Source organism: Mirounga leonina, unplaced genomic scaffold (genome assembly GCF_011800145.1).
Source record: "Mirounga leonina isolate KUSES-001 unplaced genomic scaffold, KU_Mleo_1.0 Mir_95, whole genome shotgun sequence".
NCBI lineage: Eukaryota > Metazoa > Chordata > Mammalia > Carnivora > Phocidae > Mirounga > Mirounga leonina.
In genome coordinates, this window is record NW_023270865.1 from 7660359 (window position 1) to 7731092 (window position 70734).

The 70734-nt window shown below is 46.3% G+C and overlaps 3 protein-coding genes across 5 annotated transcripts in view; 1 reads left to right on the forward strand and 2 right to left on the reverse strand.

Annotated features, from left to right (window-relative positions):
- Positions 1 to 22968: 22968 nt before the first annotated feature.
- On the reverse strand, positions 22969 to 42109 carry ATPSCKMT (ATP synthase c subunit lysine N-methyltransferase). Of its 2 annotated transcripts, none has more exons than XM_034998855.1 (5): positions 42063 to 42109; positions 35329 to 35615; positions 32454 to 32591; positions 31178 to 31228; positions 22969 to 23781 (listed from the first exon to the last, which is right to left on the reverse strand). In XM_034998855.1, the coding sequence occupies exons 1-5, from the start codon at positions 42076 to 42078 to the stop codon at positions 23581 to 23583; spliced, it is 693 nt and encodes a 230-aa protein (XP_034854746.1). In that variant the 5' UTR covers positions 42079 to 42109; the 3' UTR covers positions 22969 to 23580. The 2 variants fall into 2 exon arrangements, with proteins under 2 accessions (XP_034854746.1, XP_034854747.1); XM_034998856.1 differs by lacking the exon at positions 22969 to 23781 and adding an exon at positions 28395 to 28898.
- A 392-nt stretch (positions 42110 to 42501) lies between these two features.
- Positions 42502 to 55746, forward strand: CCT5 (chaperonin containing TCP1 subunit 5). The gene is made up of 11 exons (XM_034998853.1): positions 42502 to 42676; positions 45499 to 45559; positions 46080 to 46244; positions 47687 to 47885; positions 49463 to 49655; positions 49736 to 49885; positions 52136 to 52255; positions 52921 to 53106; positions 53722 to 53859; positions 54298 to 54478; positions 55468 to 55746. The coding sequence occupies exons 1-11, from the start codon at positions 42572 to 42574 to the stop codon at positions 55593 to 55595; spliced, it is 1626 nt and encodes a 541-aa protein (XP_034854744.1). The 5' UTR covers positions 42502 to 42571; the 3' UTR covers positions 55596 to 55746.
- A 4463-nt stretch (positions 55747 to 60209) lies between these two features.
- CMBL (carboxymethylenebutenolidase homolog) overlaps positions 60210 to 70734 on the reverse strand; it is a 23115-nt gene continuing 12590 nt past the window's right edge. Inside the window, exons 3-8 of one of the 2 annotated variants that reach the window (XM_034998917.1) lie at positions 70625 to 70701; positions 70278 to 70511; positions 68236 to 68343; positions 63668 to 63810; positions 61834 to 61925; positions 60210 to 60437 (exon numbers count right to left, since the gene is read on the reverse strand). In XM_034998917.1, coding sequence (XP_034854808.1) covers positions 60258 to 60437; positions 61834 to 61925; positions 63668 to 63810; positions 68236 to 68343; positions 70278 to 70492 — 738 coding nt within the window. In that variant the 5' untranslated portion in view covers positions 70493 to 70511; positions 70625 to 70701 and the 3' untranslated portion in view covers positions 60210 to 60257. The remainder of the gene's footprint in view (positions 60438 to 61833; positions 61926 to 63667; positions 63811 to 68235; positions 68344 to 70277; positions 70512 to 70624; positions 70702 to 70734) is intronic. The other variant, XM_034998915.1, reaches the window with a different exon arrangement.

Genomic DNA, 70734 nt, shown 5'->3' on the forward strand with positions numbered 1-70734 from the left:
AAGCAGACTCCCCGCAGAGCAGGGAGTCTGATGCGGGACTCGATCCCGGGACTCCAGGATCATGGCCTGAGCCGAAGGCAGTCGCTTAACCAACTGACCCACTCAGGCGCCCGTTTTTCTTTTTTTTTTAAGATTTTATTTATTTGAGAGAAAGAGAGAGAGAGAGAGAGCACAAGCAGGGGGAGTGGGAGAGGGAGAAGCAGGCTCCCCACTCAGGAAGGAGCCCGACCTGGGACTTGATCCCAGGACCCTGGGATCATGACCTGAGCCGAAGGCAGCCACTTAACTGACTGAGCCACCCAGGTGCCCCAGCATAGAAGATTTTCTCATCCTGATAAAGGGTATCTACAAAAAAAACCCACAGATAACATTATACTTAATGCTGAAAGACTGAAAACTTCCCCCTAAGATCAGAAACAAGACAAGTATGTCTACTCTTACCACTTCTATTCAACATTCTACCAGAGGTTTTAGCTAGGGCAATTAGAGAAGAAAAAGAAATAAAAGCATCCAGATTGGATTATATGATTTTGTGCAAAGAAAATCCTAGGGGCGCCTGGGTGGCTCAGTCATTAAGCGTCTGCCTTCGGCTCAGGTCATGATCACAGGGTCCTGGGATCGAGCCCCGCATCGGGCTCCCTGCTCTGCGAGAAGCCTGCTTCTCCATCTCCCACTCTCCCTTGCTTGTGTTCCCTCTCTCACTGTGTCTCTCTCTGTCAAATAAATAAACAAAATCTTTAAAAGAAAGAAAGAAAAAAATCCTAAAGGAGGGCGCCAGGATGGCTCAGTTGGTTAAGCATCTGCCTTCGGCTCAGGTCATGATCTCAGGTCCTGGTATCAAGTCCCGCGTGGGGTTCCTTGCTCAGAGGGGAGCTTGCTTCTCCCTCTCCCTCTGCCCCTCCCCCCACTCATGCTCTCCCTCTCTCTCTCAAGTAAATAAATAAAAAATTTTAAAAAAGAAAAGAAAAGGGGTCACCTGGGTAGCTCAGTTGTTAAGCATCTGCCTTCAGCTCAGGTCATGATGCCAGAGTCCCGGGATTGAGTCCCTCATCAGGCTCCCTGCTCAGCTGGGAGTCTGCTTCTCCCTCTGACCCTCACCCCACTTGTGCTCTCTCTCGCAAATAAATAAAATCTTAAAAGAAAAGAAAATCCTAAGGGAGTCACAAATGCACTATTAGAGTTAATAGACAAGCTCAGAAAGGTTGCAGGGCACAAGGTCAATATACAAGAACCAAGTGCATTTCTATACACCAGCAATGAATAATCTGAAAAGGAAATTAAGAAAATTCCATTTACGGGGCGCCTGGGTGGCTCAGTCATTAAGCGTCTGCCTTCGGCTCAGGTCATGATCCCAGGGTCCTGGGATCGAGCCCCGCATCGGGCTCCCTGCTCCACAGGAAGCCTGCTTCTCCCTCTCCCATTCCCCCTGCTTGTGTTCCCTCTCTTGCTGTGTCTCTCTCTGTCAAATAAATAAATAAAATCTTTAAAAAAAAAAAAAGAAAAAATTCCATTTACAAGCATAAAAAATAAAATACTCAAGAATATGCTTAACAAAAAAAGAGCAAGATTTGAATGCAGGAAACTACACAACATTGTTGAAAGAAATTGAAGATCTAACTAAATGGAATAACATCCCATTTTCATGATGGAGAATGTAGTATTGTTAAGATGACAATATTCCACAAACTGGTCTTCAGATTCAGTGCAAAGCCTATCAAAATCCCAGTTGACATTTTTTTCTAACAGAAACTGACATGCTGATCCTAAAATTCATTTGGAAATTCAAGGGACCCTGATTAGCCAAAACAGTCTTGAAAAAGAAGGAAGTTGGAAGACTCGCACTTCTTGATTTCAGAACTTACTAAAAAGCTACAGCAGTCAAGACTGTGGTACTGGCATAAGAACAGACTTATAGATCAATAAATAAAATAAAATAGAGAGCCCTGAAATGAAACCATACCTTTCTGGTCAACTGAGTTTTGACAAGGGTGCCATGACAATTCAGTGGGGAAAGAATAGTCAACAAATGGTGCTGGGACAACTGGATATCCACATGCAAAAGAATGAAGTTGCAACTCTATGTCATATAATATACAAAACTTAATTCTAAATGGATCAAAGACCCAAATGTAAGAGCTAAATCTATTACTCTTAGAAGAAAACACAGGAGGGGCGCCTGGGTGGCTCAGTCGTTGAGCGTCTGCCTTCGGCTCAGGTCATGATCCCAGAGTCCTGGGATCGAGCCCCGCATCAGGTTCCCTGCTCCGCGGGAAGCCTGCTTCTCCCTCTCCCACTCCCCCTGCTTGTGCTCCCTCTCTCACTGTCTCTCTCTCTGTCAAATAAATAAAATCTTAAAAAAAAAAAAAAAAAGAAGAAGAAGAAGAAAACATAGGAGTAAATATGCACAACCATGAATGAGGCAATGGTTTCTTAGATGTGACACCAAAAGCACAAGCAATGAAAAGATAAATTGGACCTCATCAAAGCTAAAAGCGTGCTTCACTTTTGTGCTTTTGACACTATCAAGAAAGTGAAAAGACAACCCACAGAATGGGAGAAAATACTTACAAATCATATATCTGATAAAAGCCTATTTTCCAGAATACTTAAAGAACTCTTACAATTCAACAAGAAAAGGATATATAACCCAATGTATTAAATGGGCAAAGCAGTTGGATATAGATGTCTCCAAAGAATACATCTAAGTGTCCATTAAGTACATGAAAAGATATTCAACATCATTCATCATCAGAGAAATGCAAATCAATGCCACAATGTGATATCACTCCACACACACACTGGGATGGCTAAAACAAAAAAGATGGATAATAACAAATGTTGGTGAGGACATAGAGAAATTGGAATGCTCACACACTGGTGAGAATGTAAAATTGTGCAGCCATTTTGGAATACAGTTTGGCAGTTCCTCAAAAAGTTAAACACAGAATTACCATATGACCCAGCAAGAGAACTGACAACACATGTTCTCACAAACACGTGTACATGAATGTCCACAGCAGCACTATTTATAATAGCCCAAAATGGAAACAACCCAAATGTCCATCAACTAATGAATGGATAACAAAATTGGACATATCCATACATTGGAACATTATTCAGCCACTAAAAGCAATGAAGTGCTGTTACATCCTACAACATGGATGAAAACATGACGCTAAGTGAAAGAAGCCAGGCACAAAAGGCCAGATTCTATGATTCCAGTTAGATGAAATATTCAGAATTGAAAAATGCCTGGAGACAGAGAATAGATTAGTGGTTTCCAGGGACTGAGGAAGTGGGGGATAGAGGTCACTGCTAGTGGGTTATTTCTGGGATGTAGAAAATATTCTGACATCAGATAGTGGGGATGGTTGCACAACTTTGTGAATATACTAAAAACCACTCAATTGTACACTTAAATTAAAAAAAAAATCAATGTTCCAACAATAAGGTAAAAAAGCATCAGGGGGCACCTGGGTGGCTCAGATGGTTGAGTGTCTGCCTTCGGCTCAGGTCATAATCTCCCGGTCCTGGGATTGAGCTCCATGTTGGGCTCCCAGCTCAGTGGGGAGCCTGCTTCTCCCTCTCCCTGGGCCTCTACCCTTGCTTGTGCTCTTTCTGTCTGTCTCTGTCTCTCTCTCAAATGAATAAAGAAAATCTTAAATAAAAAACATCAGAGAAAATATTAAGATATGTGAAGGGCACCTGGGTTGCTCAGTTGGTTAAGTGGCTGTCTTCGCCTCAGGTCATGATCTCAGGGTCCTGGGACCCAGCCCCACATCGGGCTCCCTGCTCAGCAGGGAATCTGCTTCTCCTTCTCCCTCTACTCCTCCCCCTTGCTTTGGCACCCCCATAAATAAATAATCTTTTAAAAAAATAAAATATTAAGATACATGAAGATGTGATTATGTCCAAAAAATGACATAAAAAGTTATAGCTCTATACCTGAAACTAATATTGCACTTATGTTAACTAGCTGGAATTTAAATAAAAACTTGGGGGAATAAAAGAAGAAAATGTTAATAAACACGTAAGTAGGAGGATAAAAAAGTTATAACAATTAAGATGAAATACTAAAAATCATATTTTGCTCTGTCACATCTGTTTTCCTTAGAGAAAAAAATTTTATCATTACTTTTCTGTATCATATAGTATCGATGTAAAAATATCACATCATTTGTGTAGAGTAATGGCTAATAAAATGATCAAAAATCACTGTCTTCCTTTTTATTGGGATAATTATAATAAAATTCTCTGCAATGATTTTTTTTCAGAAGGTAAATCACATCCATTCATTGACTATGCTCCACCTTCTCCCTTTCCTGAACATGTTTTACCATTTTACAAAGTATTTGATCAATTAAGTTTAAATAAAGTACCAGCTATGGTTAAGACTAATATATTTCAACTTTTGAGAATTATTCTTCAGTTTTTGCAACTTGCAACTAGTATTCATTGATTCATCAAAAATTTCACATGGTCCTTTTCACAAATACTGTGTATGTGTGTTTAATATTGGAAAAACAATTGCAATCAGGCCAAGGAAATAACTGTATCTAATGTTCATTAAAACAAGACTCAATCTTAAAAGATAATTACAAAATATGACTTAATTATCTCATAACCTCAGATGGTATAAATTGACCTACAAATCTAAAGATCAGTCTGCTGTTCTTTATAAAATGGCAATGGAAAACACCAGAGAGGCTCCTGAAGGCTTAAAACACAGGAATATCAAATTTCCATTATGTTCAACATCATTTTAGCACTGACACTGCGGACACATAATAAATTTGAGAGGGTAATGATTATATTGGATTTGAATTACAATGATCAAATCTATCAGTTGTTGGGGCGCCTGGGTGGCTGAGTCATTGGGCGTCTGCCTTCGGCTCAGGTCATGATCCCAAGGGCCTGGGATCGAGCCCCACGTCGGGCTCCCTGCTCGTCAGGAAGCCTGCTTCTCCCTCTCTCACTCCCCCTGCTTGTGTTCCCTCTCTCGCTGTGTCTCTCTGTGAAATAAGTAAATAAAGTCTTTAAAAAAAAAAACAAAAAACTATTAGTTGTTATCATAATAGATTTCTTATTTATCTATATCTTATTTCTTATTTCTTATTTCTTTCTTAAATATATTACAACTATAATGTTTATAAGATCTTTTGTATGAGAAGCCAGCTTTTCAGAATTCTTCAGTCATGAAAAGGGAGGGAGAAAGAAATCAGGTACTAATATCTCCATTTCATATTTTCAATAAGAGAAAATGAGAAATGTCTTACAAAATGTCACCATACATTACAGACATTTTTAAGAGTAGGCCAGGTGAGAGAGAAAACAAGCATAAGGAGCAAATTAAGCCATGTGGCCCCTACCATTTAGGAACTAAAAATTTCTACTCTAAACCAAAGATTTTCCAAACACACTGAGTGTGTATGAACACAGCAGTGCTGAAACTGATACAGGCCACTGTGTTGGAATCACATTTCTACATGAGTAATTCCAACAAGGTAAAGAAAGATTGGAAATGCTCTCTTAAAACCCTAACAATGAGAAAGATAACAGGGGCCCCTGGGTAGCTCAGTTGGTTGAGCATCTGACTCTTGATTTTGGCTCAGGTCATGATCTCAGGGTCCTAGGATCCAGCCCCACGTCCGGCTCTACGCTCAGCAGGGAGTCTGCTTGGGATTCACTCTCCCTCTCTCTCTGTCCCTCCCCTCCACACTCTATCTCTAAAATAAATAAATAAATCTTTAAAAAAAAAAAAAAAAGATAACGGTTCCCACAAAGCTCTTTTAAAAAGTTATTCATAAGGATTTCAAATTGTCAAAATGAGAGGATGTTTTGAAGATAAAGGAAGTAGAAGAAAAAAAATCCTTAGAGCTAGCTAGGTCTATGTTCTCACCAACCCATCATCTAGTGTCCCTATGACTACAGAGAATTTTGCACGAATATAGGTTTAGTACTCAGTAATGACACCACTTTTGCACTTTTTAAATTTCTTTTGGTATTTATAAAGGATGGCATATTATTTCTAGTGGTTATCATTTTATACATATATATTTTTATATATTCTGTATATTTAATGCAAACCCTTTAAAAATCCCAGTAGACTTTTTTGTTGAAATTGACAAGCTGATTCTAAAATTTACAAGGAAAGGCAAAGGAACGGAATGACCAAAATAATTTTTAAAAGACTGAAGTTGGAGGACTCATACCCACTTTTCAGACTTATCTTCAGCTAGTACTTAAGACTGAATGGTACTGAAGAAAAGATAGACACACAGACCAGCAGAACAGAATACACAGTCAAGAAATAGACTCTCATACATACAGATGGCCAACAGACAAATGAAAAGATGCTCAAAATCACTCATCACCAGGGAAATGCAAATCAAAACTACAATGAGTTATTAATTTACACCTGTCAGAATGGCTAAAACCAAAAGCACAAGAATCAAGTGTTGGCAAAAGTATGGAGAAAAAAGAACCCTTCATGCACTGTTGGTGGGAATGCGAACTGGTACAGCTGAAAAACAGTATGGAGGTTCCTCAAAAAATGAGAAATAGAATTACCATAAGATCCTGTAATTCCACTATTCACTATTTACCCAAAAAATAGGAAAACACTAATTCAAAAAAATATATGCACCCATATATTTATTGCATCATTATTTACAGTACTCAAATTATGGAATCAGTCCAAGTGTCCATTGATCAATGAATGGGTAAGAAACATGTGGTATATACAATGGAATATTACTCAGCCATAAAAAAGAATGAAGTCTTGGGGCGCCTGAGTGGTTCAGTGGGTTAAGCCTCTGCCTTCGGCTCAGGTCATGATCCCAGGGTCCTGGGATCAAGCCCCGCATCAGGCTCCCTGCTCAGTGGGGAGCCTGCTTCTCCCTCTCCCTCTGCCCCTCCCCCCTGCTCATGCACTCTCTCTCAAATGAATAAATAAAAAAGATTTTATTTATTCATTTGAGAGAGAAAGAGCTAGAGCACAAGCCGGGGGGAGGCGGGCGGCGGTGGTGGTGAAGGGCAGAGGGAGAGGGAGAAGCAGACTCCCTGCTGAGCAGCGAGCCCAATGTGGTGCTTGATCCCAGGACCCTGAGGTCATGACCTGAGCCGAAGGCAGATGCTTAACCAACTGAGTTACCCAAGTGCCCCTAAAATCTTTTTAAAAAATGAAATCTTGCCATTTGCAATGACATGGATGGATCTAGACAGTATAATGCTAAGGGAAATAAGCCAGTCAGAGAAACACACATACCATATGATTTCACTCACATGTGGAATTTAAGAAACAAAACAAATGAGCAAAGAAAAAAAAGAGAGAAAGACAAACCAAGAAACCGACTCTGAGCTTGGAGAACACACTGATGGTGCCCAGTGGGGAGGTAGGGGGGATTGCGGGGAACAGGTGATGGGGACTAAGGAGTGCACTTGTCGTGACTGAGCTCTGAGTAATGTATAGAACTGCTAAATCACTGTATTGTACACCTGAAACTAATATAACACTGTGTGTTAACTATACTGGAATTAAAATTTTTTAATTAAAAAAATAAATAGATTCACATATATTTTGTCAAATGATTTTCAACACAGATGTAATGGCAACTCTATAAAGAAAGAACAGCCTCCAACAGAGGCTGCTGGAACAATTATAGCCACATGCAAATAAATAAGCCTTCATCTATACCTTACCCCGTAAACAAAATCTAACCTAAAATGGATCACAGACCTACATACAAGTCTAAAACTATAAAACTTCTAAAAGTAAACATAAGAGAAAATCTTTGTGACCTTAGCGAAGATTTTTTAGATATGACCCCAAAGCACAATTCAGAAAAGATTAATGAAAATGGACTTCATCAAAATTAAAACCTTCTGCTTTGCAAAGGATGCTCTTAACTGAATGAAAAAGAAAAGCCACAAGTTGAAAGAAAATACTGACAAAATGCATGTAGGTTAAAGGGTCTGTATCCTAAATACATACAGAACTGTCAAATTCCAATAATAAGTAAACAAGCAACCCAGTTTTGAAAACAGGCAAAAGATTTGAGCAGACACTTCACCAAAGAAGATATACGGGTAGCAAATAAGATTACAAAGAGACACTTCACAAAATGCAAACTGATACCCTAATAAAAAACCAGGACAAATCTATTAGAACAGAGGAAAGAAAACTGAGAAAAGCAGATGCTAAGGAGAACGCAGAGCAATGAGAATTGTCATAGACCACAGTCTCTTATAAAGTTAACATAGAAGCCAGCAATCCTACTCCTAGGGACTTAGCCCACTTCAGCAAAATTTGTGTTCACAAAAGAAAGCCTGTATGCAAATGTGTATAGTGACTCTATTCATAACCATCAAAAACTGGAAAAAATCCAAATGTTTCTCTCCTGGTGCATGGTAACGTCAGGTACATTCACCCAGCAGAGCCCCATTTAGCAAGGAAAAGTAAGAAACACCTAACAACAGGGATGAATTTCAAATGCGTTGCACTAGGTTAAAGAAGCCAGACACCGAGGTTATATTCTGTATGATTCCGTCTATGTGACATTCTGGAAAAGGCAGACTGTGGGACAGGAAAGAGATCAGTGGTTGCCAGGGAACAGAAGTCAGATGAGGCATTGACCACAGTGCAGTGGGTGGGAATTTTGTGGGAAGTGGGATTATATTCTCTAGCTTGATCGTGTGGTAGTTACATGACTGTCATTTGTCAAAACTCACACCACTGAGGACCAAAAAGGGTGAATTTTTCTGTATGTGAATCCTACGTCAATTTCTTTAAGTCTCTAGCTTTCCTCCTCTACCATTAACACCTTAAAATAGGATGTTAAAACATTTCTACGTCGTACTAATATACGTCATCGTTATCGGCCAATATTTGGAGGAGATTTCTATTTTCTTAGGCCAGAATATTGGTTTTTCTGAACAAAGGTTTGTCTGCAAGAAATATATATATCAAACCCACTTTGAAACTTGGAAACTTTCTCCTGCTGTGGGGGAAAAAAACTATAAATAGCAAATCACTGTCCTTCATCATTTCCCTCCACATACAAATTGGGCAGTAAAATCCTCTTTCTCGTTTTAATTCCAGCAATAGTTCATTTGCTTCTGGGAAAGCATTCATCATCATCAGTCTGAATTATTTTCATGTTTGCTAGCCGTCTGCAGGATTTGACCAACAGTCATATGGATAATTTGAAATATTTGTTTGTTCATATCCATCTCAACACAATTCATTGTGTTCTGTAGCAAAGTAATTCTTTATGCCTGAAAAAAAATCAAAACCTTCTGTTTTTATGGAAACTTTCTTTATATAGGATCAAAATTCATGTCTTAAAAGGCATCAAGTAAAAGCCTGGACAAATAATCACCAAACTACTGAACATACAAAATGCCGACAAGTGAACCAAACCGTGAAGCAGAATAAAATGCAAATCCATCACATATTTATCTCAGCTCAGAGAACTGCTGAGCACTCAAGCTTTTTTCCTTCCCTTTGCCTAACTACTAAGTGGGCGGAAATGTTTTCCTTTCATTTACTGGAGACAAAAGTGATGCTACATCAGCAGATAGGCTACAAAATAAAACATAAAAAAACAAGATGATGCCTAGTTAAATGAGAACAAAATAAAATGACAAGAGGCTCCATTAGGGCATGAATTTTGCAATCAAAAATTATATTCTGAAAAATTAAAATGTGGGGATGCCTGGGTGGCTCAGTTGATTAAGCATCTGCGTTCAGCTCAGGTCATGGTCTCAGGGTCCTGGGATTGAGGCCCTCGTCGGGCTCCCTGCTCAGCGGGGAGTCTGCTACTCTTTCTGGTCCTCCCCCTACTCATGCTCTCTCTCTCTCTAATAAATAAAGTCTTAAAAAAAGAAAAAGAGGGCGCCTGGGTGGTTCAGTCGGTTAAGCGACTGCCTTCGGCTCAGGTCATGATCCTGGAGTCCTGGGATCGAGTCCCGCATCGGGCTCCCTGCTCAGCGGGGAGTCTGCTTCTCCCTCTGACCCTCCTCCCTCTCGTGCTCTCTGTCTCTCATTCTCTCTCGCAAATAAATAAATAAAATCTTTAAAAAAAAAAAAAAAGAAAAATGTGGAAGGAAAAACCTAAGACTAAGACCCCCATCAAGACAGAAGGAGCACAGGGTCCAAGATGCAAGAGAGAGTAGATAGAAAAAAACATGAAGGTGAAAGTCAGAGGGAGGAAGAGCATAACCAGCTCAGCTGAACTGGTAGATGGAAAAAAAAAAAATTATTAAAAGGAAAGTACTTCGTAAATTGTAAATAAAAGTAGAAATGTGCAGTAAATGTGAAATTCATTGTTCTATTTTCGGAACCCACCACCCCCAAAATACTTAGATTTTAAGTGACATATTAAAAATGAAAAATTGTGAGTAGAAAGAAATGTTCTCTCAATCAGTGCTTTTGCTAAGAGGAAACTTTTTCATTAGAAATTCCAAATTTAGAATAATTTACTCAAGAAGAAACTAGCACTGCTAGAATTCCAGTCATAAAAAGCAAAAGGAAGTTTTAAAAAAAACAAACAAAACAGGATGGATAGCAAAACGTATTGTAACTCGGGCTTTTTCAGTCTACAGAGAGATAGCCCTGTCAGTTAACTGCTCTAAATGAATCCATGTTAGAATAAAATAGTGTGGGGGCGCCTGGGTGGCTCAGTCATTAAGTGTTTGCCTTCGGCTCAGGTCATGATCACAGGGTCCTGGGATCGAGCCCCACATTGGGCTCCTTGTTCCATGGGAAGCCTGCTTCTCCCTCTCCCTCTCCACCTGCTTGTGCTCCCTCTCTCGCTGTGTCTCTCTCTCTGTCAAATAAATAAATAAAATCTTTACAAAAAAAAAAAAGAATAAAATAGTGTGCAGAAAACAGAGAAGTTGTGTAAATGAGACACCCAAATTATTATTGGGGATGTTGGAGAAATAGTATAGAACAGAAGCGCCAGAGATCCAGAGTGGTACGCCAACATTAGTGAGGTCCTGAAAGGGGAGGAAGGTCAATTCTGGGAATACAGACCCACAAGTGTGGGCATTAGTTAACCTAGGGAAAGACCAGCCTTTAAAGTCCATGCACGCCCCGCAGGAAGGAAGCGAAGGTTCCAGCCGCGTGTGACAACACCGCTGGGCCTGGAGGATGCTACGCCAAGTGAAATAAGCCAGTCACAGAGGGCCAAAGGCTGCAGGACTCCACCTCCGTGAGGAATCAAAAATAGCCAAACTCCTAGAAGCAGAGAATAGAATGGGGGTCGCTAAGTGCTGGGGGGGAGGGGGACATGAGGAGCTGCTGTTCTGGGGTCTAAAGTTTCAGTTATGCAGGGTGAAGAAGTTCAAGAAATCTGCCAAACGATACAGTGCTCGTAGTTAACAATTCAGTGTTGTAGGGGCGCCTGGGTGGCTCAGTCGGTTAAGCATCTGCCTTCAGCTCAGGTCATGATCCCAGGGTCCTGGGATGGGGCTCCCTGCTCAGTGGGGAGCCTGCTTCTCCCTCTGCCCCCTACTTCCTGTGCATGCGTGCTCTCTGTCAAATAAATAAATAAAATCTTAAAAAAAAAAATCAGTTATATACTTCACAATTTTTAAGAGGGTAGATCTCACGTTGTGTTCTTAACACCAAAACAAAACAACATCAAAAAACAAAAGAGCAGGGGCACCTGGGTGGCTCAGTTGGTTGAGCAACTGCCTTCGGCTCAGGTCATGGTCCTGGAGTCCTGGGATCGAGTCCCGCATCGGGCTCCCTGCTCGGCGGGGGGCCTGGTTCTCCCTTTGACCCTCCCCCCTCTCATGTGCTCTCTCTCTCTCTCTCTCATTCTCTCTCTCAAATAAATAAATAAAATCTTAAAAAACAAAAACAAAAGAGCAGGAGGAACCTTTTGGAGGTGATGGATATGCTTATTACCTTGATTGTGGTGATGGTTTCATGGGTTTGTGCATATGTCCAAATTCATCATATTGTATACACTAAACATGCCCAGATTTTTTATGGGGTTTTGGTTTTGTTTGTTTTTTTTGGTGGTACTTCAGATATACCGCAAAAAAGCTTTTTTTTAAGAAAGAAGAAAGAAAAATGTGGGAAAGCAAGTAATAAACTATGAGTCTAAAAAAAAAAAAGTAGAGACTTCAGGAGACGGTATGGATTGCCAGGAATGGATTCGGAGATTTTCTTTTTTTTTTTTTTTTAAGATTTTATTTATTTGACAGAGAGAGACACAGCAAGAGAGGGAACACAAGCAGGGGGAGTGGGAGAGGAAGAAGCAGACTTCCCATGGAGCAGGGAGCCCGACGCGGGGCTCGATCCCAGGACCCTGGGATCATGACCTGAGCCGAAGGCAGATGCTTAACCGACTGAGCCACCCAGGCCCCCCGAAGATTTTCTTTTTTTAACCAGTGCACCAACATGACTAGGTTGGAATAAAGGGAAAACAATATAGCTGGCCTTCAGTAAGACCTGTGGCCATTCTTCCCCAACATCCTTCACTCACACACTTACTCAACAAATATTTATGGACTGCCTAAGACCCGGGCACACAGTGATGAAGCCCATGCGGAGGGGACATCGGGCTACATGCTCATTTGCATGTCAGATCGAGAGCATCAGTGAGTAGAGCACAAATGAATAAACCACCACCTCCTGGGAGCGCTGGCCCATAGAGCAAATGATATAGTTTATAGGATAGGGAGGTCCCAGGACTCTCTTTCAAAATTTGTGGCTTTTCTATCAAATAATGTAGATAAGAACACTAATTTCCTGGTTATTAAAGTTGTATGTGGCATAAAATACACAGGGACAACCAAATAATTAGATGATTAAATTAGGATCCCAAATCCCTTAAAATCCTGTAGCAATGGAGCAAATCTAACACAACAAAACTTGAAAAGGAAAGTATTTAAATTTTTTACTTGCTTCAAAAACATAACATGCCCTTGAGTCAAAAAAAACAAACAAACAAAAAAACAAAACAAAACTCCAGGATCACCTGGATGGTGCAGTGGGACAGGTATCCAACTCTTGGTATCCACTCAGGACATTGATCTCAGGGTCATGGGATCGAGCCCTGCACCGGACTCCATGCTCAGCATGGAGTCTGCTTGGGATTCTCTCTCCCTCTCCCTCTGCCCCTCCTGCTCATGCGCGTGCCCTCTCTCTCTGTCTCAAATAAATAAATCTTTTTAAAAAATAACTCCAGGGGCACCTGGGTGGCTCAGTCGGTTGAACGTCTGCCTTCGGCTCAGGTCATGGTCCCAGGGTACCGGGATCGAGCCCCGCACTGGGCTCCCTGCTCAGCAGGGGGTCTGCTTCTCCCTCTCCCTCTGCTCCTCCCCCTACTCATGCTCTCTCTTGATCTCTCTCTCAAATAAAAAAAAAATATTTAAAAAAATAAAAATAAATTTAAAAATAAATAAATAACTCCACTGACATGGTCTATGTAACAATATAGTACAGGACAGGTGACTTATCAGAAACATAAGTAAAAATTCCACGTGAGTCGAGTATCAGGTGTCAGTCTGAAGACAACCACAAAGCAAGGAAGGGGGGCTGTCTGTTCCCCTCTGCACTGGTGGGGCCACACCTGGCTCTGTATATGGCTCCGGAACCCACACTTCAGAAAGATAACTTAAAACCTAGCTTGTGTTAAGAGGAGAGTTACGAGGCTAGGGAGGGTTGCTTTATATGAAGAAACATGAGAATGGAAGATTCAGTGAGGACAGGAAGAGAGTCCTCCAAATGTCTGGATTTGGGATTTCCCATGGAGGAAGCATTAGAATTGTTCAGGGTGGTCCCCAGAAGGGTAAAATAAGGGCCCATGGGGGAAGTGCCAGGGAGCCAGGTTTTAGCCAGGTATTCAAAAGGCATTTCTAACAGGGTGCCCTAAGGTAAGACGAGCTGCCTTAAGAGTTAGGAGTGAACAGCCAGTCCCCAAAAGACCTCAGGCAGGGGGGGCCATACCAAAAACGAAATGTTTCAGGCAGCAGTTGATGGTTATTTAGAATCAATAACCTGAAGGTTCCATTCAGCGCTGTTTGTGTATGTCACCTGCTAGTCTACCCAGTACGTCCTTTTTTACACAATACAAAAAGCAAAGAGCATATCTTGGCTTTTAACTTGCTATCACAATTTGGTGTTGGGCACAACCAGTTCTAAAAGTTACCTCCAAACTCCCAGAGAAGGCAAAAAAGAGCGTGAGAGAGAAGACCAGGGGCACGAGGTGGACACGGCCAACAGAGGCCAGAGAAGATCAGAGGGGAAGGTGTCCCAGGGAAGAGGCTCTCCCCCAGAGCTGCTCACACACCCTCCATGCGAGCCCACAGCCTTGCCCCGACCACCCCCTATGCTGCAGTCCCTTCTAACCCTGGGGTCCTTCAAGCTGCTGACCTAAACCTCACAAATCATGTGCTTCTCTCTTCCAACTTTATGATAAAGATGGGTATCAGGGAACAAAGGGGAAAAGACTTGGGGAAAAACACACACACACACACACACACACACAATATTTAACCAGGAACACAAGTCACTGGAATTCAGTTCCCCACCTTCACAAAAGCTTAGCCCTGAATACCAGTGGGTTTGCCCTGAAACATGATAGCACTCAGGTGTCCCAGAGTCTGACTCACCACTGTGCATGGTCACACCAGCTCAGCACAATCACACCCGCTCAGCCTGATCACACCCCCTCAGCATGGTCACACCGGCTCAGCATGGTCACAACCGCTCAGCATGGTCACACCAGCTCAGCATATTTCAGTCCCATGTCATCACTGACCAGTCCTCTCCTGTATGTGCTTTCTAAAGTGGCATCTCATATGTGAACCAAAGCTAATCTTCTACCCGTACATGTGAACTTTAAAGAATTATCGTTTCATTTAAAAGTTATATATGGTAAAAAAAAAAAAAAAAAATTTTAAAATCTATAATCAAAGGGGTCTTGCCCTCACCTCACATCCCAAGCCCCACCCACCCTCCCCAGAGGCAAAAGCTATTACCAGTTTCTCGTACACTCACAGATGATTTCCTGCAGGGGATGTGTGGGAGTCGGGGAAGGGGGGAGCACGCGTGTGTAAGCATGTGAATGCCCTTTTTACACAAATGGTGGCAAATCTCAGTCTCCTTCCCCTTGTTTACACCTGACAGCACGCTGCTCTGCTACAGCACCTGGTACCGTTAACACCAAGTAACTCCCATTCCACGGCTGCATCGGGAATGAAGTCAGGACCACCTGAAAGCTCTGCTGGTTTCTACGAGGTTCTTTCCGCAAGGGGAGCTTAGCTTTGAATTATGAGAACTGGAAACTTCCGCAGGAAGAGAAGTGACCCTCAACACGGAAGCCTGTCAGCTGGATTTTTAGAAAATGTACGAGTGCTCGCCCCTCCCCGGAGAGGGGCACCCCAGCCTTGCAGTCCTGGGCTTGCGGCAGGGGACAAGCCCTCCGGGGCTCATCCACACTGTGTTGTTTCCGCAAACCAGCATTCCCACGCTGTTTTTTTTTAAATTATTATCCCCACAGGCAGCCTCCAGCACACTGAGCTGCCTGCCAAGTTCTCTCCCCAGATACCAAAGACTGTTGCTGTTAATGCCCGGATCTCAAGGTTGCAACCATCCTGAGTGGTCTCCCATTACCCCGGCTTTTTCCATAAGACCGGCTGGGCTCAACGCGCATTCCTGCAGAATTCCAACCTCGGCTGGAAACCACACAGGCGTCCGGACATGTCACTCTGCCACAGCCTTTCCTCCGGCTGCTCCGTACAGATACACCCACGTGCACTCAACCAGTCTCAGCTCACACACGCTTAGGCTGTGTCCAATTATGTGCTTACAAAAACGAGGCTGTCGTCACCTTGTTAAGATGTTCTTATGGACTGATCTGTGTTCCCCACACCCCGCCCAAAACTCATGTATTAAAGTTCTACTCAGTGTTCAGAATGGGACTGCATTTGGAAATAGGGCCTTTAAAGAGGGGATGAAGCTAAAATGAGGCTGTTGGGGTGGGTCCTAATCCAACAGGGCTGGTGTCCTTGTAAGGGGAAGAGCCATCAGGGAAGCTGGTGAGGACACAGCGAGCAGAGAGGGCGGCCACCTGCAAGCTAGGGAGAAACCAATCCTGATGGGGCGCCTGGGTGGCTCCGTCGGTTAAGCGTCTGCCTTCGGCTCAGGTCATGATCCCGGGGTCCTGGGATCGAGCCCCACACCGGGCTCCCTGCTCAGCAAGGAGCCTGCTTCTCCCTCTCCCTCTGCTGCTCCCCCTGCTTGTGTTCTCTCTCTCGCTGTCAAATAAATAAATGGAATCTTTAAAAAAAAAATAAAAAAGAAACCAATCCTGCCAACACCTTGAACTTCCAGTCTCCAAAACTATGAGGCATACAGAGTTGCTTTGTTAGGGCAGCCCCAGAGGATGATGGAGATGTGGGTACTTGCACAAGCTGCTTATTGTCCAACACAGACAGGCCACAACATGTTTGCAATAACCCACCTTCGGGAGGTGGGCCTACAAAGCAGGTGATAAAGTTCTGCTTAGGAGACATTACTTCCTCTACCTGTTTCTGAGTGGGGGACAGTTCTGAAAAACTGGCTGCTTTATCCTTTTCTCAGGTTTATGCTTCTAACTCAAGGACCACGCTATGCCTCCCAAAAAAAGATTTATTTTGATTCAAAGAGACAGGGGACCCAAGCCTCAGAGTTATTCCAATGTTGCTAACATCTAAGCTACTGGGTAGACGGTATGGATTTTGGAGTAGCAGACCCTTCCCCATGCTCTGGCTAGGCAGTGACGGGGGGGTGGTGCGAGGGGGCTCACACAGGTGTTAGGTGTGTCAGACAGGCCTGGGTTCGAATACCAGCTCCACGGGCCTTAGCAAAGCAATTACTCTCGAAATGCCTCAGGTTCCCCCACTGAGAAATACCATACCTACCCTGCGGTTAGTAGGAGAATCTAAAATAATGTATCTAAAAGACCTAGGACAGTCAACACTTGAGAGCTATTCCTCGTTACCGTAGTGTCTGGACTATGAATTTCTACTCCTAATTAACATGTTCAGGTCAAGAGAAACTTGTGGAGACCACAGTCTGCCTTTCTGAGCTGTCTCGGATATGCCAGTTGGGTAGTTTGGACTGGGGCCAGGGCAGGTGGAAACAGGGAATCTGACATTTCTCCATTACAAATCCATCTTCTACTCTCACTGAAAGTTCAAATTCATACCATAGCTCTCCTTAACAAAACGCAAATGCCCTTGAAAATGGGAATATGTATCGTCCCTTCTTTATCCCTTCATCCCCTGGCCTTTTCTTCCACGTGTCCCGGGTACCCGGGACAGGTCAATGTCAGGGGGCAAGAAGGGACGATCACTAGAAGAGAACTCCAGCTGCCTCCCAAATGCTGACTGCTCGCCATGTGCACCAGCACGTGCCTAATGCCTTGTCACCATCACGTTCCCCACGAACAACACTGCCCAGCTATCTTCACAGCAAACCCCGCAAGACCTCACCCCTCGAGCATATCCACCAAGTTTGGGACACACGCAGGGTTTTGTGGATTTTCCTGACGTTTGGATTCATTCTCATAAAGGGTAATTCCGTTGCCCCATTTTTCACCCCACAGTGTTCCAGAGAAGAAAATTTACTTGATTCCTCCTTTCCATCCTTGCATTAAACTTTGTGATTGATGAGCTATTGTTTTATCGGTCCTTCTCAGGTAATATTCTCACCATAATATTAAATTAGAAAAAATAAGATCCTATTTCCCTCACCTATAAAAGTTTTATGATTTTTTTGTTCATGTTCAATTCGTGTCAGTCCATTGGGTCACAAGTGTGCCAATTCCAATATAAGCATAATGTGTCACTATTACGGGAACACTTCACTCTGCCTGAGAGGATCCCGGATGACTAAAGTTTTCTATTTGAGTGCAGAAACTTTATTGTGTTATTCAGATGGCAGATTTCCTTATTTATATAAATATCCATTTTTCTATTTAAATGTATGGCCTGCCCCATTTTTGGGGGTAATAAGCTCCTTGTGTTTAATACCCTTCATGACAAGTGCGATTTACACTCGTCATAAAATAACCTATTTCATAAATGGAGTTGTTCAGGGAACACGACACTCAGCTGAAACCTCTGAGGCGGGCTGCGATGTTAGGGACAGCGAGGGCTCCGCCGGCCACAGTCTGGCTCTGCTCCTGCCGGTTCTTGGGCCCTCTGGGGTGGGCGGGGGCAGGCCCATGGCAGAGTCCTACTCCGCAGGACTGTGGTCTGCTCCCTGGGACTGAGCCCTTCACCCAGAGAGAAACCTGTTACTCTCTCGCCTCTCCCAGGTCTCCAAACTCCTCTGTCCTCAACTTCAAGACCTTAACTTCCACTTGGATGTCCCCGATCTTTCGGTTCCCCAATGTATGGAATCTGCAGGACTCATCTCATCTCTTCGGCCTTTGGCTCCGATGCCAGACTCTGGCCCCATCAACTGGAGAAGGGTCAGAGAGCCTGCGTCTTTATAAAGCTGCTCCCTTGAAAGGTGATGGGTGGGACGGTGTCACTTAGAAGGGGATGAGGCACCATTCATGATGTGTTTCTCCCAGCGGATTCAAGAACAGTCTCCTGGTTCTCATCAGAACTTGGGCAACACAACTGCAGCCAAGCCCTCGGGGGGTTTAACAGACTCCAAACCTCTCCTCGGAGCGTTACCACTTCTCGGCTGGAGCTCTGATAAAGCCTACTGTCATCCATCAGCTTCCCTGAGATTTCAAGATGTCAGCTATGCCTGGGTTGTACAGCAGAGTGAAAAGCTGCCCGTGGCCTCCTGTTGGGGGAGGCCAGGCACCGCTGGAGTTGTATGAAATGCCCTCACTGCTAACAGCTGCTTTGATGCCTCCCAGACCCACTGGGTTCTGCTCTCAGGGTTCTGGCGGTCCCACTAAGGCTGCAAAACTCGTGCTCATTCCAGGTCATGTTAAGACGCCACACCTGCTCGTGGATGGATCCCTGCACAACATCTCCACCATGTGGCTGTCCGGTCCTCTGCAGTGGCATCTCCAGTGACAACAAAGTCCCTAAGTCCAGAGGCAACGCATTCTAACTTCAAACGGCTTTATTAAAACCCTACTTCAGACTGAGCTTTGGCACCAACACCAAGAGCCAAGTTTACGCCTCTGAGCCGGTTAGAACAGGTCTAATTGCAGGTAAGCAACCGAGCGTAGTAAGACTCCGTGCTCCTGGGTCTGGTCGGGACCGAGCGAGTCGACCCCATCTCCCTGTGGTTAAGAATGAAAACAGTCAGTAGACAGTGCCTCCTCCCTGAAGATGAGAACGGGGTTTTTCTGTGCACGGAAACTCCTGGGTCACAGTCATCATGCTCATTATCACTTTCCCTCTCTTCTTCTGCTTGGCAAGCCTTCAAACGTTGGGAAACGCCTGTCCTGTTTCCTCTACGCCTCCTCTCATCCTGGGGAAACAACTGTGCCTCGTAGGACAGGCTCTCGAGACCCTTTACCATCTAGAATTCACGTCTGCTTGTCAATGCAGCAGCTCCTGTCCCTCTAGCTCTGTTTTTGTACCACCCGTGTTGGTTTAGAGACACACTGTGCTGAAAGCATCCTCCGTGTGAGCTGGGAGGCACAGAAGAGACCCCTCCCCAAAGAAGCCTCCCCTGTGACGGTGCCAACCACAGGCCCCGACGGTCAAGCAGACGGGGGGTCCAGGGGAACTTCGGGAGCCCACCCAGCCACCCAGCCCTGACCTTTACGTCAGGGAGATGGTTTCCCGCTCTCCCCAGCTGGCACTGGGGAGAATCCTCTGGAAGCTTGGCTCCCTGCAACTTCCGTGCCTCGTGCGGGCCCGGGAAATGATGACTACAGCAGGGACAAGTCTGGATAGCGCTGGGTGCGGACCGTCTAGGTTACCAGCTCGGACTGCGGTCACCGAACACCACAGCCCGGGGGCCCACACGACAAGCATCTGTTCCGCTCAGCTATGGAGCTAAGAAGCCTCAGATCCCAGCTGCAACACACTGGGTGTCCGGTGAGAAGCCCCCTCCTGGGCCACAGCTGGCTGTCCTCCCACTCACATGTGGAGGACGGGGCTCTCGGAGGTCGCCTTGTAAGGGCACTAATCCCCTGCAGGAGGGTTCCAGCCTCAGGACCTAAGCACCTCTCCAAGGCCCAGCCTCCTCGTATGAGCACACAGAGGGTCAGGATTTCAACCTAAGGACACAAACGCGCAGTCCACGTCATGGCTTCTCCCCTTGGCAGCCCCATCTGCCAAGAGAGCAGTCTGAGTGTTTTCTTCCCTTCCTTTTATGAATTCCTTTCTAATCCTGGGAAGAATCATCTTTCCCCCGACAAAACTCCCTGGGTGCAGGGATGTGGCTGAGGCTCCGCTGTTACTCGGCTCTGCCCATGTCCCCAAGAACAGGACGCCCACCTGGGAGGACTCCTGCCGCTGGTGAAGGCTGGGTCCACATTCAGAGCCCTCTTGACTTGTTGGTACAACTGCCCAAACGCCACTCTGGGAGGGAGTGGGGCCTCCGCCCGTGGGAGCTCTCCGTCCCTCTTGAATACTCCAGACGTGCTTCTGACCTTGCCAGCGAGTGCCTTGTCCTGCAGCGCCTTCCAGACAGGGGGCACGGGCTCAGGGGCGCCTGCATTCCACACTGCCAGGCTCCCTCCCCCCATTTGAGCCTCACACCCTCCTGCCTCAGCCAGGCCACCACAGGGCACATCCCACACCCGTGGGAGAGCAACAAGGTGGGTCTGTCACCTCATGTAAGATGTCCTGAAGTTGGAGGCTCTGGGTCAGTTCAGCAACTCCGTGGTCTCGTCAAACACCTGGACTCTGTCCATCTTTCTACTCCACATCTTCACTTTGCCCCTGGTGGTGCTTTATATAGCCTGTCATCCAAAGACAGGAAGGATGCTCCCTCCTCAAGCACCTCCTTCTGTTCACAACAAAACCTTTCCCAAAGCTCCCAGAAGATGGCCCTGCAAACTTCAGAGGCCGCGAGGTAGAAACGTCAGGAATCCTGCATTTTTTCTGTTCTGTTTGGCTGTGGCTTGTCACCGTGTACCCCATCTCTCAGCAACGGTGAACACGGTGTGTCTGAAAGAGTCTCCATTCTTAAATCTTTTAAACTTGGTTTCACAGCCTCTTGGTGGAGCTAAGCATTTCAGGGAGTCTAAATGCCAGGATCGGCAGAGGGTCCGACGACGCCCCCCTGGGACACCGGGGGAGGGCAGGGGTTGCAACCCTGGGGCCAACCTCTTAGAGAAAGATGCATGCAGATGGGAATGTGCTGGTCATTGAGCCGAATGTCAACGGAACCTCCAGGTCTGGTCACAACAGCTCCTGTTCGGCTATGTCACCACTAAGCTCTATTTCTATTCTTATTTGTTTGTTTGTTTGAACTTTAAATTTTATCAAGTTAGCACTTATCCCTGATTTCAATCCGGCAGACACTTTTGAATCCTACTTTTGACATCAAAAGTAGTAGCTCTCACTCCTTGCCTTGTGTCGTGTGCAAACTTAATCAATATCCTCAATCCAGTAACTGATCATTGAAACCAGCCGGTCAGAGAAGCCACGATAACCTCTAGGAGAATATTCTCACAGGTCACTTACGGGATACTTGAAGGCACAACTGAAAAAATCAATTAAAGATCTTACAGACTCCATGAATCTCAACACCTCTGTGAAATGGTCTATTTTATTCTGAGGTTGCAGGACCAGGCATCATCTAATTCTTGGGAAGCTGAAGGAGAAACCCAACAACAGCAAGTTACATATGCCTTTCCAGATAGCCTGATGCCTCCGGAAGTCCGCCAGGAGCGTCTAGAAACTTACTGAATGCATCCTTACTGAACACAAAACCCTGCCCCTACCATCACACCTGCCCAGCAGGGAGGTATGACGGGTCCCTGTCCGAGTTACAGGGCTGGCGGGAGTGACGGAGGGGCAGGCAGCAAACTACACACATCGGAGAGAATTCATTCCTAAGAAACCGGGGGCCACTGGGAAGGGATGGACAGTAGCAGCCAAACACCTGACAAATGCCCAAGACTGTCACATTGTTGACTTCTTTCAGAGAACGTCACACACACTAACATTCACTCTCGTATTTGTCTGTCTCGTTCTTCTAGAATATACATGCCATAAGATTAGAGGCCTTGCAGGTCTATTCACCACTGAGTCGGAAAAGCTTATTACACAGTAGATACTCGGTAAGTATCTGCTGAAGGAATGAATGAGTCTCCAGGTTGCTGCTCATTTAAATGACAATTAAGCTGATCATAGTTTTAGGATTTCAGTTAAAAATGCAAACCATCTCATCTTATCAAACCTCTGTGAAGACGGTTTGGTATTTAGGTTACAGGTGTGTATGTTTGGGAACTCGCTTCTTTCCTATGATGCATAGGGATTATTCGAGGCACCATTTAATACTAATTTTCAGATACATGAAGCTTGTCTACTCACATTCAAAGGTTTTCCTTGTCTTTATCTAAATCAGTCAAGTCTCCTCTCGTAAATGAGAAATATTACATAAATGGCAGCTTTCATAAAGTCAAGAAGCGACTAGCAGAAATAATCCGTAACTTTCTTTAGTATCTAAAATAATAAATACACTCACAGACCGAAGACTCTGTGTCGTGAGTTTACCCAAAAAAGTCCCCTGTTCAGTGTATCATTATCCCAACGGGTCCTCGGGGTAACTGGGAAAGCAAGGCTCCACGGGGGGCAAGCCCCTGGTCCCGGGCCTCCTGCTGGGGCCAGGCAGGGATCTGCCGTCAGGGCTGGCTGAATCCCAAGCGCAGGACGGCTTATTTTACTATTGTTACTACCAACTACTCCTCTATCGTGCAGCTTCCCTGAGCACATTTCCTCAAACCTGAGATCCCATCAATGCTGGCTGATGTGCAACGATATCATGACGTACAACACAAAACACCACTGATCACAGACACAAAACACCACTGACTGGAAGGTTCATCACCATTTCAGAAATGTTCAAACGTGCGTCTATGCACACACATTTACACACACATACACATCTCAGATTCAATAAAATACAGTAATCCACTAGCCTTGGAACAAATGATTCCTAACAAATGTTATAAAATATGAGGGCCCACATCTTCAGAAAATTAGTTTTACCATCAAGTACAGAAAAGAAAGACAAAAATCCATAAATCTTAAGTATGAATGAAGTTAGAGCAAACTACAAATATCTGTTAAGACATACCCTCTTTAAAAAGTGTGTTTTTTTCCATCTCTGGCATTAAATCATATTTTTTATAATGTCAGGAGCTGTTCACATCTTCCTGCACATCAAAACGACTATCACTCATTCATATTTTCATACCTCTGAGCGCATGGACAGTAAGACCACTTTTTTGAATACAGCATGAAAAGGGACTTTAAATCTACCTGCTGTTCTTGACTTCTGTTTGTTTCCCAGAAGTTAAGGAAAGTAATAGTACTTTTTCATTCCATACCGAAGAAAAATACACTCTTTGCTGAAGACACAGCTGAAGTCTCTGTAAAATCAAAGCCCACCAACACCTGGGAAACCGCGCTCAATAAAGTCTACATTTGAATGCTCGGCTGGAAGCACACGGGTCTTCGGGGCCCCTTGCCTCTCACAGTGCTCACGTCGTAGGTCCACACAGTGTCCACCCCCTCCCCAGTGACGTGGTCTGGGGTCCAGCGAGGGAAAGGGAACCGACAGGCAATGACTCTGGCGTCATCCTTCAGTTCGAGCGTGAGTTTCTCCTCCAGCTGCAGCATCTGTGCGGAACAACAGCCATTATTTCAGTAAGCAGCGAGTCGGAGGAAAAGATGCCCAAACGTTCTTTTGGAGCTGAGTGCCTGAAAATACCTGTGCAAAAATTTGGAACCATAGGGATGCCTGGGTAGCTCAGGCAGTGAAGAGTCTGCCTTAGGCTCAGGTCACGATCTCGGGGTCCTGGGATTGAGTCCTGCATCGGGCTCCCTGCTCAGCGGGGAGTCTGCTTCTCCCTTACCCTCTGCCTCTGCCCCCGCTCATGCCCTCTTTCTCTCAGTCTCTCTCTTTCAAATAAATAAAATCTTTAAAAAAAAAAAAAAATTCAGTAACTGTAAATAACATCCCTTTGGGGCATAAATACGTTATCAAATGATCCATTAAAACACGGAAGTGACATTAACAACAGGGGCATCTGCGTGGCTCAGTTAAGTGTCCAAATTTTTTTTTAAAGGTTTTATTTATTTGAGAGAGAGAGAGACGGAGATAGCAACAATAGTGAGATAGAGCACAAGCGGGGAGGAGGAGGAGAAGCAGGCTCCCCACTGAGCAGGGAACCCAACGCAGGACTCGATCCCAGGACCCCGGGATCACGACCCGAGCCAAAAGCAGACACTCAACTGCCTGAGCCACCCAGGCACCCAGTGTCCAACTCTTGATTTTGGCTCAGGTCACAATCCCAGGGTCATAAGACTGAGCCCCACCCTCAGCGGGGAGTCTGCTTCAGATTCTCTCTCTCTCCCTTTGCCCCTCCCCCGCAAAAAATAAAATAAAATACTCTTATTTAAAAAGAAACAAATAAAATGAGAAGCAGCTTTAAATTATCTGCCCACCTAACATTTTAATCTACCTCGTCTCAACTATTTAACACACTTTCCCACGTTTTAACATCTCAGAAATCAGGATACATCTTACAGTTGACACAGTCTTAGAATTATAGTTGGCCATATTTTTTTCTCAGTAGCCATGGTACATCCTAAAACTAGTAGCATCTAGATTCGGTGAAATATGGTACTACTAAATTAGACCATGAAAAACTATACTCATTCTACTAACTTGAAATATAATGAAATATTTCATAATTCTTCAAAATTTATAATGCACGGACAACTTCTTCATAGTCAACAGAACTTATACAAAGTAAAATCCTCTTATTGATCACTTTTGTATCCTTTTATTACCAATCTACCTGCTACAAGTATTATATCAGCAAATTAACAACAGCTTAAAAACTGATCTTCCGATCCTACCATCTTTACCTCCTAAAACTATTTTTTCCACTTCTTGTTTTTTTCAAAGAATTTCAAAGTTATAGAAAAGTCACAAGAATAGAACAAGGGATTCCTGTCTTCCTTCACCCAGGTTCACCAATTTTTAATTGTTGATCGTATTTGCTTTATCTGATTTGCCCTCTTCCTCTATGAATATTTTTCCTAAACCATTTGAGAATATACACTCCTTTATTCCTTGATACTAAGACACAGCCCCAGCTCAGTCATCAAATTCAGGAAATTTAAGATTGTATTCCAATAATAATGCCCATAGCCTTCCAATTGCGCCCAATGTCCCAATAACGTCCTTTGTGACACTTTCCTCATGAGGTCATGCTGCATTTAGCTATCATGTTTCCTTAGTCTACTTTCATCTGGAACGGTTCCTCCATCTTCCTTTGTCTCTGCTGACACCATCTTTAGGAAGACGGGCCAGTTATTCACCAGTGGTCCTCAACTTGGGTTCTCCTCACGTCTGCTCATGAGAACTCGGCACGTGCATCTTGGGCAATGCCCCACAAGTGGGGCTGTGAGCTTCTCAGGGCCCCACTGTCGGGTGCCCACGGGGACCTTCTGCTTTGAGAGTGATGGTCACCACCCGGCTAGGGTGATATCTGCTGCCTCCACAGTGGAGTTACTAATTTCCCCTTATAATGAATAATTTGTCGGAGGTAGCTTGAGATGATGTAAATATCCTGCTGCTCAACGAACTGTCCCTCACTAGATGTAGCTTTTTTTTTTTTCATTTGACAGAGAGAGAGACTGCGAGAGAGGGAACACAAGCAGGGGGAGTGGGAGAGGGAGAAGCAGGCTTCCCGCTGAGCAGGGAGCCCGATGCGGGGCTCGATCCCAGGACCCTGGGATCATGACCTGAGTTGAAGGCAGACGCTTAACCAACTAAGCCACCGAGGTGCCCTAGATGTAGCATTCTTGATGATTCTGGCCCGAGTTATTTTTCACGGTACGACTGCAAAGTGGAAATTTGCTAATTCTGTCATTCCTTCTAAACTGACAGTGGGCATTCTAGGGCAAGGAAGAGCTCTCCCTTCTTTCTACCTGTGTACCTGTCACTGTAAGTATGAGCTCCTAGATTCCTATTCTGTTCAATGGGTTCTAATCCACCATCATCCTTGTTTCTTCTGGTGCTCAGACCATCCCAGTGTGGCCCTGGGGAGCCTCCTCAAGTGGGCCTCTCTCTCTCCATTGGATGCGCCCTCAACAAATATTCTGAACACTTCCTCATATTTGTGCTCCACAAAATGCCCCAGGCTTTTCTATCGATCCCCCTCCTCAGCCCTCAGATCAGACACCTCTCACACATTCCTGGCTCCTCTAAATGGGAAATGATATCTTGAAACCAAGATCTGAGCAAAAACTAATCCCTTTAAAACTAACCAAATAAATCAAGACAAACAAATCAATAGTCCTTCTATGAAGACTTTATTCCCAACCTGTATCTTTAAAAAGTGGCTGGTGAAAGTCCTCCGTGTGACCTCTGGCTAGAGTGAATGAAAACTCTTGATTCTTCATGACAATTAATACCAAGATAACCAAGAATAAATTCCATTAAGGATGGGATATTTCTACTCTTTTAACAGCCAATAAAAGATTTCTTCAAAAAAAAAAAAAGTTTTGTTCCTCAAAGGAAAAATTAAATAAGCAAAGAATGAGACAATATGTGTTTTTCCAAAATACCAGAGGTTTCTTACAGTAATTTTGTTCATCAAAAGGATCATTGTAAACGCATTCATGTTATCATTATTCTGTTCTCTTTTACGGTTTCTTTTATTTCCCAATGACTGTCATATGCTAAGTCAAGATAAACCCACAAATGAAAGGAGCTATTTCAATGGTAAGAAATTAACTGAGTCAATCACACATAAATATGCAATGAACGTGAGTCTTGATATCACGCACAGAGAGGCAGTGATGTGTCATGTCTGTCTAATGGAATTCAAAATTATTCACATAATTAGAGGTTTCAAAGTGACACGAACTCATCATATTCTAATTACATCTTCAAAACTTTAAACATAAGTTGAAACCAGCTCAAAGATGTAAGACCAAACAGCCATGCCCATGAGCAGCTCTTGATCCATGTGATGGCTCCCTCCCCCCAAAACACTGGCTTCACTTGGCTTCTAGGGTAACCCCCACCCCCCGCTGGGCATTCCTCCTACCCAACTCCTCCTCTCGAGTCCTTTGCTGGGTGCCCCTCATTTGTCAGAGGCCAAAGTGCAGGCCTTGACCAGCTCTGCCCCCTCCCCGGGGAACCTCAGCCACTCCTGGGCTTAAACTCCTTCTGGGAGCTGATGCCCAATCTCCTGGCCCCTCTCCTTCCTGAGCCCCAGATGCCCTCTACCCACCACTACCAACCTCACACCTCCACATACATCTCAGGCTTCCTGATCCTCCTCCTCCAGCTCCTCTGTCCGCACCTTTCCCAGCTCAGTAACAACAACTGCGAACTTCCAGTTGCTCTCACCAAAATCCTTGAGGAATGGTTCCTCTTTCTTGCCCGCCCCACACTGGCTATGCCAACGCATCCTGTTGGTTGCATCTTCTCGACGCATGCAGAACTTGACCGCTTCCAATCAGCTTCTGCACACTGGCACAACCCTATCACACCAGCTGCCTGCAGGAGCTCCTAACCTGTCTCCCGGCTTCTACCCACACTCGGTCTCCACACAGCAGCCCGGGGTCCTTCACAACCCAGGCAGGTCCCTCCCTCCTCTGCTCAAACCCGCCAGGGCTCCTGCATTCCAACAGCACGGCATCCTTCACGCCTGGCCCCTAGCTCCCCTCTGACGTCACCTCTCCCTGCTGCTGCTGGAACCTAAGAGGCACAGATCCCTGGGGGCCTCTGCGATGGCTCTGCCCGGCACATTCCCCATACCTCCACACGTCCCCTTCCCAGGGACACTGTCTCTGCCCCTCCTTCTCCTGCTTTACTCCGCCCCACAGCACTTACCCCTCCTGTTGGACAACATTTTTTTAGGATTTTTTTTTTTTTAAATAAGCTTTATGCCCAATGTAGAGCTTGAACTTACAACCCTGAGATCAAGAGTCGCGTGCTCTGCTGACTGAGCCAGCCTGGAGCCCTTTATATAGGGACGTCATTTAAGATCTGCTCTCCCCGGGCGCCTGGGTGGCTCAGTCGGTTAAGCGACTGCCTTCGGCTCAGGTCATGATCCTAGAGTCTCGGGATCCAGTCCCACATCAGGCTCCCTGCTCGGCAGGGAGCCTGCTTCTGCCTCTGACCCTCCCCCTGTCTCATGTGCTCTCTCTCTCTCTCTCTCTCTCAAATAAATAAATAAAATCTTAAAAAAAAAAAAAAAGATCTGCTCTCCCCACTAGCATGTAGGCACCTCGGGGCAGGGGTGTTCCTCTTTTCCATTCACTAAAGTATCCCAAGTGATGAGGACGCAGTCTCGCCCTTTGTGGCACCAACTAAATACCTGTCGAATGAAGAAGCGAAGGACACATGATCCCATCATGAATCATTTATCTTTATCAGAATGATGGTCATACTTATGTTCATCAATTCACAACATGACTCATAACTAAAATTAATCCTTGAAGTTACAAAATTGAATAGCCCACCAGGAAGTGTCCTTACTGGGTACGTTTCATTCATTTCACAAGTATTTCCGGAGTCATTACTTTGTGCTGGTGCTGCCGAGCTGACGGAAAGCTCACTCTTGAACATACATTACAGTGCACACAGCAAACCTGCCGAGGCCACCACGTAAGGAAATGTGCGATGACTCACTCCGGAGAAGGAACAGGCACCGGTGGATAGAAAACGGGAGCACTGGGGTTTGTCTCACCGAGCAATCAGGGACGACTTCCTGGAGGAGAGGACACCAGACCTGTGAGTGGTCAGGAGGTGTTCACCAACTAGGCCCAGAGCTGGGGGGACTGAAGCCAGAGGGAAGAACACAGCTCACACTGTGGATCCAGGGGCCGAGAGAAGGACAGAGCGCTGACACACAGAGAGCTGAGGGAGGCAGGGGCCACTCCACGCCAGGCCTTGGGCCCGGTGGAGAGGTCGTGCCTTATCTTCACTGCTTTAAAGCAGCAAGACGTCCCATGTGGGTTTTACACAAGGACACGACTGATCTGTTTCACATTTTGAAAAGAGGAGCATGTGCTAGAGTTAAATGTGGGTATTTACCATGCTGGCGCTGGATTTACCAGATCCAGATGAGATTCCTCACCCCTGGTGGGTTAGATACACAAAAGCAAAGAGCTGTTAGGAACCATCGGTGTGCTATCGGGAGCAGGTGGATGATTTACAACACCAGGCTCCTCCCTCTCCAGTTGCCTTCTCCTGGCTCCCGCATGGCCTCTATGTGGCTCACCTGCCACAGGAAACGTGGTGCTACACGGGCTTTGCGGAGCCACGTTGCCACGCCGACCAGTGCTCAGACAAGGCAAGTGCGTTTCACTGGAAGACGGCCCCATCAGGGCTCCCAGGACTCCGGAGAGCAGAGCTGGCCCCCTGACCCCCCAGGCAGCACTTTCCCTCCCCTTCACCGCCTCCACATAGGCAAGGCTCGGTGAGGGTCAAAAGCGGGGCCTTGCACCCACGAACGAGCCCCGGGGGTCCCGTGAACTAGCCCCCTGCGTGGAAAACTGCCCGCTGGCTGAATCCCTCTCATCCCACGGAATGTGGCTGCTTCGTGTTTTCAGCCGCTCCCCTTTCTCTTGGGAACAGTGAGATGCCACAAGTTCTTAAAGTTTCTCTGCATACAGGAAAATGGACAATAATTGCAAAAGCATTCATCAAAAAAACAGGACTCTTATTTCCCGAGTGAACAGCTCCAAAAACTGACGATGCTCAAACATGGTAAGATGCACAAGGAGCTGGAGCCCACGGGTCACTGCTGCCCCTGCCCCCACCCCCGGGACGGAGCTGCTGTGACCTCGTAAGCCCACACCTCAGGCCACCACCGGCCAGCCTCTCAGGATGGCATGGAAATCGCAATAAACATCAACTTTCCCTTTTTATAAAGCATGGAATTCAAATCAAATCTATTTCCTTGAAAATGCTGCCCAAACATCATGAGGAGCGGACAACGGTCGAAGTCCATAGCAGTGCTAGGATCCCAAACAGTTTGTTGTCAATGACTAGGGATCACGCCCCTTTTCGTTTCTATAGCAAAAGGGTGAACACCCACGTTTCATCTTAATTTTAGGCTTACTGAAAATTCCAAACATACAGAATCCTGCTACTTTCGAGAATATGTAACAACAGCACTTCTAAATCGACAAAAAAAATAAAAAGTGCCATTGTACTGAAGTTCCTCGTAGTAAGAATAAATTTCTCAAGCACTGAGCCGTCTTACACAAAAAGGTGTGACTAAGAAAACAAAACAACAAAAAAGTAAATTTCCCTTTTTTTATATTATAAACCATACATATCAGTTATATAGCAGCATTTCAGGAAACATCCAATTTTGCCACAATTATTACAGCTACAATTACAGAGCTTGAAAAGTCAAAACGGATTTCTCTCTATGGTCTGTAAACCAACAATTACAATAAAAGCATCCCATCCTCGTCATCTTTCCAAAGGCTAAATTTGGAACCATTTACAGCATGATGCCACGGTGTTTTCACTTTTTAAAGTATGTAATCTAAGTTCGATACAAATCAGTCAGCTGAGGTCAACTGCAACTAGTCGACACTCGCCCGCCCTGAAAATCGCCTTACTGCAAAACCGGAGGAACGATCAATTCGAAGGGAACATACCATTACCTCTCCCAAGTGACTTCAGCTGGCTGTTAAGTGAACAACCGCAAAACTCTCCAACTACATTAGACACCGGGAGCTCATAAAGTAGTTTCCAGATTGGAGTTTTTAGGGCTTAGGTAGATCATTGAGAATTTTATCTGCAGCGAAAGTTTTAACGACATGACTGAATCTTTTATGATTAAACTTTTAAGGCCCCAAGGTAGTGTGTCAAGCCAGTGCAGTGAAATCCAATGTCCCCCATCCCCAAATCTCTGGGGGCGCTGCTGTTGGGCACACGGGCAGGTGGCCACACGGACGTGGCCTGTTACAGCTGGAGGGTCTACACAAGACCTAAAGCCAACCAACGAGGGGGAGGAGGACGCGAACTCACCATCTGAGGCACGCCGAAAATAATGACGTTTGAGTACTGCGAAAAAGTTACCTAGAGGAGAGGGGGAACGATGCACAGATTAGTTTTAAAAGGCCAAACATCAAGCTTAACTTTTGTTTCAAAGGGTGCAGCAATGTCCCATTTCGTCAAATAGTAGGTTTTCAACAAAGACCTTTAAGACCTCACGAGAAGAAGCCATGTTTATGCTTCTGTTAATTCAATCCACTGCAGTTGTCCAAACACCTCCCCTAAGTCACTCCTGTCACCCGCACGGATGCTCCCGGAAGGGCCCACCCAGGGGTCATCTGTCGGAAACGCCAGTGACTCATCCAGTGACCAGCTGGTGGCTGCGCCGGGTGCTCTGGGCCATCTGTGCCCTGATCCACACTCTCTACTCTTCTCCACCATATGCCAAACTAACTCAGCAAGAACGTGTGACATCGGACAAGCACCTGTCTTTTATGTTGAGCCATCCTTAAAATTCTAGTCCCCCTCCTCTTCTCTAAAATACTAAGTAAAAAACGGAATAAAATGATCTTTAGTTGAAAAACTGGGGGGAAAAGTGCTTTGCCAGTCAAAATTCTTATTGCTCAATAAAAGTCTTATTTACTCTATAGAAAGATCGTTTATGTATATGTGGTATAAAAAACAATGCAAGCAAAACTCAAGTGAATTTTTATAAGCTACTGATGACAACATTACAATGGGAAATTCTTATTTAAGAAAAAGCATTTTATGGTGCATTCCTAAAGCAAAATTACAGGACTTTTTTTTAGAGTACAAATAAACTTGGAAGTTATCTTTACATTATGAAGACCAGAAAGAACCGTGACAACATAGTCAGTGGATTCTGTCTTTTGTACTCATCTCTCTCTGTAGACTCACACGTACACACGCAGCCACACAGAGAAAAGTCTACCATTTACCAAGAATGACATTAACAAGTTAATGTCTATATTATAATTTATAAGATTTCCAAATGAGATAAAAAAAAAAACCCTCATCATTTTGTAACAAAGAGAAATGAGAACTTTCTTAAATGAGCAAATTCTTGGAATTCACATAACCTATCAGGTCTAGAAACCTTAAGCTTCTACTCTAAGAGTTGATTTGTAAATCTATCAATTTAAAAGGTGTTCACATTTCATTATGCTGAAATATACACTTGTATTTTAACTGTTTTTCTTTTAATACATTCTTCAGCTTTTAATTATACTAATTACAAATTACAAAGTTTTGGTTGGCATTTCCTAGGAACATTCTCTGCCTTACATACCTTCCACAAATCTGAAATATAAAATTTGGCAGAGCCGTGCACTCCCTCTCGCCAAGCACGGTATCTGGAGTACCAAACTAGCCAGGGGTTTAATTCATAACCAACGGCTGTGAATCCTGCTTTTGCAGCTGCTATCACCTGCAAAGAGAGACCAGTGTTTATTCAAAATAAAAAGAAAAACATCGACCTACTAAATGGGAAAAGATCTCTGCAAATGATATGCTATAAGGGATTAGTATCCAAAATATGTAAAGAACTTACACAACCCTACACCAAAAACAACAAATAATCCAATTAAAAATGGGCGGAAGACATGAAGAGACATTTCTCCAAAGAGACATGCAGATGGCCAACCAACACATGAAAAGATGTTTAACATCATTCATCATCAGGGAAATGCAAATCAGAACTACAATGAGATACCACCTCACACCTGTCAGAATGGCTAAAATCAAAACACAAGAAACGAGTGTCGGTGACGATGTGGAGAAAAAGGAACCCTCATGCACTACTGGTGGGAATGTGAATTCGGTGCAGCCAATGTGGAAAAGCACGGAGGTTCCCCCAAAAATTAAAAGTAGAATTACCATATGATCCAGTCACTCCACTACTGGGTATCTACCCAAAGAACATGAAAACACTAATTTGAAAAAATATACGTACCTCTATGTTTATTGCAGCATTATTTACAATAGCCAAATCATGGAAGCAGCCTCAGTGTCCACTGATAGATGAATGGATAAAGAAGATGTGGTGTAGACACATATACACAGTGGAATATTACTCAGCCATAAAAAAGAATGAAAGCTTGCCATTTGCAACAAATGGATGGATCTAGAATGGTACGATGCTAAGTGAAATAAGTCAAAGAAAGACAAATACCGTATGATTTCACTCATATGTGGAATTTAAGAAACAAAACAAATGAACAAATACAGAGACAAACAAACAAAAAAAACAGACTCTTAAATATAGAGAACAAATTACTGGTCACCAGAGGGGAAGCAGGTGGGGGGATAGGGGAAATAGGTGAAGGGGACTGACAGCACGCTTACCATGATGAGCACCGAGTAATGCACACAATTGTTGAATCACTATATTGTACACCTGAAACTAATATAACGCTGTATGTCAACTATACTGGATTTTAAAAAATAAACTTATAATTTTTAAATTAATTTAATTTAAAAAAAGAAAAACAACTTAACGTGGTCCAATGATATGACTGCTTCCTATTTATGGTCTATAATCACAAAATGTCCAATCAAAAGGCACTTATTTTGTTGAAAACACCATCTAAAGAGAGATCTCTAAAACTATGTAGCTTGTAGACAAGAGAATGCTGGTTTAAACTCAGTTCATGTTTTTGTCAGAGATTTCACCTCGAGCATCACAACTGTAAGGTTTGCTTTGGATAGAGCATTTCTGGATTGGCCAACCCCTGGCTCAGCCCAACGAGAAGTTGCTGAAAATTCACCGTCTCTCTCTACATCAGTGATGGCAGAGCGGCAGGCAAAATGAATCTGCCGCTATGGGATAATGCTTTGCGAACTAGTTCTAATTTGTGATCAAAATGACCAGTCAACGAGAACCGGCAACTGCTTACACATTTCCTTAGTATTTAAAGACTGTTCACTCAAAGTTGAAAACAGGTAAGAGTAAAATGGAACAAGTCAGAATAAAGTCAACTGTAGAAGGCCACCGGCCTCTGTAAGGTGAGGGCAGTGGGCTGGTCCTGGGGTCTCTGCTCATTCTGTCTTGCCACCACTACTCAAGGGAGCATCCCTGAAGGAGCTGCCCGCCCACAGTAATTTCTCTTACCTATAGTGTCACCCCCTTAAGAACAAAAGGAAACCACAAAGATACTACTCAGATGTGTAAAGCATTCAAAACTGGGTTTTAAAACTTCCTCCTGGTTCATAGATAAACCTCCTGATTTCCTAAAAACAAACAAGTTATGTTTTAACCTCGTCCTGGCCATTCGGGTCACCATGAGGGTGCAAGGTTCATGACCCAGGGAGTGGTGAAAGGAGTCACGCCCCTGCTGGTCTCCAAATGTTCCCAGAATGTGAGGCTTGACTACTGTTATCCTCACTTTCCGAGTCATCGCTGGTTGGGGGCCTAAGGACGGTGCCACCGTGCCCATGGAGGAACGTGCTGCGGACACCCACTGGCCAGTCAGTGGCCCTGAATCTTTACTTATAGGTTCTCAGCTGGAGTCAGTGAGCTGAGATCACTAGAAGTCTGATCTTTGGATAAATGAGAGCTGATGCACTGGCTCTTTCAAAAACTCTACATTACCCGCAGGAATTATGATGTATGTATAAACACAGATAAGCGTAGAAGCAAACATCTATGTTAAACTCCACGACTCCACGTTTCCTCTAATTATACCACCTCTCCTGGCCTGAGTTTTTTTATTGGAAAATTTCATAATTACCAATTAATTTCTCCTTTTTACCTGGCAAATCTACACAGCCACTTTCACCTTTCAGAAAAAATAAATCTGAGAAAAATAAATTCCAATTCCTTCTGGAGGGTTTGAGAGTTCGGCCGAACACACAGAAGAAACCATTACTTTATTATATTGTCAGATTAGCAGGTCTTGGCATAAATCTCATAAGGTGAAGCTGGGATGGGATAGATAGGTGATGGGTATTAAGAAGGACACTTGTGATGAGCACTGAGTGTTGTACGGAAGTGATGAATCACTACATTCTACTCCTGAAACCAATATTACACTGTATGTTAACCACCTGGAATTTAAATAAAAACCTGGAACAAAAAAAAAAAGAAAAGAAAGAAAGAAAAAGAAACAAAGGAGGAATTTTAAAACCTCGAGTTTGAAACCTTCAAGTGTCTTAGCATAACTCACAATACGCCCGTCACCACTGCCAATATCGACCAGGGATCCTCTTCTGCAATGCAACATTTTCACAACATTTTCAATCTGCTTTGTAGTTGCAGGTACAAAAGGCAGACAAATTTTTCGAAGGGCCGGCGTTAGAAATGGTGTGGCCACGGCATACACGGCCACCAGCGTCCCGCCAATAATCCCAGTAAATAGGAACCCCCAACTGCTTTTCTTCAAACTGTTGGCTCTGAGACTTGTAGGTAGAACACATCCTGAGTGACTTTCTTCGAGGATTTCCGGGGGTGCACCTAGACGGAAAGCAAGCAGGAAATGTGTACATCGCACCAAATCTGAAATCCACGGTAGTTTTTTTTTCCTAGAATACTTATTGACAAACTTGTACTGTTTAAAGAAGGATGATTTAGCTGAATACAATCTAAATTACAAATGTAGGATTCCATGAGTTCTAAATTCCATCAACTAAAAGTGTTTTAGAGAAAAGGATTTTTTTTTAAGAGATTAATTTCTTTTTATTACTTTTAGTCCCCGATATTTGAGGTTGTTTCTTTTTCTTTTTTTTTACATTTTTTTTTATTCTTATGTTAATCCCCATACATTACATCATTAGTTTTAGATGTAGTGTTCCATGATTCATTGTTTGTGCATAACACCCAGTGCTCCATGCAGAATGTGCCCTCCTCAATACCCACCACCAGGCTAACCCATCCTCCCACCCCCCTCCCCTCTAGAACCCTCAGTTTGTTTTTCAGAGTCCATCGTCTCTCATGGTTCGTCTACCCCTCCGATTCCCCCCCTTCATTCTTCCCCTCCTGCTACCTCCTTCTTTTTTTTTTTTTTCTTAACATATATTGCATTATTTGTTTCAGAGGTACAGATCTGAGATTCAACAGTCTTGCACAATTCACAGCACTTACCAGAGCACATACCCTCCCCAGTGTCTATCACCCAGTCACCCCATCCCTCCCACCCCACCCCCCACTCCAGCAACCCTCAGTTTGTTTCCTGAGATTAAGAATTCCTCATATCAGTGAGATCATATGATACATGTCTTTCTCTGTTTGACTTATTTCACTCAACATAATACCCTCCAGTTCCATCCACGTCATTGCAAATGGCAAGATCTCATTCCTTTTGATGGCTGCATAATATTCCATTGTATATATACACCACATCTTCTTTATCCATTCATCTGTCGATGGACATCTTGGCTCTTTCCACAGTTTGGCTATTATGGACATTGCTGCTATAAACATCGGGGTGCATGTACCCTTTCGGATCCCTACTTTTGTATCTTTGGGGTAAATACCCAATAATGCAATTGCTGGATCATATGGTAGCTCTATTTTCAACTTTTTGCGGAACCTCCATACTGTTTTCCAGAGTGGCTGCACCAGCTTGCATTCCCACCAACAGTGTAGGAGGGTTCCCCTTTCTCCGCATCCCCGCCAACATCTGTCGTTTCCTGACTTGTTAATTTTAGCCATTCTGACTGGTGTGAGGTGGTATCTCATTGAGGTTTTGATTTGGATTTCCCTGATGCCAAGCAATATTGAGCTCTTTTTCATGTGTCTGTTGGCCATTTGGATGTCTTCTTTGGAAAAATGTCCGTTCATGTCTTCTGCCCATTTCGTGATTGGATCATTTGTTCTTTGGGTGTTGAGTTTGATGAGTTCTTTATAGATTTTGGATACTAGCCCTTTATCTGATATGTCATTTGCAAATATCTTCTCCCATTCTGTCGGTTGTCTTTTGGTTTTGCTAACTGTTTCCTTTGCTTTGCAAAAGCTTTTTATCTTGATGAAGTCCCAATAGTTCATTTTTGCCCTTGCTTCCCTTGCCTTTGGTGATGTTTCTAGGAAGAAGTTGCTTCGGCTGAGGTCAAAGAGGTTGCTGCCTGTGTTCTCCTTTAGGATTTTGATGGACTCCTGTCTCACATTGAGGTCTTTCAACCATTTGGAGTCTATTTTTGTGTGTGGTGTAAGGAAATGGTCCAGTTTCATTCTTCTGCATGTGGCTGTCCAATTTTCCCAACACCATTTGTTGAAGAGACTGTCTTTTTTCCATTGGACATTCTTGCCTGCTTTGTCAAAGATGAGTTGACCATAGAGTTGAGGGTCCATTTCTGGGCTCTCTATTCTGTTCCATTGATGTATGTGTCTGTTTTTGTGCCAATACCATACTGTCTTGATGATGACAGCTTTGTAATAGAGCTGGAAGTCCGGAACTGTGATGCCACCAGCTTTGCTTTTCTTTTTCAACATTCCTCTGGCTATGCGGGGTCTTTTCTGGTTCCATACAAATTTTAGGATTATTTGTTCCATTTCTTTTTAAAAAGTGGATGGTATTTTGATGGGGATTGCATTGAATGTGTAGATTGCTCTAGGGTAGCACTGACATCTTCACAATATTTGTTCTTCCAATCCATGAGCATGGAACGTTTTTCCATTTCTTTGTATCTTCCTCAATTTCTTTCATGAGTATTTTATAGTTTTCTGAGTACAGATCCTTTGTGTCTTTGGTTAGATTTATTCCTAGGTATCTTACGGTTTTGGATGCAACTGTAAATGGGATCGACTCCTTAATTTCTCTTTCTTCTGTCTTGTTGTTGGTGTATAGGAATGCCACTGATTTCTGTGCATTGATTTTATATCCTGCCACTTTACTGAATTCCTGTATGAGTTCTAGCAGTTTTGGGGTGAAGTCTTTGGGGTTTTCCACATAAAGTATCATATCATCTGCAAAGAGTGAGAGTTTGACTTCTTCTTTGCCGATTTGGATGCCTTTTATTTCTTTTTGTTGTCTGATTGCTGTGGCTAGGACTTCCAATACTATGTTGAATAGCAGTGGTGATAGTGGACATCCCGGCCGCGTTCCTGACCTTAGGGGGAAAGTTCTCAGTTTTTCCCCATTGAGAATGATATTCGCTGTAGGTTTTTCATAGATGGCGAAAAGGATTCAATTCTAATGGGAGACTGACTAAAATCTTTTCTTTCCAGCTACTAATTTTTTTGGAGTCATCGTTAGAAAACAATTTGGTATTTTATGAATTCAATAAAAATACACATTAATACGATATTAACCATGAACTCCGTATTTTTATGGCTTAGAACAAAGCTTCACAAATAAGTATTAAAATGTCTAATTACTACCCTATTTCAAATAAGATGCAGAGATTCCACATCAAAATTGGTCAGGTATCTACAGTCCAGTTGCACTAATTCAAAGAGACCAAAATCAGGTTTCACCAAAAAAAAAAAAAAAAAAAAAAAAAAGTATGGTATAATGAAAAGATTTTTAAAGAAGATCCAAAAAGAACAAATGATAAAATAATCATTTCAGTGCACCAGTATGGAATAAAGCAAACTCCAGTCACTTCAAAACAAAGAAATAAACGATACCTGAAATATCCTCCTCTTCAGTTTTACCCTTTAAAATCCTCTTAAGGGGCGCCTGGGTGGCTCAGTTGGTTAAGCGACTGCCTTCGGCTCAGGTCATGATCCTGGAGTCCCGGGATCGAGTCCCGCATGGGGCTCCCTGCTCGGCAGGGAGCCTGCTTCTCCCTCTGACCCTCCCCCCTCTCATGCTCTCTCTATCTCATTCTCTCTCTCAAATAAATAAATAAAATCTTAAAAAATAAATAAAATAAAATAAAATCCTCTTAAGAGGGCGCCTGGGTGGCTCAGTTGGTTAAGCGACTGCCTTCGGCTTGGGTCATGGTCCTGGAGTCCCGGGATCGAGTCCCGCATCGGGCTCCCTGCTCAGCAGGGAGTCTGCTTCTCCCTCTGACCCTCCTCCCTCTCATGCTCTCTCTATCTCATTCTATCTCAAATAAATAAATAAAATCTTTAAAAAAAAAAAATCCTCTTAAGAGGATCTCAAGTTCCTGGGACTGAAACTGACTTGAAAATGATTTTGAAACTGATCAGGGAGGAGCCCACCACAGCAAGAGCAGGACCCGGAGGTCAGGACCTGGACTCTGCACCTGGATAAAGGTAAGACCCTTCACATCTCTGAGCTTTGGTTTTCTCATCTGTAACATGGGGATTACAGGGTCACTGTGCAGATGAAATGAATGGATGCAAGGAACGCACTTAGAACACTGCTCGGCACACGCTGACCGCCTCCACCGCTGGCTACGTGCTGAACCCCACAGGGAACAAGGCTGCCCCCAAGCAGCTCCCACGCTAGTAGAGCAGATAAGGCCCAAAACACAGGAATCATAGGAAACAGAAGACAGTAAGAGGGGGGAGAACAACAGATTCTTATCACTTGAAGATGTTAACATCCATGGTTTCAGGAATTAGTAAACCATTCAAAGGGCCCACTGGATTATTCTCCCAAAGATGCAGTGGGAAATCTTAGAGGGTTAAAGCAACACGCACTTATCATCATACAGTCGGGGGTCAGATGTCTGAAATGGGTTAGCAGCACTGGGTTCCTTCTGGTAGCCCTAAGGTGGGATGGATTTGCTTGCCTTTTCCAGCATCTAGAAGCAGCCCACACTCCTCAGCCCATGGCCCCCCCATTACCCAACCTCTGCTTCCATCAGGACACCTTCTTCAGACTCTCCTGCCTCCCTTTTCTTTATAGGGACCCTTTGTGAGGACATTGGGTCCACTTGGACAAGCCAGAATAATCTCACCTCAAAGCCCTAACATCATCCCATTTATAAATTCTGTTGTGTACCATATTCACAGGTTCCAGATTAGGACATGGGCCGGGCGGTGGGTGGGGGAGGGGGGGTCTGTTACAATTTGGAAATGTGGTGATCTGTTACAATTTGTGAGGTACAGATGTGAACACAGGACACACGAAAAGCTGGTCCTCTGCAGTGAGTCACTGCTCAAGGCCAGTGGCCAACTACCAGCATCTCACACACACTGGAGCTTTGTTCTTGACAGCTGAGGTCCCCTCAAGTGATTTTTAAAACTGGTTTCCCAGTGGAAAACCAACTCAGAAACAAGAACAAGAGTCTACTGCTGGTGCTAGAAATAAGATAAAAGTAAAGATTAGGAAGGTGATGTGTTTGGTAGAAAGCAAGAGTTTTAAATACATTTTCAGTTATGCCTTTCAGCATCATATGGAGGAATTTACATGCTATAGTAAATAGTCATGCATTTTATTGTTTCTTAAAAAGTCAAAGTACCATCTGCCATGCCTCTGCAAAATTATCCTGTGGGTATTCCGATTATACAGTACAGTGGTTAAAAGGATTTGAGTCATAAAGTTCTGGAGTCACAGAACTTAACTAGTGTGTTACATTAGATAAGTTTTGGCCAAGGCTCAGGTTCTCCACCTGTAGAATTCAGAAATAATACTATCCTCATGGGGTTATTGGAACAGTTAAATAAATAATGCATATAAAGCACTTAGTGCTCTAAATGAGAGAGTAAGTGATGACTGTTAGCTGCTACTGTTAGTCTCAGTACTATGGGTACGGGGGGAGCTCCATAATTTTTAACAGCTTCATATACCATACAATGTGCCCATTTAACATACATAAACCAAAGATTTTAGTATATTCATAGATATGTGTAACCATCACCACAGTCAATTCTAGAACATTCTCATTATTTCAAGAAGAAACCCCTTATTAGCTATCACTCCCCACACACACACCCCCCCTTCACACCTTAGCCCTAAGCAGCCACTTACCTACTTTCTGTCTCTACAGTTCCTATTCTGGACTTTCATGGGAGTGGAATCATATAGTGTGCGCTCTTTTTTAACTGGCTGCTTTCACTTAGCATAATGTTTTCAAGATCCGTGGATCAGTACAGTAGACCCTTGAACAACACCGGTTTGAGCTGCACAGATCCACTTAAACATGGGTGGTTTTTTTATGCACTATTGTAAACATTTTCTTTCGTGATTTTAATAACATCTTTTCTCCAGCTTACTTTACTGTAAGCATACAGTATGTAATACATATAACAAAATATGGTAACTGGCTTCCCAACAACCTATTAGCGAAGTTTTTTTTTGGGGGGGGGGTCAGTTATACATGCATTTTCGCCTGCACGGGAGGTCTGACTTTACAAGTTTAGACTGCGCGGGCACCCCTAGCCCCCACATTGTTTAAGGATCAACTGTATTTTATCACTTTCTATGGCCGAATTTAAGCCTATAAAATATTAGGTCATGACCAGTGCCCTTAAGCAAACGCTGCAGGAGGGATTTAGAGGACAGAGTACTCTCAAGATAGAATTAAGAGTGGGACCCTTTGCGCTGGGCTGTGCAACCTTGCTTCCTACGAGCTGTATGCTCAAGTTACTGGACTATTTGTGCAAAATGGGGATGTCTTCAACAAACACTTAAACAGAACTTGCTAAGGGCCAGGCACTGTTCTCCCCGCATCCTTGCAGGAGCTGCGCAAGGCAGATGCTCTCGTCACTACTAACATTTTTGCAGGCAAGGTAACGGCGGAACAAAGCCGGTGAGTCACTTCCCGAGGACCCAGCTAGTCAGCGGCCGCGTTGTAAGACTCCCACCCAGTGTGCCTCCAGCTCACAGCTCAGAACACCGCGAGGCAGACTCCGTGAGTTACTCGCCCCAAAGTGCTCGGAACCGCCCCGGCAGCTAAATGCCGGTACCAGCGAGCGGCCCGCGCCCCGTGCACCGGGGGCTCCCACTCCTGCCCGGCCGACCGGGAGCTCGCAACGCCCAACAGGCGCCAGCCCCACACGTGGCCCGCCGCCCTCCACCCCCGCCGCCCTCCACCCCCGCCGGCTCACCGCCTCCTCCCTCCATCGCGAGACTTCCTGCTGCGGCTTGAGGCGGGCGGGCGGGCGGGCGGGGGGAGGGGGCGGAGGCGGGGAGAGGGGAAAGGGTGGAAGTCCGGAAGTGGGCTCTACCATCTTCTCGGCGCGGGGGTGGGACGGAAGGAGAAAGTAATGCTGCAAGTAAACGAGTTCCTCGTTGGGGACCCACTACCCAGAAACTCCCCATTGTACAGCTCTGGCAAATGAGTTCCCATCTACTCTTGGCTCGTGGGTTTTAACTTCCCGTCCGTGTCTTCGAACTTCACCCTCCCCCACAGCTTCCCGGATGATAGAAGTTTCCTAAGGCTTCTGATTCCAGAAGGTACTGTCTGGCGTCAAACTAGTCTCGGGTGAAAAATAAGTCTCACGCGTCCCGGACTGCGCATGCACGCACTCTTGCGTCCTCCCGCGAGCGGAAGGCGTGTTCTCGCTTCCGGCGCGGTGTCCACCGGTTGGGGGAAAGTAACCACTGCTGCTGCACCATGGCGTCGGTCGGGACCCTCGCCTTCGATGAATATGGGCGCCCTTTCCTCATCATCAAGGATCAGGATCGCAAATCTCGTCTTATGGGACTTGAGGCTCTCAAGGTAACAGGACGGACGCTGGCGGTGGCATGAGAGGGGGTGGCCAAAGCCCGTGGCTCTGCGCCTGCGCACGCCTGGGAGCGGTTCCGCCATGTGCTCCCCGGAAAGGTCGGGGACCCCGTCTCGTCTCCGGCCTGCACCCCGCTCCTTGAGCTGGGGCGAGGCCGGCGTAGAAGCCTTTAATCCCGGTTTGGGGTTTGGGGTTTGGGGTGGAGCTGCTGGCGCCCGTCAGCGTTGGGTGGGGCAGTTCAGTGCCTAGGCTGCGAGCCCGCCTCCGACGGCTTCTCCGGCCCCTGGTCGTTCGTACGGTGTTCCCATCGGGAAGAGGCAGGGGGGGTATTCTCTGGTCACCTGGCCAGGGAACAAGCCACAGCCCCAAAGGATGAGGCTCCCTTTCTTTGTCACTTCGTAGAGGTTTGGTCGTTTACGAAGTATTTAATTTGTCAGCACCTTTATACCTGGCGTGATGGTGGATGTGGTGTCGTGAAAACGAAAACCGTGTGCCCTTAGAGAAGAAAATACCACCGCCAGAGTGGAAGGTGGGCACCCATGACCATGATGCAAGGAATACGAGGCAGCGTGTGGATGCGGATAAAGGGTGGAGGGTGGCTTTTGACCAGAGATGGGGCCACTGTCCTGAATGTGGCAGAGGTAGCACTTGGGGGGGAGGGGACAGCAAAGGCGAAAAGCTGGGCGGGAAGACGCATGGCGCACTGCGGAGGGAAAGAGCAGTGTGGTTTTCGATGGAGCCCAGTCTCGTTCGAGTCAACAGCAGCTCCCTGAAGGTGGAAGCTTCAGTGCCTCGCAGTCAAGATGCTAAACCCTGGGAGGGCGGGGAGCCAGTAAGGGGGTTTTGAGCAGAACCGCAGTTCGGGTAGAACTGTACTTGAGGAAGTTGGGTCTGGTGGACGAAAGGGGACAGGAGGGACCAGAGGAGTTAAACCAGGAGCAGGAGTCCAGGTGAGAAAGTCATCCGAACACAGATGTTGACAAAATGCAGTGGAAGCTTTGAGAGGACACGGACCTTTTTAGGGTTTGTTAAAAGTGAGATCGCATCTCCAGGGCTGAGGTGTCTCGGTTCACTTGGCGTCTTTGTATTTTAAACAAGTGAAGAAGCCACACAGTCGTCACTGTTTGCACAGCGTCTCCGAACCTCGTTTCTCAGTGGGGGTAGTACACCTCCCTCAGGCTGAGGATGAGGGTTACGTGGGGTCACTTCAGGAGGGACCATGGTTCAGGGAGGTGGCACAGCTTGTCAGTGAAGAAAGGGGCCAGGATTCAAGCACACCTCTGGCTGACCCCAGAACCGATGGTCTAAAGCCAGAGTTCTCAGCTTTGGCATTTTAATATTTGGGGAGCCTGATCGTTCTTTGTTTGCGGGCCTGTCCCGTACAGGACGTTGAGCAGCATCCAGGCCTTTACCTACTCCGTCCATGCCAGTAGCAGCCCCCACCCCATTTGTTACAACCAAAGATGTCTGCAGGCCTTGCCAGATGTCTCCTGAGGGACAAAATCATCCCTGGTTAAGAACTGCTTATCTGTGATGATGATCCTTTAAAAATTCCGTTACACAGACAAATCCTTCAATGTGTATTTTAATGACCAGCATTTTCACAGATCCTATGAAGTTTCTGTTTTCCTACCTGCCGGATGGAGTGACTGGGAAGGCTTCACAGAACATGGGCATTTGAACTGCTTTGAAAGTTGGGATTTTGATGAGCAGAGCAGCTTCTCTGCGCGGTACTGCTTCAAGGAACAGAGGACATATTTGGGGAACAAGCAGGGACCGTCGTCACTGGAAGGGAAAGTAGCTCTCAGGTTGCGGAGCGCATTAAAGAAAACGCTGAAGCTTTCAGACTTCAGTGTTGAGGCACTAGGGAGTCATTTAAGGTTTGCGGACTGGCAAATGGCATGTTTGAGAAAAATGGATGGGTTAGCTGGATGTCAGATGAATCTAAAGGGTAGGAGTACATAAGAGACCCTGGATTTCTGTAGGGTGCTGTGGATCCAGGTTAGGTTGGTGACAGCGAGACTGGGAGCAAAGGAACATTTGGAGGGAAAATGAGCCTGGTTGTGGCGCAAACAGGAAGGGATGCTTGCAAGTTTCCATTACTTTATTGATACTCTTGGCACATGACAAGGGTGATTTTTCACATGTAGGCCATGTACTGGCCCGACCATGGAAGAGAAGGGTACATTTCTGCAGTACACCGTAGTGTGATAGTTCAAGGTGCTGTACATGTGCATCTGGACTCTTCGTATGAGGTTAGCATTGCAAAGTGGTCTTCCATGGCCTGCCCGGCCAGACTGCCCACGCTCTCAGCTGTAGAATGGGGCAGGTAGGAGAACCTGCCTCATAGATGTGCTGAGTTAAAGCACTAGGTTCTGCTGCTTTTACATGAGAATGGTCTACTAAAGCTGGTGGTTGTGAAGGTTACCACACTTACTTAGATTTGCGTGTTGCCACTTAAATGTGAAAGCTTCTAGAGAACAGAAACTAGAAGTAGATTTTATAATCATTAGTTGTGTGCTTTTAACCATTAAAATACATAACTTGAATATTTGTGTTTTTGTTTCATTTTTTTTAAAGGAGCTTATTTTGTATGTTTCTTTCCTGTTTTTAAGATATTATTTATTTATTTGACAGACAGCAACAGAGGGCACACAAGCAGGGGGAATGGGAGAGGGAGAAGCAGCTCCCCGCTGAGCGGGCCTTGATCCCAGGGCCCTGGGGTCATGACCTGAGCCGAAGGCAGACGCTTAACCACTGAGCCACCCAGGCACCCCTTGAACATTTGTTTTTTTCTGTTTGTTTCATTTTTCAGTCTCATATCATGGCGGCAAAGGCTGTAGCAAATACAATGAGAACATCACTTGGACCAAATGGTAAGAGACTACCATTCTGTGTTTTTTGACGAATGTTATCAATTATAGACAGTTGATACAACCCTTTTATAAAGTTGGGACGTGGGGCAGGTGGCATCCTAGGTCCCCACCACTAACAAACTTGTTTTGTGTATTCCGGGCTTTCAACATGTTCACGATCATAGGTGCATATGGTTTTACGTCAGGGTTTTTTCCTCCCTTTTCACATCATTTCATTAGCATTTTCCACATCGTAGTTGTCCCTTTTTATGATTAATATGACATTTAGTGATGCTCCTTTTTTTTCCTCCCATTTCTCTGGCTTTAGCCCTTTAGATTGCTTCCAGCGTCTTGCTTTGTATTCGCCAACCTAAAAGGATGTTTGCATGTAGATATTCTTTTATGTATGTTAAAGTTTTATAATAAGTTCTGTAAGTAGGAATTGGGTCAAGAGACTAATTTTTTTTTTTTAGAACTTTTGGTACAGATTTTGTTTCTGTTCTTTTGCCTAATGCCGTTATAAACATTGCCATCTTTCTAGGACTTGATAAAATGATGGTGGACAAGGATGGCGACGTGACAGTGACAAATGACGGTGCCACCATTTTAAGCATGATGGACGTCGATCACCAGATTGCCAAGCTGATGGTGGAGCTGTCCAAATCACAGGATGATGAAATTGGAGATGGGACCACGGGGGTGGTTGGTAAGAAAGCAAAATAGTCTTTCTAACGCCCTGTTCCAGAAGTATTAAAATGACACACACCTGCCAAGAATGTTTACTCTGATTCAGATTGTGAGGAGACCGTCATGCAAATCCAGGTTGAAGGACATGGCTTAATATTAGGCCCAAAAGTCCTTTTCCTGGAAGAACAAGAAGGGGTTGGGGGAGCATTCAAAAACTGTTCTAAATCAAGGGAGCCAAAGCGAAATGGCACGCAGCTGTAATGCATAACTCTTGATTGGATGTGGGTGCTTTTTTGTTTTCTTTGTTTTTGTTTTGTTTAACTGCGAGGGATGTTTGGGGTACATGGAAGGATTTGTGGATTGCGCATTGCAGAGTAGCACCCCGTTAAGTTTCCTGAGCATGACAGTTACATTATAGTGCTATAGGAGAATGCCCTTGTATTTGGAGCTGGATGCTCAGATACTTAGGGGTGACATATTACGATTTTTGCAACTAATTGTCACGTAGTTGAACAGAATTACATGTGTGCCTTCGTAGAGAAAACAAATGTGACAAAATGGTGTTAGTAAACTATTCATTTTACTATTTTTGTACTTTTCCTGAAGGTCTGAAATACTTAAAAAGTTGGGGAAGGTGGAAGATGGAAAGAATTGTTTTAATGTTAACCTTTTCTGCAGATGAGATTTGAATTCATTTATTCAACAAATATTTATTGGGTACCAGGCACTATTATGGATGTGCTTGGAGTGTGGCAGTATTAAAACAAACACTATTCTTCCTCTTTGTGACGCTAAAACAAGGGGGAGGGAAGATGGTGGGGAGGATAAGTCGTAAGTTCTTAAATCCTCTTATCGCCCAGCAAATTTTACTGAATAGAAATCCCTGGCCTGGAAGGGGCACTTGGCTGGCTCACTTGGTAGAGCAGGCAACTCTTGATCTCGGGGTTGTAAGTTAGAGGCCCATGTTGGGTGTAGAGATTACTTAAAAATAAAAAAATTCTGGGTCACCTGGGTGCCTTGGGCTCATGATCCCCTTCCTGCTCGGTGGGGAGTCTTCTCCCTCTACCCCTGCCCCCTGCTTGTGATCTATCTCTCTCTCGCTCGCTCTCAAATAAATAAATAAAATCTTCGAATAAAATAAATTCTAAAAGAAAAGAAATTCTTGGCTCGGGAAGCACAAGAGGTTTTTGCCCTTATAAAAAATGTTTTCAGGGTATGTTCTTCAGTTACATTCTGTCCATCACTGAGAGCTAACACCATTTATAAGAGGGGGAGGAACTGTCAGGTTTTTGCTAAAAGCAAAACCAGAGGTTGTCTTACAAAAAAAATAAACCTCTACCTCCAAGATACTTTTACTTTAATTCCAGAACCTTCCTACTTCTAGGGTAGCCCATCTGATTGGTAGTGATCGTATAAGCGTTCGTGTTTTCCTGATCTGGTTGTGCACTGTCCTGTCTGCAGTCCTGGCTGGCGCCCTGCTGGAGGAAGCCGAGCAGCTGCTGGACCGCGGCATTCACCCGATCAGGATCGCCGACGGCTATGAACAGGCTGCCCGCATCGCTATCGAGCACCTGGACAAGATCAGCGATAGTGTCCTCGTCGACATAAAGGACACTGAGCCGCTGATTCAGACCGCAAAGACCACGCTGGGCTCCAAAGTGTACGTTTACGGTAGAGCGCTGCCGTTGGCGCTTGCAGAGAAAGCAGCATGGGTGTGCCTGTTGCTAAAGACCACCTTTCTGATGGCCGCTAGCAGCCTCCTCCTGATCCTGTGTGCTGCGTTCTGTTTTTGTTACTTTGGTTTGCTTTGTTTGTGATGCAGGTATAGCCACATGCATCTGTTCTGGTTGGAAACTGAAGTTCCAGGCTTGGGGATTAAATCCTCTCTGCAGTATTTGTAAGAGATGCTGTTCTTTAATTTAGCAGGATAGGCTGTGTTAGAAATTGAGCAGAAAATGGTCCTGCTTGGGGAATGTTAATTTTCAAAACACTTGCACCATTGCTTTGCTCATTTAGGGGGAGGGGCTCCACTTTTATTTATTCAACAAGCAAGTTACTGGTCCAGAATTTTAATTCAGTAAGAAGGGACAGTCTTAAAATTGACTTACATTGGGCGTTTTCAGTGTTTTCATAATGCCTGCTATTTACCAGGCCTGCTGCCACGTCTTGGGGGCTCAGAGACACAGGTCCCGCCCCCGGAGACTGAAAGCAGCCTCAGCCAAGGGACATACTTATTTGAACAATAATATTTACTGGCTCTTGCCATGATGTAGCATAAAAATCTAGCCTGAGGTGCTTTATTACACTGGTTATTTTGAATCAAGATCAGTGTGAGAAATGTTTTAATTTCTAACGTGTGTGTGGTAGTTTCGGCAAAAAGGAAGGCAGAGTCTTGACTCGGATGTCAGGGGGGGTACAAGAGAAATTGTTGCTCCCTCTACCCCCAGGGAAAGGCTCTACGGTGGTGCTGTGCTAGGTGCCCCCTGGTGTCCAGGTGCTGAGCCTCACTGGCTAGAGGGATGGTCTCTGTCCCAAGTACAGTACTATCCTCCTGGAAGGCAGATGTTACCCTTAGTCAAAATGCACAAACCTCATATTGTCATGGCTTTGTAAGTTGACCTTGCTATGTTTGCAGGTCTTCATAAAATCATAGATCTTTAGCGCAGAAGATGTGCAAAACAACCAATAGTGGCGAGATATATTCAGCATAAAGCAAAATACCATAGATCCTCTAATAACACGGCTTCGTGGTTATCTTCTCTCCAAAATGACTCAAGATTTCAGGCACTGTTTCAAGTACTAAGTTTGGGTGCAGTTTTTCCAGAACCAAAAGTAAATTTATTGAGCAATCTGTTCAGAGGTTTCAAAGGCTTCCAAAAAGATACCACTTCTGCCCCCCACCCCCCCATTCCGTAACTGATGTTGGTGGAAGTTCCTGCAAAGGTAGCAGCCATGTCAAGTCCTCTCACTTTTTACTAAGTGCCACACCTCCTTTAGACAAGGTGTCCTTTCTTGCCCCGTCCCAGGTATGGTTTTCTTTGGGGTCTGTGGAGCCCAGGTGAGGAAGCCCCACCCCAGGCTGTTGAAAGTGCAGGTTATGGTGGCCCTGCTGGCTACGGACTCCGAACGTCACTGGTTTTACAAAATACGCCGGAGTAACCACGTTGTGTCACGTGTCGTGCTTTGGTTACAGTAGTTGTCTGTGAACGTGAAAGGTTTGTTTGGGGTTGTCCTCAGGGTTAACAGCTGTCACCGGCAGATGGCCGAGATCGCCGTGAATGCCGTCCTCACCGTAGCGGACATGCAGCGCCAAGACGTGGACTTCGAGCTCATCAAGGTGGAGGGCAAAGTGGGCGGGCGGCTGGAGGATACTAAACTCATCAAGGGCGTGATCGTGGACAAGGATTTCAGTCACCCGCAGATGCCAAAAGTAAGTCTGTGCCTTTCAGATTCGGACGCTTTTTTCCGCTCTTAAATCCACCAGCTTAAGGGTTTTCTCTCTCCCCATAGCAAGTAGAAAATGCTAAGATTGCAATCCTTACGTGTCCATTTGAACCACCAAAACCAAAGACCAAGCATAAGCTGGATGTGACTTCTGTTGAAGATTATAAAGCCCTTCAGAAATACGAAAAAGAGAAGTTCGAAGAGATGATTCAGCAAGTAAGTCTCACTGTAATTGTTAGTAAAATTCAGACTCTCGAAGGATACGGTTAATTAGCTATAGATTTGTACGTGATAAATAACACATGGCGCTCACCTGAAATGTCTGGATGCTCCGTTGTGTGGTTCCACATAACGTGTTAACAGTATGAGCCACGTTATTTCGCTTTTAAATTGTAAAAGTTCAGTGAGAAGAAATCAAAGTGGGCACAGGGCCCAGAAAGGCTTAAAGAGGAAAGAAAGCTGATCTTGTCTTAAAATGGTAACGTGTGGAGTACTTGAAAGAGTTGGCTTGCTTATTTTGAGCTGTGCTCCTGATTATACAGTGCTTGCTTTCCTGGACACCTAAGCCAGTACGTTCAAGGTTTGGACAACTTTGTTATTTAACTTAGCAGGTGTTCAAAACGTCTAAATATAACTTGTAGAGAAAAGAGTTACTGAATAACTGGAATTAAACTAGAACGTAACTAATTGTAATTCCAGGTCTTGGCTTATACAACACCTTAACCCTTTTTCTCTGGCTGTTAATAATATTTTACGTGTGCATAACCCTGACTGGCTCCTTCAGAATTTACAGCATCAGCACTCCATGAGCATCACTTACCACGACAGACAGACCAGAGCCATCTTGACGTCTGTCTTCACAGGAGTAGTTGGATTCGTTTACTCCCGCGTGATCTGTGTCTCTGCCCACCATATACCAGACACTGGTGTATGTACCTGAGATACAGTGGGGAACAGAGCAGAGTTCTTGCTCTTGAGGCGCAGAGTAAGGGGAAAGTGGGTAGTGGCTCCGTGAAGGACACCGGTCAGAGAAAGTCTCCTTAAGGCGGTGACATGTGACCAGAGACCTAAGCAAAGTGAGAAAGCTATGTATCTGGGTGAAGAGCATTCCAGGCTGAGGGTAAGGTGGTCGTGGGCAGCATATGCAAAGGCCCTGAGGCAGGAACATGGTTGGCATGTGCAGGCAACAGCAAGGCTGAGAGGTGGGAGCATGCTGGCAGGAGTTTGTAAATTAAAACCCATTATCTGGGCTATGAGGCTGCCGTGGAAATGCCAGCTGAGGTGCACTGGGCGAAAAGGGGGCAGGAACTGAGAGGCCAGGGGAGTTGGCTGAATGGTGTTGGTAGATGGGTGGGTTGCCAGGAATGTGATGGGACTAGATGCTAACATACTACAGAATGAGAGCTGTGCACAGAGAGAGCAATGTTATCCTCAGTTGAGGGGACCAAGAAGGACCCCTCCTATTTTGAGCACATGGGAGGGAAAACTAGCCGTTTGAGGAGATACTGAGGCAGGTTGGCTTCAGGGGACAGCCAGGGTTTGTTCACAGCAGGAATGTGCCAGAAGGAGTTCTCAAGAATTGGTGGGCTGTTAACAGACTTGAGTTCCAGAGGGTCATGGAATAAAAGAGAGCTGGTGTGGTGTAAGGTTCAAGAGGTTTAGGTGCAGACAGAGTGGGTGTTAGGCGGCCCAGCAACCACAGGTGACCACCGAGGGCGGGATACACAGGACGGTTCTGGTCATTGCTGCCTTCCCAGGACAAGTGGCTCAGCCATTTGCAGGGGTGGGAGGCAGGATCACCTCTGTGGGCCTCTAAATTAGCCTGCTGATCCACAGAGGGTAGTGCACCCAAGTGAGAAAAGCAGGTAGAGAGAAATGTGTGTCAAAGATGCTATTTCTGTTAGACACGTAATGCATGAACTTGCCTTACGGATATTTGTGGCGAGGCAGCTGTCCCCCAGGTCCTGGGGCAGTGCTAACCCTTGTTGACACGTCTTTGTTATATTTCACTGTGGCCGTGGGGTTCAGCGTGAATTACCAACACTTAAAGCATAGTTTACAAACTGAGGTGATTCCAGGGGTGCCTGGGTGGTTCAGTCAGCTGAGCGTCCAACTGCTTATTGCAGCTGAGGTCATGATCTCAGGGTCATGGGATCAAGCCCAGTGTCGGGCTCTGCACTCAGCTCAGAGTCCCTTGGGATTCTCCCTCTCCCTCTGTCCCTCCGCTACGCATGCACTTGCAAGCTCTGTTTCTGTCTCTCAAATAAATAATTATTTTTTTAAAAAAATGGGGTGATTTCTATTGATACCTGTTTGTTGTTTGGAATTTGGGCCTGACAGAAAGTAAGACACCTGGGTGTTTCCTTCCTTCTCTCTACTTTGTTTCAATGCACATCCCACTGTGTATCCCGTCTTTCTTCGAGCACAAGGAACACTGACGTGACTGTGGCATTTTTTTTTCCCCAGATTAAAGAAACAGGAGCTAATCTAGCTATTTGCCAGTGGGGCTTCGACGATGAAGCGAATCATTTACTTCTTCAGAATAACCTACCTGCGGTTCGCTGGGTAGGAGGACCTGAAATAGAGGTAGGACGCTCCGTGTGAAGACTTGGAACTCAGGGGGTGAGCTTAAGATGCCTGTGTGTCTTGGGGTTGCTTTGATAGTATTTGCCTTTAGTAACCACATTGTGCCAAAGCTCTGTAGATTAGGGGAGGGGGAGCTGGGAGAGAGAAAAGTGCTGGAATCTTTTTTTATTTATAAAAAATGTATATTGTCATAAAGAACAGCAGAGCTGTGTAGTTCTAGTGTTCTGTGGTTTTTAGAAATGCTTTCCATCTGTCATCCCGCTTGGGTCTCTGAGGCAGGAAGCCCTGTCTTAGCCACTTCCGTGTCAGCCACATGCTGACGGCCATCCCACATGTGGTCTGTGCCCGGACGCACAGCCTCTGGTCCTCACTGCGGCCAGGGCGTGGAGAGGGGCCACTGCTCAGAGCTCGATCTGGTCGGGAGAGGCAGTCAGGAGCTATGGGGAGTGTGTGCAGGGTGATGGGGCCCGACCAGGACACCAGCCCTTCAAACCACGCTGATTGACACGGCTTTTTGGGTTGACCTTGAACTTTTGGGCTAGTGTGGGTTAGCACTTGGGTGCACAGGGTAGTCCTAGATGGAGCTTGGCTCATCTGTGATCTGATTTAGGAAGTTCAGTGCTCACCAGCGTCGTCTCTCTCCTCCTCCTGACTACCCCACCCAGCTGATCGCCATCGCGACGGGAGGCCGCATCGTTCCGCGGTTCTCAGAGCTTACCTCTGAGAAGCTGGGCTTTGCTGGTCTTGTAAAAGAGATCTCCTTTGGGACCACTAAGGACAAAATGCTGGTCATCGAGCAGTGTAAGAACTCCAGAGCTGTGACCATTTTTATCAGAGGAGGAAATAAGATGGTAAGAATCCACTTACTTATCCTGCATTTTTTCTGCTTTTGGTATATGGTTTGGCTTTGCCTGTCATGTATTTAACTGAGATATAATTGCTATTTTTTAAACAATCATTTTCCTCAAGAAATCGTGACTTACCGTGATGTAAAATTATCAAAGACCATGTTCCGTTGTTAATTCTACAAGGCACACTGGCCTTGGAGTTGCTTAAGTGAAAGTAGGGGACCCAAGTAAATAACCACCGGTATTCTCTCCCTTCTCTCAGAATAAATATTTAGTGCATCCTGATCAATTAGACTCATGAGGTTTTTCTTGGTCAGTTTTGGATTGTTTGACCCCTTCCCTTGCTCCTCATGGGTCCCAGAATGAGTCGCTGGCTGCCTCTGCCTGGTTGTAACTACATTACAGGGAGGAAAGGGAGGGTAAAGGTAGAAACCATCTGGCAACGAACGTTCTCGTGTGTTCTCTCCATTTGTTCTTAACCTAGAGAGTTCTAATAGGGGAGTTAGTATTTCCAGTACCCAGCAAACACCTAGATTAAACCAGAGGTGCCAGGTAGCTGGCTCTAAAACAGGTACATGGTGATAACAGTAATTTAGGCAAAACTGTCTTTTTCCGTAGATCATCGAGGAAGCGAAACGATCCCTTCACGATGCTCTGTGTGTCATCCGGAACCTCATCCGCGATAACCGTGTGGTGTACGGAGGAGGCGCCGCTGAGATCGCTTGTGCTCTGGCAGTGAGCCAGGAGGCCGACAAGGTAGAGCCCATGCGGGGTTTCTGGACCCCGGGGGGCACAGCGGGGGTGCTGTGAACAAAGCATTGTAGCCGTGGGTAACCAGCGTCTGGTCTGTGATTCTCACCCACACGTTAGGTGCAGGTGTCCAAAACCCGGCATTCCCGCCTTGACGGTCACTCTCCAGTCTTGTAATGTTATTTGAAGCTCAGAGTTCAATGAATATCATAACTAAAAATACAAAGTAGTAAGAGCTGATTTGAGACTTCTCTCACGTGTATACCTTTTCCTACCCCCGTGGTGACATTTACGTATTCTGGTAGATTAAAAATAAGAGCGCCTATTCTTAGAATTCTTCATGAGTTAGGTTTTCGAAGTATGCGATTTAGTTACATTTCCAAATTGCTGGCTGGTTTTTTTGTTTCTACCAAGCATGCTAACCGTCACCCTGTCCCCTTCCAGTGCCCAACCTTGGAGCAGTATGCCATGCGCGCTTTTGCCGATGCGCTGGAGGTCATCCCCATGGCTCTCTCTGAAAACAGCGGCATGAATCCCATCCAGACTATGACCGAAGTCCGAGCCAGACAAGTGAAGGAGATGAACCCCGCTCTGGGAATTGACTGTTCGCACAAGGGTACAAATGGTGAGGAGCGGTGGCGACTTGGAGGGGCTGCGTTGGGTTGAAATCGAGTGATTTCATGCTGGGTGCACAGTGTGAGATCATCGTATCTTAAATACTTACACACTTGAGATATTCAGGTCCCGAATTTTGGAAAGTTTCGTTTGATTACCTTAGGAGTTGCTGAGACTGCTAGTCCTAGCAACATAGCACTCATCTTAATAGCCGTAAAGTATAATGTGCTGTTTTTCTACCAAAGATGACTTCCATTTCTGGTTTTAGAAAATTGTTCCCACGTTTCTTCTTCACACAGGTAGGATCTGGGTGTCCTGGGAAGCAGCTCTGAAATTGTCTTTTTGGTCTCCGTTTATTCTGGGGCTGTGTCCGCGATTCCAGTACCGTAGCTGCTGGGGTTTGAAGGGTGACCTAGCGGAAGCTTGTCGGAACTCATGACTTGGTGCTAGCGGGGCCGTGCCGAGTTCTGCAGCCCTCCCCAGCCACAGAACCCGGGGGCTTGTGCTTTTACTTAGAACGACAGCTGTGCTGTGGTTGTCCTGTTCACAGCCAGCAGATCTTAAGAAGAGCAGCTCCTTGTCAAATACTTGAATTTGTTTTTAACTTGAAGGCCTGGTTCTGTTGACATTTATGTAATTTTTAGGCCTTTCTTGGAATTATTTTACATTTCAGGTATAGTCCGATTTTTTCACTTACTTTGGGCTTACTCAATTATGTTATTAGTGAATACTTTGTGGGGCGAGATGTCTCTGAAAGGTTTTAGCTGGTCGCCCAGCACTTGAGCTTGTCATTGGAGAGAGGTCCCCTCCACCCCCAGCTTTCGGGCACCCAGGTTCAAGTTCCAGAGTGTCCTCGGGAGAACGAAGTCCTGTTCCTCCGGAAGTGTAACTGGGACTGTGGGCTTCTTCCCGATTTGTATTTAAGTTTTACTGTGATTCTGTAAATGAGAACAAGTTATTAATATGGAATATATTTAGGATAATCTCTGTGTTTTTCAGATATGAAGCAGCAGCATGTCATAGAAACTTTGATTGGCAAAAAGCAACAGATCTCTCTTGCAACACAAATGGTTAGAATGATTTTGAAGATTGATGACATCCGGAAGCCTGGAGAATCTGAAGAATGAGGAAAAACTTGAGAATAAAATGTAGTAGTAAGACCCACTGCTGTGACCGAATAAAGGGATGTCTCGTGATGCGTCTGCAGTTATTTATTACTGTGTCCTTTTTCAGACACTGTGGATGCTATTATGATAAATAAAAGTAGCTGTTTGGTAACCGTGGTTGTACTTGTTCGAAGACGCTCGGTCGTGGGGTGCTGTCTCGCAGGCTTTCGTGTTCGTTCCATTAAAGAGCCCTCTTTAAACCACTGCTGTCTTCTCTTCAAGAAACACCAACCGTACCAGTCAGATGCTGCCTTAATGAAGGGGTTTGAGTAAATCTTTTATTTACCTGTAGGTACTTCAAACATTGAGTTTGTTCTCAAGATTCAGCGGATTGTGGGCTTGATCCTGTGAAATGTATTTCAGTGCTGCACCTCTCAATAGATGTAGAGACCCGTCGGAGAGGAGTGTGGGAAACCACGAGATTGCAAGGTGTCCTGAGTGCTCCTAGCTGAGAGCCGCATAGCGAGCGCAGGGTAAGACTTCACGTAGGCTCCTGGGCATCGCGTTGCCCTGGCCCTGCCCTTCCCCAAACAGGCCAGCATGTGCGCAGAGGAGACCACGTGGGCCCAGACTCCTGCACCACCTGCAGGAACTTAGAAGGCTCGTTGAGCGCCCCACTGGGGTTTCCTTTCCCCAGGACAGGATGTGTGGAGGTTAGAATGGGTTGAATGGAAGGAAAGGTCTCGTTACCATGCACGGGTAGACCCGTGTCTCCTTCCTAAAGGGACAGTGGCTAACGTGGCCCAGCCCTTAGCACGGGCCAGGCCTTGTTCTGAGAGTCCGAGCTAGACTGAGTGCTGCTCTCACCCCCTGGCCAGTGAGCAGTAGAGCCGGGAAAAACCCAGGCGCTCTGACTCCCAGGGGCCCCTCCTCCCCATGCTGTTTGCCCCATATCTGGTTCTCTAGATTCCATTTTCTGGAGAATCAGGATGTTTACTTAAGTGCCACCAGTGGGAGAGGAATCCTGATGGGACTAGTCCCATAACCAGAATTATGAAGTGAATTGTTGCGGTCTACGCTGACTTCAGTGACCTTTCAGAGTTACCTTCTGTGAACCCAGATGCTGATCAGTCCTGTTGGATCATCGTTTCTTCTCAGGCTGCGTTGGTGGTTTGGTGAAGCAAGGAGACTACAGGCTTAGGAGTGCATGCTGGTATTCCTAGCAGTATGTTGTGGACTAGACAGTCCTGTTCTGAAAGCTGAACACGGGCACCTGGGTGGCTCAGTCGCTTACGCATCTGCCTTCGGCTCAAGTCATGATCTCAGGGTCCTGGGATCGAGCCCCGCGTCAGGCTCCACACTCAGCTTGGAGTCTGCTTCTCCCTCTGCCCCTCACCCCAACTTGTGTTCGCATGAACACGCTATCAGATGAATAGATGACATCTTAAAAAAAAAAAACACCCTACTGCATGTAGAACCCGGTGTGTATTTCATTTTAAACCGTATCATGCTGCAGAATTATTACAATCTGTGCTACTGGGTTCCGGGTCTGGGGTCACAGCAGACAGACCCACACAACGCACTGATTCCAGCCTGCGGACAGCGCAGCCGCTTGCTTTGGACCAGTCTCCCTGGAGCGGTCCCAGATCGCCTGAGAAGAGCCACTAAACCACTCCTCCCTCCCGACCTGGGCCTCACACATGGTCCTGGCAGGTTTGGGGCTGAGAGAAACAATAAGGCTACGAAGAGGAAAACCTATAAAGACGTTTCACAAACCTGATTTCGCTTTGTGTGAGGACCTCTTCAGGGTAACACGTGACCTTTTGTACTTTCCAGTTAACAAATTTCGGGACATGTTATGTGTCCCTTTTTTTCCATCATTAATGCAAAATACTTCCGTGCTCTGTAATGAGCCCTTAGGACACTGGGCAAAAGAAACCAGTCTCTGTCAAATGGAGAAGATCCAGAGTCTTCAAGCTGAGACTGGGACCCACGACCCCCGGGGGTGCTAGGGGGACTTGCTGGGCTGCCTTCAGCTGTGAAGTCTGCACCTGACACTTGAGACTTTGCAAACGTGGTGCCTTCCTGCTGGGCCAGCTTTCCTAATACCGACCGCCAAACGGGTCCCAGAGAGCCTGCTCACCAAGTGCAGGGTCAGCCCCGGTGCCCTGCGCCCCAGCCGACTGTCATCTGTGCACACCAAGAGTGACTCAAGGCACGGGCCCCCAGGCCAGATTCCCACACCGGACCAGGACAGCACTTTCCTGCTGGCTCCCAACTCCGACACTGGCTGGATTTACTCAGTGTTTGCTAAATGGCCTGCTCTTCAATGACAGGCAACCACTCACAAGTACAGTTGCTTCTGGAAGGGCTGAGAGCTAGTGTGTTACATGTGACAGGCACCACACAAGAAGAAAAAGCCCCTCTCCCTGAAGGAGGAGGGCCTTGCTGAAGCAATGGGAACACAGAACCCTGAGCTCCCAGCCCAGAGCGCGCAGCTTCCTGACGTTCTGTGACAAAGCATGGAGAGCGCGTCCTTGTGGCAGGCACGGTGGTTGGGCCAGCCGATCTAGCCCCCTTACCACCGAACACCAGTGTTACTCGAAAGGACGCTGAACTGGTTACACTTCTCAAGAATGATACAGTGAGCCTGAAACTTTAAGTAGATAACCGTCTTAGTTCAGGCTCCTAGAACAAAAATACCATAGACCGTGGCTTAAACATTGCTCTCACTGTTCTGGAGGCTGGGAGTCCCAGATTGGGGTGGGGGAGGTAGTCTTGGGAAAGAGTTCCTTCCCTAACAAAACTAGAGCCACTGGCCTCCCCTCCTGCCCTGGCTGGTGTTCTGTGAGCAGGAGGCCTACAGCCATGCCCATGGCCAGAGGGCCCAGAACGGCAGGCACCCACCCATGTCCTGACATCAGCAGGGCCCTGAACCCCTCTGGGACCCAATTAGGAGTGTTGTGGGAGAGACTCCAGTGTTATTCTCTCAGCCACTGTTGTTAGCTGGGGTATTTGCAGCCCAGTAAAACCTGATCTTCCAGACAGGACTCAAACCAAACTTCCCCAGAGCCCTGCTTCTCTCCCTAACCTGCATCATCTCTAAGCAGGCCTCAGACGGTTCACTGTGTCCTCCCAGGACTCTTCTAACTGCTCTGGAATCCCTCCTCTCTTCCCCATATCCCTGCGTGGGTGAGGCCCACATCACCGCTCCCTTCTTCTCTCCCTCTCCAGAGGGACCCATCTTGTCACCCCTCCGCCCTCACAGAACTAAAACCATCAGTCATGCGAGACTCCACAAGCCCAGCCATGGAAGAAACGAAGGAGTGGCTGTGGATCCTTGACGCCACAGGGACCCTTCTCGTTCCTGTCTTCCGGAATAGAAGCGCGTGGGTTTCCCTCTCGGAAGCCCAGGGTTGATGGGAAATGGTTCCAAGTTGGCCATGGCACCCGGGGGGTGAACAGCCCAGGAGCCAAGCGGAAACACCCTCCCCATGCCCCCACCTGATGGAGGGCACATCCTGCAGGGCCTAGGCCTGGGTGGGAGGGGAGCCAGGTGGCCTTTCTGGATCTGCAGACTCAGAAGGGCCAGTGGGAGTGACCACTGTCCAGCCTAGGGTTCATGGAAAGTCAGCAAGGCGCAGCAAGAAGAACGAAGAGTCTTTCCTGGCACAGACTGGCTCTGCCCAACATGGCTTCCCCGGGCCACGTGTGGCCGCTGAGTGCCTGGCATGGGGCTGGGGCTCCCGAGGAGCTGAGCTGTTTGTGGGATTTAATATAATTAAAATCTAAAAACTGAAACTTGACCCCATACCCCTTCCAAGTGAACACATGAGTGACTTCTGACGCAGCCCCAGGCCCTGGGCCCAGAAAACACCGTTTTGGAAAAATCACTTCCTAGGAGACCGTCACTGTAATCCATCGTTCTTCATTAGCTTTTAGAAAAAGCCACACATTCAAAAAGTAAGTTTATTGGCTTGATGTAATTAGGTCAATGAAACCCTATCTTTTTTTTTTTTTAAAGATTTTATTTATTTATTTGAGAGAGAGAGAATGAGAGACAGAGAGCATGAGAGGGAGGAAGGTCAGAGGGAGAAGCAGACTCCCTGCCGAGCAGAGAGCCTGATGCGGGACTCGATCCTGGGACTCCAGGATCATGACCTGAGCCGAAGGCAGTCGCTTAACCAACTGAGCCACCCAGGTGCCCCGAAACCCTATCTTAACCTCAGGATTTCTCATAGTGCAATGTATGAACGTGACAGATTCATCTGTATTAAGACAGATAAATGCCCAATTAAGCTGGGCTTTGAATCTGAGTTTATAGTTCATGCTCTTCACAGCTTTGCCACACTCCTCATTTTAAAGGATGTACTTAATTAAAAAGCAAGAAGTCCACACCTGAGCTGTGAGCTGGTCCATAAAACAGCCCTAGGTTTTTACTGATAGGATATTACTCTATCATTCAAATTCTTTAGGTACTGATCTGGTTTGGGGTTTTTTTTTTAATGTATTAAAAGTTAAATTATATCATGCATTAACATTTTCTACCCAATTTATGTTTCAGAGGGAATAATGAGTTTCAGGATTCCTTGATTTGTATAAAGTGAAAATTAAATGATCCAAGTATCCCAAAGCACGTTTCTGGATGCAAGCTTTCTTGAGGAAGTTTACACTTGGCCACAGCTAAACGTATTTGTGCAGCCACTCAAGTAAATTTCTTCTTGCCTCGTCAATATAGGGCTTGTCCTCCGCTGAGCAATCTTCTCTCTTTCGATGCACGAAGCCATGGGTTTGCCCAGAAAACGTTTTAATTTGATATTCCACTTTGCAGTGTTTTTTCAACTTCTGGGTCAGTAAAGAGACCTGATGATGCAAAAAGATTTTACGATAGTATGACTTTAAAAATCTAGCCATATTTTCCGTTCTCCAAATCCTCTCTGAATGCTCGTAAAGGAAATTGAACGTCAGTGCCTTACGTTCTGTAGCTATTATGAATTTTTTACTTTTGATTCTATACGTAACACAGTCCTTACCTCTGGCAAAGGAGAGGATTCCGAGCAATATAAAAATGATACAATATCAGTTCTTTGAAACTGTATTAATATCTTTTGTATATCATTCAATATATAACAAAATATTCAATATATTCAAGTATAAATTATTTTACATTTGTATTAATATGATATATTAGTTATGAATAACAACAATTTCTAAATGACTGCTTTTGAACTAGTTTTCTTCTGCTTTTTTCTTATCATCAACATACTGGGTTTAACACACACTTTTTTTTTTTTAAAGTAAACTCTATCCCCAACCTTGGGCTCAAACTCATAACCCCAAGGTCAAGAGTTGCAAGCTCCATGGACTGAGTTCATTAAAGACCCATGTCTTTAATGACACACGCCTTATCTTAACTCATGGGTTACACACGGGAGGACGGGGAGGCAGGGCCAGCTTCGATGCCCAGTAAACAGACCACACCAGGAACACTTTTGGGGGGTTTACAGTCCGTAAGTCCCCAGTAACACCTACCTTTAAAACTTTTTTTAAGATTTTATTTATTTGAGAGAGCGAGCACAAGCAGAGGGAGCATTAGAGGGAGAGGGAGAAGCAGGCTCCCCACTGAGCAGGGAGCCTGACGCAGGGCTCGATCCCAGGACCCTGGGATCATGACCTGAGCCGAAGGCAGACACTTAACCAACTGAGCTACCCAGGCCCCCAGTCACCTTTAAAACTTTAATATTGAGGGGCGCCTGGGTGGCTCAGTTGGTTAAGCGACTGCCTTCGGCTCAGGTCATGATCCTGGAGTCCCTGGATCGAGTCCCGCGTCGGGGTCCCTGCTCGGCAGGGAGTCTGCTTTGCCCTCTGACCCTATCCCCTCTCATGTGTTCTCATTGTCTCTCTCTCAAAACAAATAATAAAATAAAAATCTTTAAAAAAACTTTAATATTGAACACATGAACCCTTTGGGACATTTTCCCTGAAAGGTCAAATCACGTTATTAACCACAGAAATGAGAAGAGGAGGGGGATCTGGGTGGCTCAGTCGGTTAAGCATCAGACTCTTGATTTCGGTTCAGGTCATGATCTCAGGGTCATGAGATCAAGCCCCAGGTCCCGCTCAGTGCTCAGCAGGCAGTCGTCTTAAGGATTCTCTCTCCCTCTCCCTCTGCCCCTCCACCCACTCACCAGCACGCACTCTCTCTAAATAAATAAATCTTAAAAAAAATAAATAAATAAGAGGAAAGATGCCAACTTACTTGTTCAAGAGGAATCACAGCATCATTTTCGGCAAAAATGAACAACGTGGGGTTCTTTAAACTGTGCACATCTTCAGAGTCCTTGACGATGCCTGGAAGATGGGCATAGACACACAGGGCAGGATTTCCATGCGTGGGCCTCAGAAATCTCTGTGGGTTTGGTTTGATTTTTCAGAGTAAAATACGTGCTTCGGGGGAGCAGTTTATTCCTTTCTAGCGATTCCACAGAAGTGGCCTGGCCTGTAAAATTAGTCTCAAAGAGCAACTTACCTAGTCAGGCCCCTGCTGTCCACTTCGGTAGGAGTCAGGCCAGAAATAATGGAATTAGACCTTGCGGTCTGCTTGGCCGCACACAGACGGGAGCAGCCTGAAACCCGCTCCCGTGTGTGACATGCCTTCATTTACAAACAGTGACAAACTTTCAAATCTGGAGCACCTGGCCCCTACCGCTCTAGAAGTCTGGGGTTTGGCTGTAGGGGAAGAGATGGCTCAACCTGAATACCAGGACAAGTGGGGATTTATGGCCAAGGAGCAGGGTGTGAGGCAGTGGGTGGAAAATTACTAAGAGGAAACATCAGCATAGAACAGAGTCTGGCCAGAGGACATGATAGGATTCTTGCTGACAAGATACGGGGGGACAGGGGGGCACAGGGTGAGGAATTTGGCCAGACATCCAAAGTGGGGGATTCTCACTGAACTGCCCCAGTGGGCCAAGGACAGAGCCCAGTCGGGGCCTCCTCAGAAAGAGGACTCACAGAGGAGCTGGCTCAGGTGTGGTCAGGGACAGGGTCCAAGTCAGTAGGAAGAAGAAAATAATGGCCATCTCCTGCTTCTTCCACGTCCTGTGGGCAGCACAAGGCTAAGTAGCCCAGAGAGCCTCCCCTCACCTGTAACCCCTCCCTAGGAGGCAGGGAGCCACAGGAAGGATGGCCACGCTCCCTGGCCCACTCTGTCAAGGCCACGTGGCGTGGCTGGACTGCGGTTTGATGGCCCCAGTCCTGTCATGCTCGTCAGCTCACGCAGTGTGCAACGGCGGCCAGAAGGGGGAGCTCGCGAGGCGCCCGCGCAGGAGAGCCTTCTGGGCTTCACTCAAGGGGACAGTCAGCCTCCTTGTGCCCAACAGCAACGGACAACTTAGTAACTCTGGTGTAAGTTAGCATTTAAAGGATTTTTTTAATGCTAAAAGTAAGCAAAAACACCACATCGAGAAACCATTAATCCAAATAGGAATCCTTATATAACGGTACATCCTATCATGAAAGCAAGCCAAACTTCCTTCTGTGTCTTTTCTTTTTTTTAACATTTTTATGGTCTGCTTCTCTATCGTGAACTTAGTATGCCATGTCTCATACACATGTGTTCTTATTTCATTGCTATGATACCTGTGGTCTGTTCGGCTAAAATGTTTCCTTTCTTTTCCTTCCTTCTTTATACATATATTGTGCGTGTGTGCATGCCGTTGAAAATAACTCGTATCTTGGGAAAATAGGTTCACGGGCGTTCCTCATAAAGAACAGTGCTCGACATTAACCATGCTCACAGAAATAAATGTTATCCCCTTCACCCTACGTGAAGAAATCGAGCCCTCAGGTTAGGTGACCCTCCCAACAGCACACTGTGGGGACCAGGACTCCTCGATCCCAGTGACATCCTCTGGTTACTACATTACGAACCTGCACCTTACAATACTTCCAGATTTGGAAAGCCACGGTCCTCATCTCTGCACAACTGGGCTGTGTATTGCTCCTGGAACAGCTAGCTTGGAAGAGGCTTGTGGCTGTCAGTCGAGCACTCCTCCTATTTCCACTGTGTAAAATACGCAAGGCAGATTTACCGTAGACGGACACCCCTGCCCTGAATTCCGGGTACTTCATCATCACGTGATGGACGGCCACTCCACCCCAGCAGAATCCCACGGCGCCAATTTTCTGGGCATGACACTGCTGTTTCAGATACTTCAAGACAGCCTCTACCTCCCTAGAACAGAGTTATTCAAGAATCAACAGAATCAGATCACTTATTGGAATCTAAGCAGCCAACCTCAGAGAAAACAGAGAGTAGAGGGGTCCCCAGGGGTGGGACAGGAGGAAATGGGGAAATATTGGACACAAGGCACAAACTTCCAGTTATGAGATTAACAAGTTCGGGGTTATAATGTGCAACCAGGGGACTACAGTTAATAATACTGTATCCTATCCTTGAAGGTCGCTAAGAGGGCCGACCTTAAGTGTTCTCACCACCAGAAAGAAAGAGTAACTATGTGGCAGGATAGAGGTGTTAGCTAAGGCTATGGTGGCAATATATAAACGGGTTAAATCAACAGTGTACACCTTAAACTTACAAAACCTCATGTGTCAACTGTATCTCAATAAAGCGGGGGAGGGGGCGGCGGGCAAAGAAACAATCAAGAGGTACTTTTCGAGGCCCCCCCGGGGAGTGCGCCGGACAGCAAGTGCTATGCCGCTGGATGGTAATGGGGCTTCAGCAGCAGCTCTTCCTCGAGGCTCTGAGATTCTTACTGTTGGAGCTCTGCCCTCACCACGTGCTGCCGGAGTGATGCCCATCTCCCCACGGGTCTCCCCACGGGTCTCCCCACAGGTCTCCCCACCAAGCACAGCCTCCTCCAACCACCCGACAGAGCTGCAGGCAGGCTCTTTGCAAACCACAAATCACACCAGCTCACATCCCAGCTGAAAGCTGAGCCCCTGGCCTTCCACAGCCTCCGAATAAAGGCCAAAGGCCAAAGCACAGCTCCTAAGACCTGATCCCAAGATCCACCACCACCACCCCCCCGAGCACCCCAGCCTGCTCTCCTCTGACAAACACCAGCCCCACTGGGCAGCTCCCCAAACTCTCTGACTTGGCACATTCACTCCCGCAGCTAACATCCCAACTCTGGAAGGCCTGTCTCCTCCTGTGCCCAAAGAGCAGAGTGGGACTTGGAAAGCCTCCAGCACGATGTAAGCCAGGAGAGCACCAAGAACAGTGGCCCTGTCTTTGCAAATTGCTTGTCTGGAACTCAGTGCATTTTCAACTAGAAGCAAAACACCCAAATGGAGGTAGGGAAGCAAGGCCAGCCAGAACGTTCTGTTTGATCGGATAAGGAAGAAATGCTGTTGACGATTTAAGAAAGTAAAAGAAAGCCATTCTATTGCACTCCCTTTCCCTTTTGATCATAGCATATCCTTGAGCACATTTAAATATATGTATCCTACCACTTCGTACAAAGCAGTTATATTCATCATGTGAGCAGTAATTAAGTAATTCTGCAAAATAACATGGAAAGAGCAATAGTTCTTGACATTTGGGGTTTTAAATTTTCCTCGAATGCTTTGATCTTAAGAATAACTGCCTTAATTGGAGGGGACAAGAAGGAAGAGGCCATTTCTATAAAAATACTTTAACTCAAGTGAACATGTCTTCGCTGGTGTTGCTCTGAATGTGTTCCCCACTTTTCTGGGAGCACCAGGGTTTAGCTTTGGATGGACCTCTCCTCCCACCCCCCAATGCTTGGTTCATATACCTTGGGAGATTCTGCCCTAGGTTCCAGGAGTGAAGTGTGTGGCTCAGGCTGACCATCAGAGCATAGCAATCTTCTGGCCACAATGACTGATTCAAGGGGGGACCTGTGACTGAACCATAACTATCAGGGCAAAGTGGGAATTTTGCTGGCTTGCTGGAAAAGGGACCACTGGAAGGCTGGAGCTGCTGCAGCCATCTTGTCACCCAGAGGCAAAAGCTGCCTGAGAATGGAGCCAGTGTACAGACAATGAGGTAGAGAAATGTTGGAAGGCAAGTCCTGGAGATAGTTTCTGCACTAGGAACCAACCCCTGCTTCAAGCCAGAAACTACCTCTTTTCAGCTCTGTAAACCAATAAATTCCATGACTGCTTAAGCAGTAAGCATTCAAGACAGATTTTCTGTTACTTACAAACAAAAAAAACACTTGACCAGATACAAGGATTTCAGTCTCCTTTCAAAGTTAGTGTTTCTCTCTATTTTTGGTTTTGGTTTTTTGTTTTGTTTTGCTTTGTTTTTTGATAGAAAGAGAGTGCGCATGGGCCGGGGGCGGGGGGGGGTGCAGAGGAAAAGTGAGAGAGAGAGAATCTTAAGCAAGCATGGAGCCCAACATGGGGCTTGATCTCATGACCCTGAGATCATGACCTGGGCAGAAATCAAGAGTCGGACGTTTAACCAACTGGGCCACCCAGACGCCCCAGTGTTTCTGTTTTAGGGCTCATTTTTATTTGAAATGCATGGCTCTCCTCTTCCCCTCTGGAAGAGTACCGCGGGCCTGATCCAGCACCTGCCAGGGACGATCACTCTGCTTCATGTTCACAGATGGAAGGCAGAACCACACAGCTTTTCTTCAGAAAGCAGCAAAATGTCCTATTCTCCCCAACCCCAGCCCCACACGGGAAGCTGAATTTCACATTTGCAACCCAGTCTCTGCGGTTCTCTTGTGTTTCTACTTCTAATTTTCTCTTCATTTCTGACGCCAAGCTCCTCCCAAGCAAGTAAATGTGAGCCCAGGGCAAAGGAGGTTCCCCCAACACCAGCTCTGATTCACCTTGGCCATTTCTACTTCTACTTTTCTCTTGGGTTGGGGAGAATAGGACATTTTGCTGCTTTCTGAAGAAAAGCTGTGTGGTTCTGCCTTCCATCTGTGAACATGAAGCAGAGTGATCGTCCCTGGCAGGTGCTGGAGCAGCCCCGCGGTACTCTTCCAGAGGGGAAGAGGAGAGCCATGCATTTCAAATAAAAATGAGACCTAAATGCCCTAAATGCCTTGCCCTGATAGTTATGGCTCAGTCACAGGTCCACCCTTGAATCAGTCATTGTGGCCAGAAGATTGCTATGCTCTTCCTTCTTTCTTGGGGTTGCAGTTAAGAATGCAGGTCCCCTGGGAGGGACTTGGAAAAGGTAGGTGTGCAGGAGGGCTATCCCCAGCAATCTTGGGGCCAACCCTGAGGAAGGGGAGGGAAGGACGCAGAGCCGGGCAGGGGAGAAGCTGGTGGTGCAGTCTCCACACAGGCCTCTACCAGCTCCTCTGGGGAGCTTGGAGCTGGGGTGGCCACTGAGGGTCCCCCTGACTGAAGATGAGGAAGCCGGCCTTCATACCCCTGCAGGGAGACTCCTCAGGATGGGGCAGAGGAAGACCAGGCAGCTGATGTCCCACGGACAGCTGATGGGCTGGCCTCCCGCCCACAAGCCCCTGAGGTGACTGCTGGTTAACACAGCCTCAGGTGCTCGGCCATGCCAGGAGCTCCCAGGGCACCCCGCAGCACAAGCCCCTGAGAGAAGGTGGCCCCAGTGAGTGTGGGGCATGAGACGGGGCTGAGGAGCCAGGCGGGCATTCGGCAGGGCCCCAGGCCCCTTTGGCCTATGTGAGGAGGTCTGCCCGGGGTCCACCAGCCCAGGGGACAGAGGGGCCAGCAGCCCTGGGGTCACCCCCGAAGGGCACTCCGGTGGGAGAAGAAAGGAACAGAAAACTCCAAGGACCATGTGGTCACAGGCAGGGGGCCACATTCTTAGCAGTTTCCCCAACCTCGGCTGGGGGAGCAGCTTATCAAACCGAAGGCTCCCGTAGGGTGACAGGGAAGGAGAGTGTTCAGAAGGACAGATGGCCAAGGTGAATCAGGGCTGGTGTTGGGGGAATCTCCTTTGCCCTGGGCTCACATTTACTTGCTTGGGAGGAGCTTGGCGTCAGAGCGCACTCCTGGCCCCTTTCCCCCTCCATACTTAGCCCAGACAGAAGAGGGTGTCTGAGCGGCAGCTGAATGCTCTGTTCCTTACTTCTGGGCTGGTGGAGCTAATTTAATAAAAAGCTGAAATCCTGGGGGGATCCCCCTTTTCTTCTCACTGCTCCCTGGACCCTGTCAAGACAGCAGTCGTGGTCTGATGGGCCTGGTGTAAAGACCCAAAGTCTCTCCGTGGGGAGGTGGAGGGTCAAGGCTAGGCTTGGGGGAGGGGATGGCCCCTTGGGTTTCCAGTCAGCTGAGCAGGAATGGGGCTAGACTCTGCTCCAGCTTCTTTTCTCGGCCCATTGCCTCGACTGGTTCTGCAGCCAGGACAGGAAGGAAGGAGTGTGGACCCTATGGACCCCGAAAGCCCCCAGTGTCAAGGGAAATCGCATCACCCACAAAATCCCCTTGGCATGAGCCCCATGAACTCTCTCAGAGAGGGAAGCAGACAAGCCTGTTGGGCGGCAGGAGGCTTGCCGGTGTCCCACCTTCCAGGCCACACACGGTGCTCAATGAAAGCCCGTTTCCTTACGCATTAGCCATGGCCATGGAAGTCCCCCCACGAGGGAGGGTGGGAGGTGTGTGAATGGTGAAGCCGCACCCACTTCTCCCTCCAGCCTCCGCTCCCCCGGGGGGCCACACATGTGTGATAACTTACTTATCGATCTTTCTGGCATCTCTTGTTTTCAACCACTCCGGGAAGGTGGACCAGTCCCCAGAAGGGTGCCACGGCTCCTGCCCTACGAAGAAGTCCGGAACGATGGTCCTGTCAAATAGGGACATTCACTGCTCTTCATTTTGGAGCTGCTGGTCTTTGCTTCCATTCATTAAGAAGCTTGCTATGCTGGTGATTCTGATTCACAGGAGAAGGAAAGTGGGGACCACGAAGGCCAAGCTTGATCGCATCAAAGAGGCCACCTGGAGCCAGGCCAGGCCACTTCGGATTTCACAACTGTAGGTGCGCAGCCTCCGGCAGCCCGCTTAGAGCCCAGCCTGTCTGAGATGACAAGGCAATCCAGCAGGGCACAGGATGGAGCCCCAGGGTCCCCCTCCCCCATCCCGGAGGAGCCTCATCGCTCAGCTGGCCTTTTGCATTAGCCCCAGGTCAGAGGGTCCACCTGCGTCACATGCCCAGTCACGATGACCAAGCAGTTCTCCCCAGCCTCTGCCCAGGATGCCTACAGCGCACAACCTCCTGCTCAGAGGGAAAGGTCTCATGCAGATTCTAAAACAGGCGGCAGGGAGAAAACAAGCCAGTTCCCCGAGTCCATGTCCATCCTCCGTGCCAGTCAACCCCCGGGGCTGGGTCTACACTGCGCTGGCCGGAGACTCGCTTCCTAAAATAAAGGCCATCGCCATGGATGGAGGAACCGGCTCTTCCTGCCAGGGTGGAAGGAGCCCTGGAATCTGGGTCAGAAGAATCCAAGTTCAAGTCCCAGTACCGCCCCGTCTGCCCTGTGGCCTTACCAAGTCACTTTTAGCCTCATTTTCTTGGTCTGATGAACAGACAGCACCACCCGATCTCAGAGGATTATTTTGAGGGCAAAGGGAGTTGGATACGGGGAGAGAGCTTTGTGAATCACAGGCGCCTCTGCTCATTGTTTATGTTCCACCTCCAACTACAGGGCCCACAGTAAGACTAGGGAAGCCACAGTCCCGCGCAACCTGCCTGCTGCAGGGCAGGACTACAAGCTCCATCTTCAAGCCTCAGGGTAGCCCCAGCCTCGTGGAGTCGTTGGAAGGATGAAGGACACGTATCCCTGTGACACCCTCTGCACGGGGTCGGGCCGAGCCACGGGGCAAGCGGGGTTGGCTACTGTGTTTATCACTGGGCTTGCCCCTAGTAAGTTAAGTGGTCTCCCGTTCCAGACAACATCTGGGGGCGCGAAAAAGTGAAAACTCAAGTGCAATCCTCTTTTAAGTCTGCGCTAACGCCGAGTCACGCGACAGGGGCGTGCTACCTTCAAATCGATTTCTCTTGTAGGAAAACGAGGCAGGTGCACACTGGGATTTGCAGATTTTTGAGAAAACAAAGAAAAGTGGGGTGTGCCACGCTCAGGGCTGGGGGGGTCGTAGGCGGTCTGAGGCTGGAGGGAAAGAATGGCTGACACTCTGCCAGACCTGGCGTGGTGGGGAGCAGGCGTGTTCTCGACACTCGATCCGGCAAAGGCCGAACCTTCCGGAGGTGAGTGAGGTCTCACGGCGCCGTTCTGGAACCCCCGGGAACTCGGACAGGACCATGATCGCTTGTGTTTAGCGTGTGTTTAGCCCAGGCTAACCAAGGGCACCCTGCCTGTGAAACCTGACCCGGGCTGAGACGTGCCGAGGGCCGAGGAGCAGATCCATTTCAGAGCTGGCGAGGTCTGCCCCAGGCGTCCTCTACCTGTGTCCGGGCAGGCCCCACATCCCACATCGGGAAATCACTCTCTCCGAGTCCGATGGGTCTACAGGCCCAGGCAGTGCGAGGAGGAGCCGACGCCCCGGGGCTGGGCTGGGAGCAGTGGCTGCCTCCCAACACCAGGTGGTGTCTAGGCTCACGCGACATTCCCCATTTACCTGCCCCCAGTGAGATGAGGAAGTAGGTAACCTAACTTAGAAGGCAGGTGGGGCTTTTGGGTTTTGTTTTGTTTTCCCTGAGGGGAACAGGAGATCACAGAAATCTCCATGAATTTAAGGAAAGTGACAGAACTTCATACATACATGTATCCATTGCCTGCGATCAGGTCAGCCATGTATCTGGTATTGGGCAGCTGCCAGCCAAATATATCTTGAATGACGATCACAGCCTTGCCCGTGTCGAAGGGGGGCTTGGTGACGTAAGCCTGGATGTGCTCGACTTGAACTTCGCGCCCCATCCCTCCATACTCTATCCTGTGGCCAATGTCACATGGACAAGGATGAGCCTCGTTAGCCATTGGAGAGATCTAAGTTGGGCTAAAGAGAGAGAAACATGCATTATATTCTGAATGGTGCAAATCCAAAGATTATACACAGCAGATAAACTAAAATCAAGAGGATAGAAAAGAATTCATTTTAATTATACTCACTGTGTGTTCATGGAGGAAATCGCTGGTAACTTGTGATTCTGAGTGGGGCTAATAGGAATCCATTCCCACTACCAACACTAGAAATACCGGAGTGAATGTAACCAACAGAT

Bases quoted from the DNA above. Each gene is read 5' to 3' on its own strand.
- CCT5 (XM_034998853.1), top strand. From the start codon at position 42,572: ATGGCGTCGGTCGGGACCCTCGCCTTCGATGAATATGGGCGCCCTTTC. The intron at 42,677-45,498 runs GTAACAGGACGG...TTCATTTTTCAG, and splicing joins TGGGACTTGAGGCTCTCAAG to TCTCATATCATGGCGGCAAA. The intron at 47,886-49,462 runs GTACGTTTACGG...GGTTGTCCTCAG, and splicing joins ACCACGCTGGGCTCCAAAGT to GGTTAACAGCTGTCACCGGC.
- ATPSCKMT (XM_034998855.1), bottom strand. The intron at 32,592-35,328 runs GTGAGTTATGCT...CTCTCTTTGCAG, and splicing joins GCAGTGGTGACGGGCGTATT to GTGATAGCAGCTGCAAAAGC. The intron at 23,782-31,177 runs GTGAGTTCGCGT...TGTTCCGCACAG, and splicing joins TTTTCGGCGTGCCTCAGATG to ATGCTGCAGCTGGAGGAGAA.